General features: G+C 38.0%; 1 protein-coding gene and 3 long non-coding RNA genes across 6 annotated transcripts in view; 2 read left to right on the top strand and 2 right to left on the bottom strand.

Annotated features, from left to right (window-relative positions):
* Positions 1 to 11,958: 11,958 nt before the first annotated feature.
* Positions 11,959 to 14,667, top strand: LOC131528665 (tumor necrosis factor receptor superfamily member 14-like). Its single transcript, XM_058757988.1, has 5 exons — positions 11,959 to 12,563; positions 13,488 to 13,613; positions 13,727 to 13,879; positions 14,257 to 14,338; positions 14,480 to 14,667. The coding sequence occupies exons 1-5, from the start codon at positions 12,437 to 12,439 to the stop codon at positions 14,658 to 14,660; spliced, it is 669 nt and encodes a 222-aa protein (XP_058613971.1). The 5' UTR covers positions 11,959 to 12,436; the 3' UTR covers positions 14,661 to 14,667.
* A 5,464-nt stretch (positions 14,668 to 20,131) lies between these two features.
* LOC131528674 (uncharacterized) lies at positions 20,132 to 25,827 on the bottom strand. Of its 2 annotated transcripts, XR_009267918.1 has the most exons (6): positions 25,673 to 25,827; positions 22,500 to 22,563; positions 22,176 to 22,366; positions 21,677 to 21,972; positions 21,136 to 21,251; positions 20,132 to 21,025 (listed from the first exon to the last, which is right to left on the bottom strand). It is a non-coding gene; the product is annotated as an uncharacterized LOC131528674 (long non-coding RNA). The 2 variants fall into 2 exon arrangements; XR_009267917.1 differs by having other exon boundaries at positions 20,136 to 21,025; positions 21,136 to 21,972.
* A 24,059-nt stretch (positions 25,828 to 49,886) lies between these two features.
* LOC131528676 (uncharacterized) lies at positions 49,887 to 51,344 on the bottom strand. Its single transcript, XR_009267919.1, has 3 exons — positions 51,214 to 51,344; positions 50,492 to 50,688; positions 49,887 to 50,256 (listed from the first exon to the last, which is right to left on the bottom strand). It is a non-coding gene; the product is annotated as an uncharacterized LOC131528676 (long non-coding RNA).
* An 18,025-nt stretch (positions 51,345 to 69,369) lies between these two features.
* Positions 69,370 to 72,089, top strand: part of LOC131528681 (uncharacterized) — a 2,999-nt gene continuing 279 nt past the window's right edge. For both annotated transcript variants that reach the window (XR_009267928.1, XR_009267927.1), the window contains exons 1-3: positions 69,370 to 69,570; positions 71,828 to 71,949; positions 72,067 to 72,089. The exon at positions 72,067 to 72,089 is cut by the window's right edge. This is a non-coding gene — a long non-coding RNA (uncharacterized LOC131528681). The remainder of the gene's footprint in view (positions 69,571 to 71,827; positions 71,950 to 72,066) is intronic.

The raw sequence follows: 72,089 nt of genomic DNA, 5'->3' as shown, positions 1-72,089 counted from the left end.
TTAACAAAATAACGTGTCCAGGGAAAGAAGTGTCCAAAATAAACAGGGGGTCTGGTGTCCTCGTCGTGCTGCGGGGCTTGTGCAGGAGGGCAGTGTTCCAAGAGGGGAAGGGTCCAGGTAAGGGGCGGAGTACGGCGGCCGCACGCGCTCCCACTCGGGTCCGGGGCGTGAGGGGCGGCGGCTTCATTCTAGCGGCGGCTCTTCCTCTTCTTCCACGGCCTTTGGCAGGACTTGTACGGCCCGGCATCCTGGCCCGACGGCCGTAATACGGGCGCGGCTTTCGTCCGGACTGCGGGTTCGGCAGCTCACTTCCTCGGTGGCGCGATGTCCCTCTACGCACCCTTCCTGGACCCACGAGGACACCAGCGTGCATGCACGGGGGAAGAGACCGGTCTCTCGAGGAGAGGCGCTGGGCATTTAACAGCGGCGGTGATGAGGCTTCATTCAGTCCAGCTGTGCCTCATCACACGCCGCCAGCCGCATTGATCCCACGCCTCCTCTCATCCACCCACTCCAGTCGGGAGCCTGGTGAAGGGCGGCGAATAAGGGACGGGTGGTGATGATGATGAGGGGAGGGCCACCGATCCGTCACAATAGACAGATAGACCTTTTGATAGACCTTTTCACAGGCGTCCAATCACAGCTGACTTCCGGAAAAGGGGAAGTAACCAATGGCGTTAGAGATAACAATTAAAACAGCAAGCCCCGCCCCACGACTGGCAAAAATAGAAGTGTTCGCGCGAGCAGGTGAGAGAAGATCCAGCGCGAGGATGTGGGGGATGATCACGCGCGCGCGAGGGCTTGTATTGCGCGCAGAGGACAAGTGACACGCGCGCGAGTGTTTGAAATTAGCTCGCGTGCTCCCGTTTCCTCGCGTGTAGATCTGTTTTCCTCTCGCGGAAGTGATTTACCGCGCGCGCCAGCATAAGTGGTGCGCTCGGTTATTAATGACATAGATTTGACGCCATAGATTAGAAACAATGGAGGGGAAGAAAGCATCGCATTTCTAGGGAAAACGAAACTCGCTGCCACCGGTCTCTGTTCCTTACCCTCATACAGAAACAACGAGTAGAACACGATGGCAGCGTAGGCAAACGAATTGCCATCACATTTCTATTGAGCCGAAAAAGCATGGAATGCAACCATACAAAAGTGTTTTGCATAATACAATACAAATTTTATTTTTATAGCTCATTTAAAACAACTGCCGTTGACCAAAGTGCTTACCAGCCTCAATACATACAGTCACAAAAACAAAATTCCACAACAATTCAACAAAATTCAACATTAAAAAGTACAACCTAATCCCTCTAATCGACTCCAAAGGCTCTACTAAAAAGGTACGATTTCAATCTAGACTTAAAAGCATCCACAGATGGGGAAGATTTAATATGCATTGGGAGAGGGTTCCATAAACGGGGAGCAGCCACTGAAAAGGCCCTATCGCCTTAGATTTTAATCTCGTTTAGGAACATGAAGAATCATCTGATTCAAGATCTCAAATTTCTTGAATTTTGATAAGGAATTAAAAGGTCAGCGATATATTTTGGAGAAATGCCATGCAACGCTTTAAAAACCATCAACAAAACCTTGAATTCAATTCTAAATTCTACAGGCAACCAGTGTAAAGAAACCAAAACTGGAGTAATTCTCTCTCTCTTCTTTGTATGCGTCAAAAGTCTGGCAGCAGCATTTTGTACTAATTGAAGACGAGATAACTGACCCTGTGAGATACCTATATATACAGAATTACAGTAATCGATGCGTGATGACACAAAAGCATGAATAAGAGTCTCCAGGTCCTTAAAAGAAAGAATAGATTTCAGTTTAGAAATAATTCTAAGTTGATAAAAGGCAGCCTTCACAACACTAGAAACCTGTTTATCTAAAACTAAAGCTGAATCCATTGTAACACCCAAATTCTTAACATGATCTGAAACACTTATCTTCATAGAGGCCAACCTACTTATAATTTCCTTGGAAGCAGAGGAAGGTCCAAAAACAACACACTCAGTCTTATTAGTATTAAGATGAAGAAAGTTGCTTGCCAACCAGGCTCTTATCTCACCTAAACACTGAACAAGTTCCTCAAAAGATTGAGATGCACTTGGATCTACTGGGATATATAACTGAGTATCATCTGCATATAAATGATACATAATATTATATTTACGAAAAATTGAACCCAAAGGGCCCATATATAATGAAAATAAAATAGGCCCAAGAATAGACCCCTGAGGGTCAACTACGTAATTTAGCTGATGTCAAACACAAATCTCCAAGGCAAACCGAGAAAGATCTATTATTTAAGTATGATTTGAACCAATCTAAGGCAGTACCCCTAACACCAACATCTTCCAAACGCTGCAATAAAATACCATAATCAACTGTATCAAAAGCAGCTGTGAGATCAAGTAAAATAAGAATAACTACCTTTCCTGAATCAACTGCCAAAAAAATATCATTAAAAACCTTAAGAAGGGCGGATTCTGTACTATGAAGAGACCTAAAACCTGACTGGAACATATCTATAACAGCATTCGTATCTAAATATGACGCAAGCTGGGACAGAACAACCTTCTCTAAAATTTTCGATAAGAATGGAAGTTACGATATAGGTCGGTAATTACTTAAAACAGTACAATCTAAATTCGGTTTCTTAAGAAGTGGCTGCACTACTGCATGTTTAAAACAAAAAGGGACATTTCCATTAATTAAACTACTATTAAGAAGAGATTGAATAGTTTTACCTAAAAGATTAAACAAATTTAACAACAGCCGAGGAGGAAGAGGATCAAACGGATGTGCAGCCGGCTTAGTGTGCCTTAATATATGCTCTAACTGAGGTAAAGAAATAGGTTCAAAACTACAAAATGAACTCTGATAATTTAACTCAGCATGAAAGATCGTTACTGAGATCATCTTTAACCGAAGATTATCAACTTTGTTTACAAAGAATTGCAGAAAATCCTCACACATCTTTTGAGTAGGCTCTAGACAATTAGTAGGTGCAGGAAGAATAACTTTATTAATTGTTCTAAATAAGACATTAGGCTTGTTTGAGTTCTTATTAATTATATTTGAAAAAATATTTTGCTTTTGCAGCCTTCACAATAGATTGAAAATTTGCCAAGGCTTCTCTTAATATATCAAATGAAACTTGCAACCTATCTTTCTTCCATTTTCGTTCAGCCCTTCTGCAAATTTTCCTTGAGGTACGAATTTCATCATTCATCCACGGCTGTGATTGTTTATTTGATTCCCTATATTTTAAGGGTGCTATCTCATCTAAAATTTCTGTACAAACCGAATTAAAATAATTAAAATACCCTTCCACACTATGGTTCTGAGAAGAAAACTCTAAATCATGGCAAAATGAAGAGGCTAAAAAGGCCTCTGAAAATTTATCAGCAGTTGAAGTATTTATAAAACGAGTAGAGTGGCCAGACCTATTGCTTACTGAATTCAGCGAAGGAAATACAGCATCAAAACAAACAAACAAATGATCAGAAAAACAAACATCATTTACCACAACATTAGGAACAGAGAGACCCAAGGACAATACAAGATCGAGAGTATGGCCAGCTCTATGGGTAGATCCTGACACAAACTGAGTAAAATTAAATGAATCGATCAACTGCAAAATTCACTAGCCAATGGCTTAGAGGGACAGCACACATGTATATTAAAATCACCAAGAATAAGAAAATTATCACAAGTGGGAACTGTGATAGACAAAAACTCAGAAAATTAATCAATAAAATCCTTATTATACCTTGGAGGCCTATAAATAAGTGCACATAGCAAAGAAGAGACAGAATCAACCCTAAATAATTGCATTTCAAAACTAGTATATTTCCTGGACGGCAGTTGACTACATTTAAAATGATTTTTGTACACTGTTGCAATACCTCCACCCCTTCCAGAAGTTCTAGGTGAATTGAAAAATAAATAATTAAAAGGACAAAGTTCAGACAAAGGACTTAAGTCCAACGCATCAAGCCAAGTTTCAGTCACAAAAAGGAAGTCCAAATTATTTGATGAACAATAATCATTTAAAATGAAAGTTTTATTCACCATGGATCTTGCATTTATTAACGTCATCTTAACTGAAATGGTGTTATCAACTTGTGGAAGATGCATGCACTTATCTTGTTTGAGCGATCGAAGATTGCTGACATTTACTCCTCCGTTCCGATGACGCCGAAGCCGTTGGCCACGCCAATGAGCTGGAAGCACCCGTTAGGCTCAACGGGAACCAACCATGAGCGCCTTAATTCCCCAAAGATTGAATAGTCCATATGCGCCACCAAATAATTCCTTTGCGAAGCCCAAGATTTTTTATATTTAATCAGAAATCCTCCTCGTTTTCCACGTTTTTTTCGACCTTTCTTCCTTTGCTGGGAACATCGTCGCCGAAGAAGCTCCACAGGAACCGAAAGTAAAGCCGCGGGATGAACGAAACTACGGTAACGAGAGTCTCGGGATCCAAACGCCAACATAGACGTCTGAATGCTTATAAGAGATTGACGATAGTAGCACAATATGGTTTTACCACTTGGCAGAGAGCCACCGAAAGCACGAGAGTTGAACAGGTACATGATAGACATAAACAGGCAAAGAAATTCCAAAGCCTGACGGCATGCCGGCAAACACGCTAGCTCCATCTTGACCGGACCGGATATCCAATTAAACCAATAAGATGAAAATAAATTAAAACAGCGACCAGTAACACACCTGCTCTTTCTGAGTCCATCATTTGTGCTGTTCAGTGGGGATATGTCAATAATGGCAGTAAAAAAATAACCACAATTCTTAGTGAATAATAAGAATAACGGAAATTGCATTTAAATGGGAGTGAAGAGGTTTGCTCTTGACATGTAAACATCATAATGTGATTAAGTCCTTACTCTGATTATTGGAAATAATCGCATTATTCGTGTGCATGTAAATGTAGTCACTGACATTACTAAATGGGCCCAGGAATACTTCCAGAAACCACTGTCGGAAAACACAATCCACCGTGCCATCTGCAGATGCCAACTAAAGCTCTATCATGCAGAAAGGAAGCCATATGTGAACATGGTCCAGAAGCGCCGTCATGTCCTGTGGGCCAAGGCTCATTTAAAATGGACTGTTTCAAAGTGGAAAAGTGTTCTATGGTCAGACGAGTCCAAATTTGACATTATTGTTGGAAATAATGGACGCCGTATCCTCTGGGCTAAAGAGACCAGGTGACCTTCCAGCATGTCATCAGCATTCAGTTCAAAAGCCAGCATCTCTGATGGTATGGGGGTGCATAAGTGCATATGGAATGGGCAGCTTGCATGTTTTGGAAGGCACTATGAATGCTGAAAGGTATATAAAGGTTTTAGAGCAACATATGCTCCCCTCCAGACGACGTCTTTTTCTGTTACGGGGCTGACGAGATGTGAGACGTGCGGATCCATATGCAAGCTTTTATTGATCAGAGACGTGGTCATAACAGGCAGGGTCGAACAATGGCAGACAGGTATACAGTATATAGGCAATGCAAAGAGTTATCTGAAACAGGCGTGGGTCAGGCAACAGCTAACAGTATCAAGAGGGCTAGACAAGAGAGGTAATCCAAAACGTGAGCGATAGTCCAGGCAGGGGAAAACACAATCCAACAAAGGCGAGGCGAGGCGAGGCAAGACTAGACTAGACTAGACTAGACTAGACTAGACTAGACTAGACTAGACTAGACTAGACTAGACTAGACTAGGGAAACTGACAGGGGCTCTGTAGGGCAGCGATAAATGCATACAATACTCGGCCCTGACGGAAGGAAAGTCCAGGGATTAAATAAGGTATGTGATCAGTGTGTGCGTAGGATCAGGTGTGCGTGTGATTAGTGCAATGAGTGATTGGTGACAGCTGTGATCAGTAATGAATGATGGGAATTGGAGTCCATTGTGATGTGTGCTGGGAAAGTCAATATGATGGCAGGGCGACCTCTTGTGGCAGTCAGACAGAAGGGCAGGCCCAGGATTCGTAACAATTTCAGGGAAAGCCTTGTGCATTTCAGCAGGACAATGCAAAACCACATATTGCAGCTGTTACAACAGCATGGCTTCGTAGTAGAAGAGTCCGGGTGCTGAACTGGCCTGCAGTCCAGATCTTTCACCTATAGATGAGTCCGGTGGTCATAATATGGTCATTCCAACACCTTGGATGCTGCTTATTACGGAAGCCATCTCTTCCTGCAACAAAAACATGTACACACACACACACGCACACATACATCGTCTTCAAGGCTAGAGGATTCAGAGCTCTAGCTAGATCAGGGAGCTTTCCCCAAACATAGTGATGAGACATCCTTTCTCACAGCGAGAGGTTCAAATAATATTCTGCATTTATTCTCTAAGTACAGTATGATGTGAAGTAAAAGTTATTAATGTGTGAGTTGGTCATGCAGGGAAATCCCTGTGTGTGAGAAGCATGTTATATTTGAAGATTCACTAATCATAACCCTACTTCACTATAAGATTACAGAAATTATTAAAATCATTAAATTCATAGAAAGATAAATATTGTTTAGTAACTGATCGTAATCATTCAAAATTATATAATAAAAAGCAAGGTGGGGGATCCACTCCTTCACTTGTATGACTAACTGATTTCTGTGGAATATAAATGAAAATGGAAGTCAGTGGATGCACCATGAAGTGTAAATGTTGAACATTTTATGTTTTTATAGTTATTTGAGATTTAAATAATTACTTTTTTTCAAACCTTTACAGTACTTCACTCACCCACTTTTCTGTTTGATACAGATATGGGAGTTTTACCTGCAAACCCATGTGAGATTGCTGTATGATTCATCTGGTATTTATATAATACATTTCCTTTGTATTCCTCTCACTTATAATTAACTAGATTATAATAGAACTATATTTAGGGTAGTTTTGTGTTTTGATAAAATGTAGTGAATGGAGTTATTCAGCATCTTTAAATGTTAATTAAAAAATTAATGCTTTAACGTTCTTTCCTAAATATATGTCATATAATATGAAATATAGGCATTTTGTAAATTGTCATTCCCCTTGTTTTAAGAAGTTGACGTCACCTGCTGGTGCATTAATGTAAAAAATAATGAGTCAATGTATACATTTTAGTAAAATGGATTTGAAAGTGTCTGGCACAATTTATTTCTGTCTGTTTTTCTGAAAGCCATCTAACACAAATCTCTTTTTCAGCTCCATGAAACAAAAAGCGCAAAATGACCACCTTGTCATGAGCTGGGTTTGCTTCTCTGTCTCTCTCTCTCACACACACTTACACATAAATACATACATACTTACACAATCTTACACTCACACACTCAGGCACACCCATGCTCGTTCTAGCTCTCTTCTCCACCTGTTTGTCATCACAATCAGCGCTCGCGCTGCTTGGCGGTGACACCTGTTTCCACTCTGCTCTAATTATTGGCTCTATTTCCAGTGGCTGTGCATGCGGCTCTCTGTCGGATTATTGTGTGTGTCATGCTTATGCTCTTGTTTCGCCCTTCATGTCAGGATACCGTCAGGAGTCTTACCATGTCTTGTCTTGTCTTGCCTTGCTGTGTTCATCTAAGTTTTCTCGGTGTCCTGTTGCTGCTTCCAGTGAGCCCAGCCCTACGAGCTCTCTCCAAGTCGGGAGTCCTCTGAGCCTGACCTTCTTCAGTTGTGTTTTGTTCTCATCCAGTTCTGTGTCATTGTACGACAGACTGCCTTGTTTTATGCTTTTCATTAAGGACTGTTTTTGACTGACTGCCTTTGCACGTGGATCCTTTATATCATCCGTGACAGAATAATCCGACCAAGATGGATCCAGCAGAGGAGGAACCTTTTCGATCAGCGGTGGAGATTCAGGAGTCATGCTCGGTAGACATGAGGAGGAGTTGTCTGCCGCCCGTCACGCAGTTGAGAGTTTGACCGCGCAGGTAACAGATTTATCTTCCGTCTACTACAACTGTACCGAGATCCATCAACTCTTACAGCCGACATCCTCCTCCTGAGCCGCGTGTCAACAACCCCCCCTGTTATGCTGGTGAGCCCACTGAATGCAGAGCTTTTCTGACTCAATGTGAGGTTGTCTTTTCTCTCCAGCCCCAGACGTATGCGGGAGATCCCGCCCGGATTGCCTTTGTTCTGTCGCTTCTCACGGGACGTGCTCGTGAATGGGGAACTTCCGCTTGGGAGGCACAGACTCCTTGCTGTGGTCGTTTCGAGCTCTTCAAGGAGGAGATGATCAAGGTAAAAGATTTATGCGCGTGGACCGCCGACTCAGCTGGATCAGCTTATTGAACTGGGCATTCGTTTGGACAGATGCTTCGAGCAGCGGAGGCGGGTTCGAGCTTCGAATTCAAGACCACTAGAGACTCTTACACCTGCTGTGGCATCTTCTCCTCTCAAGTCTGATCCTGAACCTATGCAGCTGGGGGGGCTTCGCATCTCTGCGGAGGAACGGCAACGGCGGATTCTGAACCGTCTCTGCCTGTACTGCGGCGCGGCTGGACATTTCGCCTCTTCGTGCCTGTTAAAAGCCAGAGCTCGCCAGTAGACGGAGGAATACTGGCGGCGCCACTGTCATCCCTCTTCACCCAGGTCTCGTGACGACTGTCTCTGTTGTTCTTCGATGGGCTGAGTTTACTGTCACTGGTCCAGCGCTCATCGATTCGGGGGCAGAGGGCAATTTTATTGACGAGAGATGGGCTAGCGAACAGAAGATCCCCCTGCTGGACTTGAATGACACCACCACTGTCTTTGCCTTAGACGGTAGTGTACTTTCTTCTGTTCACCATATCACCAGTCCGGTGAGCCTTACCGCCTCAGGAAATCACCAAGAGACTATTTCTTTTTTGTTTTCCAGTCCCCTTATACCCCCATTGTTCTAGGGCATCCCTGGCTTATTCAGCACAACCCTCAGATTGACTGGGTCAAGGGTTCTATTCACTCATGGAATTTGTCGTGTCATGTCAACTGTTTGGTGTCTGCTGTCCCTGCTGTTTCCTCTGTGTCTGTGTTTCAGGAGGAGCCTGGTGATTTGTCGGAGTTCCGGAGGAGTACCACGATCTGCGGGCGGTCTTCAGCCGCTCCCGGCTACATCCTTGCCGCCTCATCGTCCTTACGACTGTAGCATTGAGCTCCTTCCGGGCACCATGCCACCCGTGGTCGATTATACTCTCTCGGCGCCCGAGCGGAGGCTCTGGAGAAATACCTCACAGAGTCCCTCGCTGCGGGATTATTGTTCCATCCTCCTCTCCTGCCGGTGCGGGGTTCTTCTTTGTGAAGAAAAGGATGGGTCCTTGCGTCCCTGTATTGATTATCGGGGCTGAACGGCATAACAGTCAAGAATCGCTATCCCTTGCCTCTTATGTCGTCGGCCTTCGAGATCTTACAGGGCGCAAAGGTCTTCACAAAGCTGGACTTGCGCAATGCCTACCACTTGGTACGTATTAAGGAGGGAGACGAGTGGAAGACTGCGTTTAACACCCTGTCGGGCACTTTGAGTACCGGGTTTTACCGTCGGGCTGGTCAACGCCCCGCCGCTTTTCAGGCCTTAGTTAATGACGCCTTGAGAGATATGCTAAATGTCTTTGTGTTTGTGTATTTGGACGACATTCTTATTTTCTCACCCTCTCCAGGTACACGACAGCATGTCCGCCGAGTTTTGCAGCGCTTGCTTGAGAACCGCCTGTTTGTCAAGGCGGAGAAGTGCATGTTTCATGCCCGGTCTGTCACGCTTCTCGGTTCAGTGGTTTCGGCGGAGGGAATCAGCATGGACCCTGACAAGGTTCGTGCTGTCATTGATTGGCCAGTTCCAGATTCTCAAGTCGCGCTTCAGCGGTTTCTGGGGTTCGCTAATTTTTACCGTCGCTTTATCCGAGACTTTAGTCAGGTCGCTGCCCCACTCACTATCCTCACCTCGTCCAAGATTCGATTTGCTTGGTCTGAGGCGGCGAGGGTGCTTTTGATCGGCTCAAGGGGTTATTTACCTCCGCCCCATCCTTATCACCCCAGATCCCGAGAGACAGTTTATTGTTGAGGTTGATGCCTCCGACGTCGCGGTAGGAGCTATCTTGTCGCAACGCTCTTCCCTTGACGACAAGGTTCACCCGTGCTTTCTATTCTCATCGCTTTTGTCCGCCGAGCGCAACTACGACGCCGGTAACCGAGAGCTTTTGGCGATCCGTCTGGCGCAGGAATGGCGACACTGGCTTGAGGGAGCCAGTGTGCCATTTATTGTCTGGACGGATCATCAGAATCTAGAATACATCCGCTCCGCCAAGAGACTTAACGCCCGTCAGGCTCGGTGGGCGCTTTTCTTGGCCGCTTTGAGTTTTCTATTTCGTTTAGACCCGGTTCTAAGAATCTCAAGCCGGATGCTCTCTCACGCCAGTTCGGCTCGTCAGGGGTCCCTCGACCAATGAGAGTGTTTTACCTCAGCGTTGTGTGGTCGGGCGGCCGCCTGGGGAGTGGAACAGGCTGTGAGGAGAGCCCTTTACGATCGCCAGACCACTCCGCGCCCCTGAGGGAACGTTATTCGTTCCTGAGGTCGACGCTCTGCAGTTCTTCGTTGGGGTCACTCATCCAAATTGGTGGCACACCCAGGAGTTAGGGGTATGTTGGCCGCGATTCGTCAATGTTTTTGGTGGCCCACTAGAGAACGTGACGCTCGCGCCTGTTGCTTCCTGTCATGTTTGTGCCCAGACTAAATCTAGTAACACTCCACCGGCAGGTCTTCTTAGACCCTCCCCATTCCTTCACGTCCGTGGTCTCACATTGCGTTGATTTTGTGACCGGTCTTCCGCTGGCCGGTAATACGGTCATCCTCACCGTTGCTAGGACCGATCAAGGCCGCCACTTTATCCCTCTCCCTAGATTACCGTCCGCCTGTGAGACCGCCCAAGTTATGATTGATCACGTGTTCAAGATCCATGGTCTTCCTTCGGACATTGTGTCTGACAGAGGGCCTCAGTTCGCCTCTCAGTTCTGGAGGGAGTTCTGTCGGCAGATAGGGGCATCCCCAGTCTGTCGTCAGGATTCCATCCACAGACCAATGGGCAAGCCGAGAGGACTAATCAGATTCTGGGTCGCATGTTGCGTAGCTTAACCTCGCGGAACCCCGCATCATGGTGCGACCAACTGTCCTGGGCCAAATATGCCCATAATTCTCTGCCCTCGCCTGCCACTAGGTTATCCCTGCTCGAGTGTTGTCTGGGTTACCAACCTCCTCTATTCACGTCCCAAGAGTCCCAGGCCTCCGTTCCCTCCGTAGAGGCATTTATTCAGAGATGTAAGCGTACCTGGAAGAGGGTGAGATCAGCGTTATGTCGTACCAGAGCACGTACACGTCGAGCCGCTAATCGTCACCGGGTTAGGGCTCCCAGGTATGTTTGTGGTCAGAAGGTGTGGCTTTCCACCCGTAATTTGCCTATGCAGGAGAGTTCTCGTAAGCTGATGCCGCTTTATTGGGCCCTTTTCTATTGTGAAGGTTCTCAGTCCGGTCGCGATCAGACTCAAGTTGTCCCGTCAGCTGCGCCGTGTTCACCCTGTCTTTCACGTGTCCTGCGTCAAGCCTGTTGTCCGCGCTCCCACCCGTCCCCCCCTTCCTCCTCCTCCTATTGACGAGGAGGCTTCTGTTTACAGAGTCCGTAAGCTTCTTGACGTCCGTCCTCGAGGGCGTGGCCACCAGTTTTTGGTGGACTGGGAGGGGTACGGTCCTGAGGAGAGGCGTTGGATTCCGCCCGACATTCTGGATCGCCGCTGATCGAGGACTTCTACCGTTCTCGCCATGCTTCTTCCTCGGGAGCGCCTGGGGGCGCTCGTTGAGGGAGGGGTACTGTCATGAGCTGGGTTTGCTTCTCTGTCTCTCTCTCTCACACACACTTACACATAAATACATACATACTTACACAATCTTACACTCACACTCTCAGGCACGCCCATGCTCGTTCTAGCTCTCTTCTCCACCTGTTTGTCATCACAATCAGCGCTCGCGCTGCTTGGCGGTGACACCTGTTTCCACTCTGCTCTAATTATTGGCTCTATTTCCAGTGGCTGTGCATGCGGCTCTCTGTCGGATTATTGTGTGTGTCATGCTTATGCTCTTGTTTCGCCCTTCATGTCAGGATACCGTCAGGAGTCTTACCATGTCTTGTCTTGCTGTGTTCATCTAAGTTTTCTCGGTGTCCTGTTGCTGCTTCCAGTGAGCCCAGCCCTACGAGCTCTCTCCAAGTCGGGAGTCCTCTGAGCCTGACCTTCTTCAGTTGTGTTTTGTTCTCATCCAGTTCTGTGTCATTGTACGACAGACTGCCTTGTTTTGCGTTTTCATTAAGGACTGTTTTTGACTGACTGCCTTTGCACGTGGATCCTTTATATCATCCGTGACACACCTCAGCACCAGAGATGATTTATTTAATTCCAAGATGTGTATATTCTATAATCTATCAAAATTACTTCCTCTGTTCTACGTGAGCATTGTGCTTTGTGTGGCAGCATGTAATAATGCAGAATATGAAGTTAATGGCGAGTGTTGCCCGATGTGTGATCCAGGTAAGTCCTGTATAAGACTGCTCTTCACTCAAACCCACAATACATGCAGATGAAGTCAGATTCTTAAAGGCGTCATATGATACTTTTTCATTATAGGCTTTAAACTGTATCATTCATTATTACTGATGAACAACTGTAATATGTTCATAAAATAATCTTCTATGTTTGGACTGATGTGGTCAGGGTCTTGTTAAAAGTAATCCTCCACCAATCTGGTATTTCTCTGTGGGCTATGCCAAGTAGCGGCTGCTCTCCCATTGGCAGAAATTACACATAACAATATGTGTAATATTCAATACTGTATATAGAAACAACTAGGGCAGGCCAGGTGTTGAATTACAATTCAATATTAGTGGTTTCCAAGATGGAAGATGGTTTGGAATCACTGATCCATCATTGCATTATGCACAACATGACTCCAGTCTAGAGTTGGGTATTGATGCAGATTTCTTGATTTATTTCACTTTGACTCTGATTTGCAAACATTCACAACTCTTGTCAAGTTGTTCAGCAGAAGCAGATATTCCTGAAAATAGGCATAAAGTAAAAAAAGAGGTCAAAAACCAATATTGGGATTGTGCATAACAATATCTGTGTACCCAGCGTTATTACGGTCTGATTATTTTTATTATTTTTATTATGTATTCAAGATTATATTCTAAATCAGAACAAGATTTATTGGCCAAGTGTGCACAAACACACACACAAGGAATTTGTTGTGGCGTTAGAAATGTACTTAACATAAAATCAAGATACAGAACAAAAGAAACAATTTTCATTTTTAAGTCTACACAGTTTATAGAAATATACAGATATACAATGAATACAACTTATACAGTTACAAATACATGTAAAAGTTATGTACATATGGCATGTATAAATAATGAATAATAATTGTGCTGGTAATTGTTTTATATTGTCTAGGAAAGCGAGTTTATAGACATTGTGATGAGTACACAAGCACAACATGTGATTCATGCCCCGTGATGACCTTCACTAGCGCTCCTAATGGATTTACTGAATGTCTGCACTGTTCTGTCTGTGATCCAAGTGAGTCGTCATGGTTTCATGTATTCAAATATATTGTAATGTTTTTTTCTCTTGCTGACTTGTCATTGCCAGGTTTTCTATAATTGACTCGTTTGTTTGCTTTCTTGTCAAAGGTAATGGGCTGAGAGTAAAGCATGTGTGTACATTAATATCAGATACAGTGTGTGAACCTCTGCCAGGTTATTACTGTATAGACTTGCTCTCCAACTGTAAAAAGGCCATGAAACATTCATCCTGCTCACCTGGACAATACATCAACCAAAACGGTCAGTCTTTATCAGACAAACAGCTTTAATATGCATCCATAAAAACTGAGAACAATAATTCTGCTTGCATTTATATTAAATAACTCAATTATGGAAATATGCATGTTGTCCCAAAGCAGCTTTACAATTTATTGCACCTGGGGAAAGTAGGATGTGGTTCCTCGTGATAGACATTGCTTGCTTGTGTCTCTGACAGCACGTGACAAAACCACCTGAAAAAATCTACTAAATTATAATTAGGCTGTTTATTAGTTAGTTATGTGAAGATTCATTTAGTGTGTCAGATGCTATTCTGAATAATGATGAATTATCTGTGAGACCTGTCACTGCTTTTATTGCTCATGTACTGAACCTTTTTTTTAATTGTGTTTGTACAGGAACAGAATTCAGAGATACAGTGTGTGATGACTGTCCTGCTGATTCATATTCAGATGGCACATTCTGCAAATTGCATACAAAGTAAATATTAATATTTTTAAACACTGACACCTTCTTGAATTAAATTTGTTTTATAATTTCAGTAGATTTTTTTTTTTCTTTTTTTTTCTCAAAAGAGATATATTTGTAGTTTAACTTGAGTACTGTATCTCTCTCTAACAGCTGTGAATCTCTTGGCAAATTAACAATCAAGGAAGGAACCGATACGACTGATGCTGAGTGCAGTAATAGAGCACGTTCGTATTTACTGCCATTGATTCTGTGTGGAGTGTGGTCGCTGTTGTTTGCTGTCATCATTGTAATTATTGTAAAGAAAAGGGAAAAAAGCAAAATAGTGGATTAAATTGAGTTACAACCCAAGATTTATACCTGTAAACTTTTGTTTTTAATCATGTAATGTTTTTAAATAGTAATTACTATGTTTCTACTATATTCTATTCTACTCACAACTTAGTGAGGGTCATGAGACAGAAAGTGAGTGATTCCGATTCTAGTGTGATACTCTCCCAGAGCGATGTTTCTGCTCGTAGTTATGTTGATGACACAAAGCTGTTCCTCAGAGCGACAAAAAATAAGAGAGGTGTTAACAACCTTTGAAGAGCTTGGAAACTGATATAAATAACTGTCAGCAGCTAGCTGATTCTACTGGAGACCGTTATTATCTAGATGTCTGTTTGAAGAAGAAAGCACAGTTAGCTGATCTACTAGGATATAAAACACAGGGGGCACTGCTCCGGTCAAGTTTTCAAAGTATTGATCAAATGGATGCACCATCTAAATATTTTTTCAGCCTTGAGAAAAAGAATGGCCAAAGACGCCTTATTCAGGCATTGCGTTCTGAGGATGGGGGTTTGTTGATAGACCCCATAGACATCCAAAGAAGGGCTGTTGGTTTTTATCAGAACCTTTACATAAGTGAGCTTAATTTAGAGAGCAGGGAGGAAAATGTTTTCTTTGACGCCTTACCCCAGATGTCCGAGGAGGGTAATGTTGCTCTCTCCAGCCCTCTGATGGTCTCCCAGCTGATTTTTGAAAATCTTTTTGGGCTGAGTTGGGAGTAGATTTGCTTCAGGTAATGAATGGCAGTTTGTCAGAGGGCAGGCTCCCGTTGAGTTGCCGAAGAGCTATAATCACTCTCATTCTGATATTTAATGTTGGCGTCCCGTCTCACTTCTTTGCGGTGATTATAAGTTGTTTTCCAAAACGTTGGCCAACAGATTGGCTGGAGTAGTGGACCTTGTCATCCATCTGGACCAGACCTACTGTATTCCGGGTAGATCCATCTTTGATAACATCTCTTTTTTTAGAAGTGTCAAATTTATGTAATTTCAATTTTGGTCTGATCTCACTTGACCAGGAAAAAGCATTTGATCGAGTTGAACACACATATTTGTGGAGAACTCAGTCGGCTTTTGGTTTTTGCCAAAAATGTATAGATATGATTAAAGTGCTCTATAGTGAAGTTGAGAGTGTACTGAAGATAAATGGGGGCTTATGTGCTCCCTTTCAGGTTCATAGGGGCATAAGAAGGGGTGTTCCTTGTCCAGAATGTTATACTCTTTGGCCATTGAACCTTTGTTGCATCAATTAAGATTAAATGTACATGGTTTATCTTTACCTAATTGTAAAAATAATATTCGTCTGTCAGCTTATGCTGATGATGTCGTGGTTGTTATCAGTGGGCAAAATGATATTCAAGTTTTGCTTAAACTAATTGAAGAATTTATGTTTGTGTCTTCTGCCAGAATTAACTGGATGAAATGTGAAACATTACTAGTTGGTCGATGGGCCGGTGGTAAACCGAATATTCCTGATGGGTTGTTTTGGGGAAAAGGAGGTATTAAATGGAGTGTTTTTAGGTGATGTCTGACCCAGTAGAAAAACTGGGAAGGGGTTTTTGAAAAACTAAAGGGTTGCCTTGAAAAATGGAGATGGCTGATTCCAAACATGTCTTATAAGGGACGTACTCTTGTTGTTAGCAATTTGGTGGCATCCTCCTTATGGCACAGGCTGACCTGTGTGGACCCTCCAGTTCATCTGTTAGCTCAAATTCAAGCTATTCTTGTGGATTTCTTCTGGGACAATTTGCACTGGGTGCAACAAAGCGTTTTACACCTGCCTAAGGATGAAGGAGGACAAGGACTAATACACTTACAAAGTAGAACTGCTGCCTTTCGGTTACAGTTTTTACGAAGACTTTTTGATGGTGCATCAGATTTTAGTTGGAGAGCTGTTGACTGCTCTACTGCAAAACTACGGGGGCTTTGAGTTGGATAAACATCTTTTTCTGCTGGACCCTTTGAAAATGGACTTGTCTAAAAGATGCCATCTTTCTACAGGAATCTTTTTAAACTGTGGAGTTTGTATCATGTTGAAAGCTCATGTTCTCTCTATTGGCTGCTGGAGGAGCCTTTGATACTTGGAGCCCGTCTGGAAGTATCTGACAGTTGCAATTTACATGGACTTGGTTCTGCACTTAAAAAATCTGTAATTACAACTTTAGGACAGGTATTAACTTAAACCTGAGTGGGCATGTAGTGGCGAGTACTTCATGGTATTATTGCAGTGAACTCTTTTATTTCTGTTTATTTCTGTTTTAAACCCAGAATGTCATTTCTGCTCTGAAAGAGAAACAGTGTTTCATGTTTTTGTGCAGTGTTTTAGGTTGGAGCCTTTATTTGTGGTTTTAAATGGGCTTTTCAATTGTTTTGATGAGTTATTTTCTGCAGAGACATTTATTCTGGGTTTTAAGTACAGACGTGACAAGGTCCATTTCTCAATTACTGAATTTCATTTTGGGTGAAGCTAAATTTTTAATTTATATCAGTAGGAAAAACAGAATTGAGAAAAAGTCCTGTCAAAGTGTTGTCGACTGTTTTTTAACTTTAGTAAAATCAAGAGTGTTGATTGATTTCAAGTTTTATAAAACTATGGAAGATCTGTCAACTTTTGAAATGCTTTGGTGCAATCAAGGAGCATCGTGTACTGTTTTTGATGGAAATCTGATGTTCTACTTATAATGTTATAATTATTGTTTGTATTGTCACTTGATTAATTGTAAATAAAGTATTTTTCAAAATTAAATTCTCTCTCTCTCTCTCTCTCTGGAGTGAGTGTGGTGTGTGAGAGTGTGAAGTTTCCAAACTTCTCTTATAATTAAATTATTTCTCTTTTTCACAGGATTTATTCATTTGTTTTTTGTTTTTTTCCTTTCTTTCCTTTTTTTCTGAATCACTGATATATTGGATTATATTAAGTTTGCACAGTTTGTTTTTTTTAAGTAAAACGGGATGGCGTCTACCCCTGTGGGGAAAGAGCCATCTCTGTTGCTTCAGAATGGTTTCAGGTGAGTTCCCGAGGCAGGTACAGCGATTGAGGAGGTGCTGTTAGCAACAGGAGAACAGGTAGAGATTTCTGCATCTCGTATGAACAAGGCAGAAGTCGTTTTTTAAAAAAACGAACAATTACTAATCAGGATAATTGAAAGTGGCATTTGGGTGAAGGAAACGTTTGTACCCGTTACACCTCTTTATGCTCCCGCTACAAAAGTGACCATTTCCAATGTTTGTCAAAGATGATGCGATCGTGCAAGAATTAACTCGGTTTGGAAAGATGGCTAGTGCTGTAAAAACTGTAAATCTGACGAAATTAAGCATGTATTGTCTTTTAGACAAGTTTTCATGTTTTTGACATCCCCTACTAAAACACTGGATGTTTCGTTTCGAGTGACGTGGAGAGAGTTCTTATATGGTTTACGTGAGTACTGATAATTTACGTTGTTTTGAATGTGGAGATATTGGTCATAAGAGATTTTCTTGCCCTCGTAAACAGCAGGCCGAGGAAGAAGAAGGGACGTCAGGTTTGACGGGTGAGAATAGTGGAGCGACTACAGTAGCAAAGCCGTCGAGTGATACAGGTGCTCAAAAAGAAGATAGAGATGTAAAAGGAGCAAATTAATCTGATGATAGAGTAAAGGTGAGTGTAAACACGTCTGAAAGTACTGAGAGTTTCGTCTAATGGTCTTATCATTACTGGTGCCTTGGACTACATGGAGGATAGGAAGACACTACAGACTTTAATGATGACGAGGAAAAAGAGTGAGACGACGAGAGTATTAGAGATGATGATTCATGCATTGATGTAGTTGTCGGTACATATGGAGATTTTTATTCTGTTGATGAAATAAATAGATGAAACTAAGGGGAGGAGTGTTGACACTGAAGAGGTTTTTCCTGATCTGGAGAAATTTATCGCGTCCATAATTAAAGGTTCAGATTAAAGAAATATTTGACAGAAATATTTGGGGATTTGACCTTTTTCTGTGGTTCTCTTTCTTTTTTCTTTCCTTTCCACTTTTTACTATGGATATTCTTAGAGTAGGATCCTTAAATGTAAATGGGGCAAGGGACAGAAGTAAATGGCCATTATCAAAAGTTAAAAGAAACACATAACGAAGATAATGAAGTTGATTGGAGTGTGTGGTGGGAGGGAGATCATGTTTTTGAGTCATGGCACCAACCTTTGTGCAGGGGTAGCAATATTATTTTCACCCAGATGTAAAGTAAAGATTTAATCTAAAAGTGAGATAGTGAAAGGGTGCCTACTTGCTCTCAGAATTGAAATAAAAAATAGAGTTTTTGGTTTAATAAATGTTTATGCTCCTACAACGGGTAGAGAGAGGATTGCTTTTTCTCTTAAACTTAAAGATGTGGTTTCTTCTTATATTAATGAGGATCTTTTAGTAATCAGAGGCGATTGGAATTGTACTTTGGATTTTACTTGCGATAGGAATGGAGAATTTTTTTTATCAGCAGCATCGTTAAGAGAGATTACCCACCCATAGTTCATCACGATCTCACAAAGTTAAGTTATAATCAACGAATCTCTCTCTACACTGCACAGTGAATCTCTATTTAGCCTATACATAGTGTTATAAAGAGAAGATTCGCGAGCGTGCAGAACAAAACTCTGGCGATTTGAGCGGTGATTCTAACATAGCCTACATATATCAGGAACGAGACCGGGATCCAATGGCAGGTGAATAAAACGAGTTTATTGAAACAACAAAAAAACAAAACAAAAAGCTCAGTCCCAAAAATAAGCCGAATAGCTTAACCCGCCAGTAAATAGTCCAATTGAACAGCGCGAAGTTCGGACCGGCTTCACCAAATCCAGCAGGGCAGAGCCCTTATTATTTTGGTGAATGTCTGTTTCTGAGATCATAAAAAAGTGTGCCCCCCTATGAAAACGAAATGCCCCCCCAATGAAGATTTTCTGGCGACGGCCCTGTTTGTAAAGCGTCCTTGAGCCCTGGAAAGGTGCTATAGAAATAAAACATTTTTATTAACTATTGTTGTCAGATTTGCCATTAGCTGTGTTGTTTTCTCTGTCATAATCAGCTTCATGAGGATATAACTGGTTTCAGTCTAATTATGCTCTATGTGTGACATTATGATCTTCATTCATCTTCAGATCAGATCTCTTCTCATACTGTAACCTGAAACTAAACACCTTTGAGATTACAGTGAAAAATCTACTTTCGCCATCTACCGGACAAAGATGGAAACAAGCGTTTCCATCGTGAATGCATTACAAAAAATATAAATACTATTAATTACACATTTTTATTTACAATGCCTTTAATTCTATTTAATACAAGTATATACAAATACATTTTTGATAGTTAATTCAGTGAATGGCATTCAGTTATCAGCTCACTAATAATAGGCCTAATGGTGATTTTGCATTAAAAAGCAAACTTAGCAGTTTACGCTATATTATAATATACACTCTATTGTTTTTAAACAGTGGACCTTGATGTGAATCAGGTGTGTTTCACACATTTACATCTTCAGCTCTGTGTCGCAAATTTAACCTTTAGACTGAGATCTGAAACTCTACAAACAAATATGACTGCGTCTGAAATCAGATATTCACTGAGTAGATACATAAATAATAATTACTACACAGCCAAAAATTACTTCACAGCCATGTTCTACATAGTATGAGTGTATCAACTTATTTCCTCTTAGATTAAAATGCATTTGTATGATGTAAAGATTTGCATCATTTTACTTTATTTTTTGTAGCTTTGAAATGAAGAAAACATATTATAACTAGGTAATGCATTTATGACTGAGCCATGATTTTGCACATAATCTTCAGTTAGAAGATGATGGAGATCTGCTTGATATCACTACTAGCGTAGCCAGAAATGTTGAGGTGGGTGGGCCTACATAAAACCAGGTGTGTAGCATATGAAAACTGCAGCATCTGTGCGTGTGTTTTCATTGCTGTTGCTGTAAAATACTTTCAGATATATTTGTAGATCTTTAATTCTGCTGTGATTCTGATGATCGTCTGTAGAGGGAGACACGTGACTGTATTACAGGGGTCAAAGGTCAATCCAGCACTTTATCTGACTGCAAGAAGAGGAACATTGAGTCTGTTTATTGTGTTCATTTGTTTATTCTGGAAATGTTGAGTTCCTTCACATACATACAGACCTGGTTTATTTCTAATAGTTTTTGTTATCTGTATGACAGTATATTGTTTCAAAGCAGCTTCAGAGAGAATTGGTCAGTTTTTCTGCTGGTTGAGAGCTGGGGTCATCTGAAGTCCTCTCAGGGTCAGCATCATCTTCTCAGTGTTGTGTTCATCAGAGTCTGGATCTAATCTGTAGTCTGGTGTAATGTCTGGTCACTGATTCTGAACACATGCAGATGAAGCTTCAGCGTCATTGAGTTATTCAGCCTGAGGGTGGCGCTGTGCACTGAATTTTAATAAATACTGCTCACTATTTGTAGAGGAATGCTGACCTTTACAATGATTGACTTTATATAGAGGTCTGTGTTGTCTAGTGGATGGATATATTGTCCATACAGACGAGCTGCAGCTGTTGTGCAGTGAACTGAAGACACTGATGTTTGTTTGTCTTGGTGCGGAGGTGAGTGATGATGAACAAAAGACAAAAGGCAAATATAGTTAATTTGTTTTGCTAGCATCCATGACTTATGAGCTACCATGTCATAAGTTAGCTAAAGTTTAGCTAAGGCTATATATCATGGGCATAAACATTACAATAACACCAAAAGAATTAAAACAATTTATTGTCTTCTGCAAAATAAACCAATTATTAGTGAAAATATGTCCCTCACCTTTGTGCAGTCATTTATTCTAAATACATTAAACTAGTAGCATAGAAAACATGCACATTGTGGCTTAGTTTCTTTAGTTGTTGCCTACACTCTTAAAAATAAAGGTGCTTAAAATGTTCCTGCGATGCCATAGAAGAACCATTTTTGGTTCCACAAAGAAGCATTCAGTCAAAGGTTCTTTGAAAAACCATCTCTTTCTTACCTTTTTATAATCTGAAGAACCTTCTTTCACCACAAAGAAGCTTTTGTGAAACAGAAAGGCTCTTCAGATGTTAAAGGTTCTTTAAAATTAAAGTAAATATGAGAAGTGCTTTTTTTCCACTGCCCCTGTCTGCACGTCCCTGAGATCTGAGCAGACTGTAGTGTGGATGGATGGAGTCTGTGATCATGATGGTGTTGTCTTCAGCTGCTGCTGTCTCAGGGATGTTGTGTGTTCTTCAGAACATGCTGAAGTTTCTCCAGAATTAAAGTTTACAGGTCCGTCTGGATCACGAGAGACTGGAAATCACAAACATAAAACAAATCCAAAACAATGAGGATAATCTGATTTATGTTCTCAATCTATAATACATTCTGTCATTGACACACAATCACACATCTGTAAACTTTCATCTTACAGAAGATCTGATCAATCTGTCTGAATGTGAAGCTTTAAGACAGGTTTGTGAAGACTAGAATTTACATAATGAACAAACACTTACAGCTTGGGTTTATTTTATCCATACTGTTACATCTAACAAGTCTCTGTCTGTTTTTCTCTTGTGTTTCACTGGTTTGTGTCTCATTTCCGTCCTCCATTTCTCTCTCTGTCCTGTTGTTTTTTTCTTATCTGGTTTCTGATGCTCCAGCAGTTTTCTCTCTCTGTTATCTCATTTCTATAATCATAATATATCTGTGAAATCACACAAATGACATGAAGAGTTTAGTTAAAGCCAGTGGTTTTAGTTCAAGAGCAAGTTCAGTTTATATCATCATGTGACTAAACCAGTAACAGTCAACAGTAAGGATGTAACCATTCACTCAACTCAGATTCTCTGCCAGCAGGTGGCGCTTATGAACAGCAGTGATACAGCGCTTCCATGGTTACCGCTGTAAACAAAGCAGCTCTGTGTTTATAAACACTACTTTAAATGCATTATACAGGGGCAAGATGAAAAGAAAATACCATCTAAATCCCCTCATAGATACATTCATATAAATTCCCAATTGCTCTGTGAATTATTTAACATCTCAACTAGGGTTGCCACCTTTAGCAAGGCAAAATATGGGACACCCATTCACGAAACACATTATTATGTAATAAAGTGCCAAATTGTAGTAGTAGTAGTAGTATGTATATTTATATTTATTATGTATATATTTATGATTAATATAAATGATAAATTAATAAATAGGGTCTAAAATTAATTCTAACCTATTAATTCATCTGTCTAATCATGTTTAAAAATATAATAATTATGTCTACCAAGCTCTGATAATGTATGGAATATTATATTAACAGACTATCCAAATTTTAATAAAACAATAGGCCTATACGATGTGTCTGTCACTTTAATGGTATGATTCGCCCACAAATGAAAATTCTGTCATAATTTACTCAGGTTTTTATAAACCTGCATAAAGTTCTTCTTTTTAACACAAAAAAGATACTTTGAAGAATGTGGGTAACTAAACAGCTGCTGGTCCTCAGTAACTTCCATAGTAGAGAAAAAATACTATCAGAGTCATTGGGTACCAGAAACTGTTAGCTTACCCACATTCTTCAAAGTATCTTCTTTTATGTTTAACAGAAGAAAGAAATGATTACAGGTTTTGAACAACTTGAGGGTGTGTAAACGATAAAAAATGTTTTATCCTTTACACATTTTCCCTTTAAGTCAGACAGTCCACCATGAGCAACTGAATGCTTCTCTGCAAATTGTGCGTTCATCATTAGATACAGGACAGACCATTGATGACTTTCCCATTCAGCCCTACACCTGGAGAGTCTTGTGTTTAAAGGCCGGATGTGAGCTCTAGATGTTGTAAATGATGTTTAGCGCTCGTGTAAAGGGCTTTAACAGCGCACGTTCTGGAGACTCCGTTGCTATGGAAACAAAGACGCCAAAATGCAATCACGCGCAAATGAGCTTCTCATAGAGTGGGGGAACTATGATGTCACTTTGTAGGTGAAAACCCGGAAGCGAGTGCATTTTAGCACTTCCGGTTCCATCGTCCCAGAGTCAATGGTTTTTTTTCATACTTCTTATGAGATTGATTTCATTATAATTGCTATTAGTATTATAAACAGTGCAAAATACTTATTTGTTCAAATAAGCCTTTGGCCCTTGTAAAATATGGGACAAATCGCGTCCCGTATTGATTTGATACGGGACGCATCATTTTACCTTTAAATACGGGACGATTCCGTATTTTAAGGGACGGGTGGAAACCCTAATCTCAACCGGCTCGAACCACATATTTTAATTTTCAACAGGAGAATCAAAGAAAGATGATTTTGTAAATTGTGACCCTGGACCACAAAACCAGTAAATTTTATGAAATTGAGGTTTATACATAAATAAATAAGCTTTCCATCGATGTATGTTTTTTTTTTTTTTTTTTGTTTGTTTTAAAATAGGACAATGTTTGGCTGAGATACAACTATTTGAAAATCTGGAATCTGAGGGTGCAAAAAAATCTAAATATTGAGAAAGTTCTTATAGGCCTATTACTAATCAAAAATTAGGTTTTGATATATTTACAGTAGACAATTTACAAAATAACTTCATGGAACATGATCTTTACTTAATATACTAATGATTTGTGGCATAAAAGAAAAATCGATAATTTTTACTCATACAATATATTTTTGGCTTTTGCTACAAATATACCCCAGCGACTTTTGCTTTTGTGCTCCAGGGTCACAGTTTGTAAAGTATATTTAAGTAATCAGAGTCAAGTTTCACTTTAAAGCACAGTCTTTGCTCAGCTGTATGGTAGCGTGGAGTAAAACGCTCCCTACTGTTTTTCCCAAAATATCCACTAGATACAATCAAGATACATTTTTGTAACTATGGACTACATTGACAAGGGTGATGTAGAAATATTAAAAAAAATCATTTTAATCTCAAACTGCATGTACTCTGATTTTGCTGTAAACCTATAATGCTAATTGCTTTGTCAGACTGAGGGGCAAAACACTTGGTGCAAATTACATTTTTGTTAAAAATCTAATAACATAAAAACTCTGGACATTTTTCATGCTTATAAATTGTATAATTGCCACTAAAACTATGATAACTATTCTGGACACATTTAACTTTTGTTCTGTTCCTCAGAAAAAAAAATGACAGTCCTTAAGAGAGGCGTTTTCCCCCGATCCACCCGAAAGAGCTCTTCCTCAAAAATCATCATTCTGTCATTTACACAAGAAGAAGAGGAACATCGCATGGTGATCAAAACAATACAGATACAGTACTTTCTTGCATGCAACACATGGAATTTGGTTTCCTTCTTGTGGCAAAACAGAAATAAATCAATCAATTTCTTTAGGAATAAAACACTTGTTCAGTAAAAATGTGTTTCTACATCAATGATTTAAAAGAGATGAAAGCATTAAAGTTGTGCTGCTTTAGTTTAGAAGCACGGTAACACTTTACAATAAGGTTCATTACTTAACATTAGTTAACTACATTAGTTAACATGAACTAAGAATGAACAATACTTCTACAGCATTTATTAATCTTAGTTCATGTTAATTTCAGCATTTACTAATGCATTATTAAAATCACAAGTTGTGTTTGTTAACATTAGTTAATGCACTGTGAACTAACATGAATAAACAATGAACAACTGTATTTGTATTAACTAACATTAACAAAGATTAATAAATACTGTAATAAATGTGTTGATCATAGTTCGTTCATGTTAGTTAACACATTAACTAATGTTAACAAATGACACCTTATTGTAAAGTGTTACCAGAAGCGCTCCTCTTTCATTTTCATCAGATCTCTAGCCTGCCAGACTGGTCTTCTTTTGTTGTTGTTGTTACTAGGCTATAATATAATATAATATATTCTTACTACTATCTTTGCCATGTTGTATTTTTTGATATTTCTATTTCATAGTTTCACAATACTGTAATAGTTTAAATAATGAATATCTCTTAACAAAAAAACAAAAAAAACAAAAAAAAAAACATTATTTTAATCACCTTGTGTTGATCTGAAGAGAAGAAACATCCATCATGACTCTGAGATCTAATGTTGTGCCGTCTGAGCTTCAGGGGTATTTTTATATAGTGAGAAGATACACATTACAACAGCAGAAGGGCTTCAATTCATTACTCTGATATTCTGCAAACAGCAAATGATTCAATTCTAAGAACAGGAAACTGAAGTGTACTTTGATTGGCTGTTTGTGTGGTTTGCGCTACACTTCAACAGCTCTGTGACCACAATTTCGCTGCAGAGTAAGAACTTCCTCATCGTGACAAAAGTAGCTTATAACACATGCATTATATTCATCTGAAAAACCAACACCACCATAAGACCTTACAGTGACAGATACAAAAACCTGATACCTCTCACTGATAGCTGATATAATAATACGAAATTACTGAAATAAAATGAACACTGGCATTATCATTATGTTGCTGGATGACATGTGAAAAGGATGAAAGTACTTTTAGTCAGACATATGGACACAGTTACTGGCTGATATTCATATTCAAAAACATCATCTAATACATCAGTCATTAATTATTTCATACAAAGTCAAAGATCAGGACAAGATGCAGGATCGTCACAGCTAATTGTCTTAGCTTATAGACAACATTGTGAAACCACTCTAAAGACTGATGAATATTTGATTAAATGTTCAAACTATGCATAACATATCTAAAACAAATCTTGAACTGTAAATTATTAGTTAAAATACTTCTAATACCATTACTGTTATGGACGGACTCGGACACAAAGGTGATGGGTGAGTATGAGGTGGTTTATTAAAACAGGTTCAGCACACAGGTGAATCGAGTGGTCTTGAGAGGTGAGTAGATGTCTTGTAAACAGCAATACTAGTGAGGATGATGAGGTGGTGATAACTCTTTTCCTCTTCCAGGAATACAGGTAGACGAGACAGGTTGAATCCAGGGAGTGACACACACACACACACTTCGTGCTGAGACTTCTGCAGAGAGAGAGGGCGACACAAGGAGGAGGAACACAGGAGGTAAGTTATACAAGGTAAGCGGTCTTAGAATATAGGAAGGATATAGTTCTCTTCGTTTCAGGATGTTGGGATGTCTGAGTCCACGTAGCAATGACGAGATCGGACAATGAAGTGTGTGTGTGGTGAGCTTTTGTAGTGTGGGTTGATGAGGAGGTGATCAGGTGCAGGTGTGTGATTAGAACTCCGGGGATGTGGAACGTTGTGATTGGTGGAGTGAAGGGACTGACTGGTCTGTGACAGTACCCCCCTCTCCACGGCCCGCTCCTGAGGGCCGACCTCGGCGTCGTGGTGGTCTGCCCCTGCCTCGGGGTGCTGGGCGATCTGGGTTGGCGGTGTGGAACTCCTCGAGTAGAGTTGGGTCTAAGATGTCATCTCTGGCTACCCAAGAGCGTTCCTCAGGGCCGTAGCCCTCCCAGTCCACGAGGTATTCCAATTTACCACCATGACGCCGGGATTCCAGGATCTCCTTAACTTGATATACCGCACCTTCGTCTAGGATTTGTGGGAGAGGGGTCTCTTCGTCCAAGTCAGGCCCTGTGGTGAGAGGTGGAGAGAAGGGTTTTAGTAGTGAGACATGGAACGTGGGGTGAATTCTGTAGTGTTGTGGTAATTCGAGTTTGTATGTGACAGGGTTGACACGTTCCAGTATGGTGAAGGGGCCAACGAATCTGGGACTAAGTTTCTTACAGGGCAGGCGCAGACGGATGTCCCTGGTCGACAGCCAGACCTTTTCCCCTGGTTGGTAGTTCGGGTTCTCTGATCTGCGGGCGTCGGCTGTCACTCTTTGTCTGCGCACTGCCTGTTGGAGTTGATGGTGTGCTGCGTCCCAGACTCTCTCGCTCTCCCGGAACCAGTGATCGATGGAAGGGACATTGGATGGTTCACCTGACCAGGGAAACACGGGAGGCTGGAAACTGAGTACGCACTGGAATGGGGTAAGTCCAGTGGATTGTTGTCGTGAGGAGTTTTGGGCGTACTCGGCCCAGCCTATGAACTGGTTCCAGGAGTTCTGGCGGCTATGGCAGAAGGTTCTCAGGAATCGCCCTATCTCCTGGATTTTGCGTTCGGTCTGCCCATTGGACTGTGGATGATAACCGGATGAGAGACTGATGGTCACACCTAGGAGGGAGAAGGCTTTCCAGACTCGGGAGATTAATTGGGGACGTCTATCGGATACTATGTCTTCGGGGATGCCAAAATATCGAAATACGTGATTGAATAGGAGTTCAGCTGTTTGGAGAGCTGTTGGGAGACCGGTGAGGGGAATGAGACGACAGGACTTGGAGAATCGGTCTATGATGACTAGTATGCATGTATTTCCATTGGATGGTGGTAAGTCGGTGATGAAATCAACTCCTAGGTGTGACCACGGACGTTGAGGTATGGGTAAAGGATGTAGTTTGCCTGCTGGGAGATGACGGGAGCTCTTGGAGATGGCACAGTCCGGGCAGCCTCGCACAAACCTTCTGACATCCCTGGCCATGTTGGGCCACCAGAAGCGGTCTCGTAGCAGCGAGAGAGTTGCGTTGGCCCCTGGGTGGCCAGTACCAAGTGAGGCGTGGGTGGAGTGGATTAAGGGAGTCCGTTGGTTCCTAGGTACATACTGGTGGTTTGGTGGACAGCCCGGCGGATTGGCGGGAGGTGTGGAGGAGGCGACTGGTGGAGAGGTCCACTGTATTGGACTGGTGATGATAGTTGTTGGGAGGATATTTTCGGGTTCTTGGTCGTCATCTTCGGGAGTATGGATTCTGGATAGGGCATCAGCCTTAATATTCTTGGTTCCGGGTCGGTAGGAGATCGTGAATTGGAAACGAGTGAAGAATAATGCCCATCTGGCCTGTCTGGGATTGAGTCGTTTGGCTTCTCGGATGTATTGCAGGTTTTTATGGTCAGTCAGAACAAGGAAGGGGTGCTTTGCCCCCTCCAACCAGTGCCTCCACTCCTCAAGGGCTAACTTAACCGCCAATAACTCCCGATTCCCGATATCATAATTCCGTTCCGCCGGGCTGAGTTTTTTGGAGAAATAGGCGCATGGATGGAGTCTGGGAGGCTTCCCCTGCTGCTGAGAAAGGACGGCTCCTACGCCTGTGGTGGATGCGTCTACTTCAACAATGAACGGTGTTTCGGGGTCTGGGTGCGTAAGGAGTGGTGCATTGGTGAATGCTTGTTTGAGATCTTCAAAAGCTTTTTGGGCTTTCGGGTTCCAGATGAGAATCTTGGTTTTTCCTTTCAACAGGTCGGTGAGTGGGCTGGTGGTGGTGCTATAGTTGGGAATGAATCGACGATAGAAGTTTGAAAATCCTAGGAATCTTTGAAGTTCTTTAATGTTGGTGGGGACTGGCCAGGATGTGACTGCTTCCACCTTCCCCTTGTCCATGCCACGATGGTCTATAATGTAACCGAGGAAGTGTACTGAGGGTTGGTGGAAGGTGCATTTTTCGGCTTTGAGATAGAGGTGAAACTGACGGAGTTTGTGGAGGACCTCCGCAACGTGGTGGCGATGGTCGGCCAGGCTCCGGGAGTAGATAAGGATGTCGTCTATGTACACGATAACGAAGCGATTTAGGAACTCCCAGAGCACCTCTGTCACGGTACAGAAACTCAAGATCCAATTGAGAGTCAATAATAAGTCTTTATTAGACAACTCCAATAATACAGCCACAGAGGAAGTGCTGATAATCCGGTGAAGCAGAATCTCCAGCTCAGGCAGCGCAAACGCTCCAATAGTCCACACTTTCCAGGGGGAAAGGAACAGCAGCCAGGCGAAGAAAACTCGGGAACTAGAAGGACTGACAGAGAGCGAGACAGGACATGAACAACGATCCAACAATACCCCACAAACACGCCAGCCAGATATAGGCAGTGCAGACGAGCAACACCTGTACTGCTCTGATTACCTTGTCAGGTGCACGGTAACTAGGCAACGCTGACAAGCACAACGAGCAGAGCCACACACACACACACAGAATGAGCACACAGACCCATGACAACCTCGTGCATAAACCCCTGAAAGACTGAGGGGGCGTTGACAAGCCCATACGGCATTACCCGGTATTCGTAGTGACCAGTAGGGGTGATGAAGGCGGTCTTCCTCTCATCTCCCTTTCGTATTCGGATGAGGTTGTAGGCGCTGCGGAGGTCCAATTTTGTGAAGATGGTGGCGCCGCACAGTTGTTCAAGGGCTGCTGGAACAAGGGGAAGGGGATACCGGAATTTGACTGTGATTTCATTGAGTTTAAGGTAATCAATGCAGGGGCATAGGCCGCCATCCTTCTTTGCCACGAAGAAAAAGCTGGAAGCAGCAGGGGAGGTAGATGGTACAATGTATCCTTGGTGTAATGCCTCCTCAATATACTCTTCCATGGCCTTCTGTTCCGGTGGTGAAAGTGGATACATTTTTCCTTGTAGTACTGGCTCACCCGGAAGGAGATCGATCGCACAGTCCCATGGCCGATGTGGGGGTAGCTGGGCAGCCCTCTTCGGACAGAAGACGTCACTAAAGTGGGAGTAGCATGAAGGGATGTCGACTGACAGGTTTTCTTGAGGACTTTCTATGGATGTGGTGCCGATAGTTATTTGAGGTCTCTCCTGTTGCCTTGGTTGAGGTAAGTTGGGAAAACAGCGAGGGAAGCATTTCTCACCCCACTTTAGGACCTCTCCTGTCCTCCAAGACAGATGTGGATCGTGCTGCACCAGCCACGGTCGACCCAAAATGATGTCCACTGTCGAACCCTCCAGAACCAGCAATTGAAGGTCTTCCCTGTGTAGTTGCCCAATCTGTAGTTGAACTGGCTCGGTGCATAGATGGATGGTCCTCTTGGTGAGTGATTGGCCCGTTATGGATTGTGCCTCGTAACTTTTCGGGGTGTCGAAAGTGGGGATGAAGTTCCCCGCGGAACCAGAGTCGAGGAGGACGGTGACTGCAAATACATCAGAGCAGGCAGTAAGCAAAGCACGAGTGGAGAGGGGCTTAAGCTTGGGAAGAGGAGCGAGGACAGAACTCACCAAGACCCTTTGTGGTCGCAAGGGACACTCCAACACTCGGTGTCCATCGTCTCCGCAGTAGAGGCACAATCTTTGAGAAATGCGTCGTTGTCGTTCTGTTAGTGGTAAACGGGTAGTATTAGTTTGCATGGGTTCTGGAGGGTCATCCTTCTCTGGTCGGCGAGGTGGAGGAGTAGCGATGGCGATGGCAGGATCCGGAGAACAGGACTGGATGCGATTAGAACAACGAATAGCGAGTTGAATAAATTTTTCCAGACCGTAGTTATCGTCGTAGGCACTGAGGTGGAGGCGGAGTCGAGGGTTGAGTCCTTGTCGGAAAGCTGTGATGAGTGAAGGTTCGTTCCAACCACTGGCGGCTGCCAGGGTTCGAAATTGTAAGGCGTATTGGTGGATGGTGTTCGTACCTTGACGGAGTTGATACAGTTGTTCACCAACAGTGGAATCTCCAGGCGATACGCTAAACACTTATTTGAAGTGATGGATGAAATTGTTGAAGCTGTGGGTAGCGGGTCCAGCCTGGTTCAAAATGGTCTCTGCCCATCTCAGAGCAGGACCGGTGAGTGAGGTGACGATGTATGCAATTTTTGACTGATCTGTGGTGAAAACGTGTGGGTGGAGGTTTATGTTCAAGGTGCTTTGGAGAATGAAGCCATCGCATTCCTCCTCCGAACCAGAGAAGGGCGCTGGTCTGGCCACAGGACTGGCGAAAACGATCGGTGAAGGAGTGCTCGTAGTGGGGTTAGGCGGTGATTGTGGTGGTGGTGGAGCTGGTGGTGCCGTTGGTGCGGGCGGTTGTGATAGCAACTTCTTGAGAGTATCCACCAGCTCTTGAAGGGGGTCCGGCATGCTCATCCTGTAGTGACGGTGTTGGTCCGATCTTCTGTTATGGACGGACTCGGACACAAAGGTGATGGGTGAGTATGAGGTGGTTTATTAAAACAGGTTCAGCACACAGGTGAATCGAGAGGTCTTGAGAGGTGAGTAGATGTCTTGTAAACAGCAATACTAGTGAGGATGATAAGGTGGTGATAACTCTTTTCCTCTTCCAGGAATACAGGTAGACGAGACAGGTTGAATCCAGGGAGTGACACACACACACACACTTCGTGCTGGGACTTCTGCAGAGAGAGAGGGTGACACAAGGAGGAGGAACACAGGAGGTAAGTTATACAAGGTAAGCGGTCTTAGAATATAGGAAGGATATAGTTCTCTTCGTTTTGGGATGTCTGAGTCCACGTAGCAATGACGAGATCGGACAATGAAGTGTGTGTGTGGTGAGCTTTTGTAGTGTGGGTTGATGAGGAGGTGATCAGGTGCAGGTGTGTGTGATTAGAACTCCGGGATGTGGAATGTTGTGATTGGTGGAGTGAAGGGCCTGACTGATCTGTGACAATTACAAGATATGATAAGATTAAGAAAATATAAAAGATTAAGATATCATCAGATATAACATCAGGAACAACGCCAAACCCATTTTGGCAAAATAAAGGCAAAACTCAGGAGTGTAAATATGAAAACTAACTGAACTAGAAACAGCTGTAATCTGTAACCATGCTGACAAACAAGTACTTTGTAACCTATGAATTGAAAATAAAAATATATTTTTTTAAATACTAGCCTACTCTCTAAAACAGGGATTTCCAACCCTGCTCCTGGAGAACTACTGTCCTACAGATTTCAGCTCCAACCCCAATCACACACACCTGAACCAGCTAATCAGGTCTTCAAGGCTACTTGTTAATTTCAGACAGGTGTCTTGGAGCAGGGTTGGAACTGAAATCTGCAGGACACTAGCTCTCCAGGATCAGGGTTGGAGACCCCTGCTCTAAAACAACCCCAAACGGCCATGTCTCTGCTATGTGAATTTTTGCTGATGTACAAGCCATAAATAACTGTACAAGCCATAGTTCATTCTGGTGTGCTCATATTTCATAAGAGGAGAGAATAGTCGCGCAGGCAGAGAAAGTGTACCGGACAGAGCAAATTTATTGTTTGCGATGATCGAAATGCTGGAATAAAAACATAAATGTTGCATTGGCAAGAACAAGAACTGATAAGATGTACATACACTTCAATGCAATGTGTAATAATGCACACACTGATCTGATGCAAGATTTTACAGTTGTTCTTGTCAGGTCAGTTTCAGACTCATTTAGCAGCTTATGCTAACAGTGTGACACAAACATTCTTGATGTCATTGTATTTATAGAGAATTTGTCTCTATCTCATTTCAAAGCAGATACACAGAAACCCAAGTATTTGTCATTAATGCCACAGGAAATTGTGGCTAATTAAATCATGTTCATTTAGTAATTCAGAAAAAAAAAAGTTATATAATTTTGTGTGTACTTGCCACAATCTGATCAAATAATGAGTCAAAAAGTGGATGTTACAAAAATCATTTTGAATTATAGACAATAGTTTTTACTGCAAAATTGTCTTCCACTGGTTGTTGCATAAACCTAGAATAGAGGAAGGATGAGTAATAAAATAATAAAATAGTACAGAATAAAATAAAATAGTTATAAATACAGAATCTATATTAAAATATACAGGAATGTCAAAATATGCATACATACTAAATAAAGATAAAGATGGATGAAATGTAGACTAGAAATGCAAAATATTGCAGTAAATGTAGTGCAGAATACTGAGTAAAACACGGCAGAAGCAGAGATTGAGTGTTGAAGCAGAATGTTGTCAGTAAAGTGCATCAGAGCAGGATTGAGACACAGATCTGAGAGAGAATCTGTTCATGAGTCTGTTTGTTTGTGATCAGATGAGTTCAGGAGCTGATGTGATGATGAAGAATAATGTTCAGCTCTTCACAACAGACTAGAAATCACAAACATATGTCAGATTATCCTTGTTTTGGATTCATAGGGTTTTTATGTTCTCAATCTATAATCCATCCTGTAATTTATATGCGATCACTGATCTGTAAACATTCATCTGTGACAGCAGAAACTCAGTCTGTGAATCTGTGTAATAATACTTTACAACATGAAAAAAACAGCAGTAAATATAACTGTGAATATTGAGATGACACAAAGTTTCATAACACATCTCCACACATTGCCTCTTTATTTCTTCATGCTGTGTGTCTTGTGGCATCTTTTTCCACAGAGCTTTTGCTTTTTACTTTGTGTTTGAAGTCCAGGTAGCATGAAGAGGCAGATTCCAGATATGCTCTCTTCTGGTGAATCAATAATACAAGAACACAACCACCTTGTTTATTGTTATATAACCTGGTATATCATATATGTACGTATGACCTACTGTATAAACAACAGTTCTTTTAGAGTAGTTTGTTGGTGGAACAAGCACCACTTTAATGTACAGCCCGCAACTGTTGTATTTACCCTGTAACTACAGAGAACAAGGGAGGAACGAGTTGGAGTTAAACAGAACATATAAGCTGCACTGAATCTTGATGGTATATCATGAAAGGTTATTTGGTGGTAGTGGTGTTGAGAAGTTGCTGAGATCGATGAATAATCTTTCATAAGGTATAGACTGGTGGTGAATTATAAATCATAGCAGAAACTCATTAACTCATTTCAAATATATTAACTCAGAATATGTACCCCATGGTTAAAAAATACCTAGGCACATAAAAAAATACCAGCTTATAAAGTTATAAAAAGTAGCCTATATCGTCTTGCTAAATCAATGTTTAGCATAGTAGGTCATACAAACCATGTAATATTAGAATACCTGTATATATTATATATTCTCATATGAAGTAAAAACATACATGAAAGTTATTAGATATAATAAGATATTACACATATTGACAGTATACAGGTGTTCAGGTTGAAGTCAGGGCTCTGAGTCTGTGGCCAGTCAAGTTTCTGCAAACACTTCACTTGCTCTGTGCTACTATCTTTAATACATGTTTTACTGCATCTGTAATAAAGTTCAATGTCAAGGGAAGAAAGTGTCAGAAACGACAGACGTTTAAAACTATAACTATACTATAAAACTATAGACTTTAATCATAAAATAAACAACTAACAAAATGAAAGTAGCCAGCAGCCCCTCACGAACGACTGATGTATAAACGTAAACAGGACATCAACTGAAATGTCCAGAGCAGTGAGTAATTTTCTGTTTTTGTTTTATTGTTGGGGTCATATTAACAGCACAGACACTGTACATATACAGTACTGCAGAGAAGCTAGTTCATGTATTCATGACCTCTAGACTGGACTGTTGTGATGCACTAACAGCTGGTTGTCCATCTCTAGTCAAGCGTTCACATAATGCATCTTATAATCTTGTACTGCAGTTATATCTGATCAAATGCACATTATTATTCTTTAGCTTGGGTTAAAAATATCGGTTTTGCTTGGATGGAACAGCAGCTACGCTAATTATGTCTCCATTTGATTCTCTGTTTCTGCCACGGGATTGATATCCTGAATTACACAAGCTTCAGTCTGGATCCAACCCTCAAATGATCTGAGATGACCAAACACCTGAGAAGAGATGATGCCAACCCCTTAGAGCTGGGTTGACCAATCCTGCTCCTGGAGATCCACTGTCCTGCACAGTTCAGCTCCAACTCTAATCAAACACACCTGAAGCAACTAATTAAGGTCTTCAGGATCGCTTGAAAATTAAAGGCAGGTGTGTTTGATTACAGTTGGAGCTGAAACTCTCACATGCTGCTGTGTGTCTCTCTGTGGTTACACATGCATCTCTCACTGTTATAAGCCCTATTTGGATGGGATTAATCTTACATGGAGAGGTGAGGTAAAGTCATTTTTTACCAGAGCTTTTCTGTTATTTTAGTCCACACTTGACTAAGTTAACCACACTTTTGTGTCAAAATGACTTGCCACCTTCATCCTCTGACACCAGAACTGGGGTTAGTAACAACACAAGGTCTTTACTTAGTTCTATTTTTTCTGTTATTTGTAAGTTAAGGCTTCGTTAGGAAGCACATTTAAGATTTTAAAGTTTTAAATTTAAATCCCACTTTAGAGAGAATTGTTAATGTTCACCCTGGTACGAGTGGTAGTGTGTCAAACCTTTACAAATTACTGTTAGAAAAGGTGGACAAGAGTATTCAAAAAATAAAATATGATTGTGAAGAGAAACTGGGTTTTAATATTCATGAAAACATGGGACGAGTGCTTGAGAAATATACATGTTCTGTAAATGCTAGACATTATTTGATTCAGTTCAAGGTAATTCATAAGCTTCATTATTCCAAACTAAAACTTCATAAAATTGATCCCATGATTTCTCCACTCTGTAATAAGTATAAAAAGGTTAGAAGGCACTGTTTCATTCTTTATGGTCATGAAGTAAAACAGCCATTTTGGAAATGTATATATAAATTTCTTTCTGAAGTGTATTCCTTTGACTTGGAGCCTGAGCCTTGTGTTGGACTTTCAGGTGCAGATATTGCTTTTTATAATAAATCTCAAACACAGGCCGTTTTGCTCTGTATGATGCTTGTTAAATAAATAAATAACTGATCTTACAGATGTGGAAAGCAGATTCTGTCCCTATTTTTGAGATGTGGGTGTGGGAAATGGGATATATGTTGCATTTGGAAGAACTGAGATTTATATCAAAAGATAATCTATCCACTGCGTATCCTAATATAAAGCTTTAAGTGCTTGGCTCTAACGACATGTACAGTGTTACTGCTCTGATGTGTTATTTCTCATGTATAGTGGCTGTTTGGGTGACATTGTTTATGTGTTGTTTTAAAGAAAATTAAAATCGAGATTAAAACAAACAAAAAAAAGATCAGGGGCCTCATTTATAACCGTTGTGTACCAACTTGCGCTGAAAGGTGTTGTTTTTAAAAATTGACAGGAAATTTTGGGAACTTGCAAACTCTGATCCATGTGTGCAGACGTTTTCCTGGAATGAGAAAATAAATGAAGTTGGCTCAACAACGATTTTAAACTGTTTTCATGTCAATAGGCACATTTACATTTAATAGGCTATTACACTCTCATTGATGGAGATAAGCACTGAAATCACATATAGTCATTACGTAGAAGTTAAACCAAAATGATATGAATATAGACATATTTGTAGTGGATTCGCTCGATCACTATGTTTAATGACAGCGAGGAGTGCTATAGGTGCTCAATAATTCATCTTTAAACTAAACTGCAGATCTCATGTTATGAGAAAATATTTTTAGTGAGAACAATGATCAGTGATGCACACTTACTTCGATGGTGAACATTGCTGGATTTAGTGCTCGAACGGTCCGGTTTGAATTGGTTCAACACAACCGCAGCTGCACAGAAGTGTTGATGTCGTGTGAAGGCATCTCCACAACATTATGAAAAACACCACTGTATCTGAAGAATACAACTTGAAGAAAACCATAAGATTTGCACATTTCCTTTTTAAAATACTTTGCTGGGTCAGACAATAGTATTTACACTGCAATAAATACAGGTCTATCTGTTTCCACTTAAAATAACTCAAAGATGTTCACCTTATCAGCAAAACTGCATAAATTCGATTTAATTTGAATTGTTTAAAACAACTGAAATACTATTTGGCCAATGTAAAAGAATGAGAACAACTCTATTTTAAAATATTATCTGAAAACTATTTTAAACAGTTTTGTTTTTATGGATATTTTGATAAATTTATTCTAAAACATAAGGATACTGGATGATTTTGGCAATAAAAATTAATGAATGGCACAAATTGCATTTATAGTCCGTATCTCATATTTCCTTAATGTCTTGTACCTTTGATGGTGTTAAACATGGTGTCACATGAATAATTATATGCATGGAAATGATATGCAGATGAGGTTATGCATATAAAACTAGGCGTTGTAAGCTCCATATATGGTGACTTCGGGGAGGAGACGAGGTAGGATTTTTTTTTGCGCAGGTTCTGACGTACACATGGTTTTATAAATCTGAAAAATTTTGTGTTTTTGCAAAATCTAGCTTTTGTGCATACGCACACTTTTAGGATGAAATCGGAGAGTTTTATGAATAAGACCCCAGAACTGGTGAGTTTGTGATCGTGAGATCCACGTAAGACCAACACGAGACTCAAATGCAGCATCGGGTCCCTGATAAACAAATCACTGAAAGTATGGGATATTAAAATAATCAAATATCTAAATTAATCCATAATCAATATTTGTGATCAGTTTTTAATTAGAAATACAGCCTAAATGTAATGATCACTTGAAATTGGAGGCAGATTAAACACGGAGCTGGACTGAAATTGAAAGTGAATCCTGATAAATGAAGTGAACTCTGCAGAAGCGCAGGTAAAAGACCGAACACACAACACCTTTATTTATTTCTCTGTTGGGCGGCGGGTGGCTCTTACAAAGATCTAATATAAACATGTGATTTCTTTCACCGCTGTTTACCTTCACAGACATTACTGACTGTGTTTTTGTAACTTATGTGTGTGTTTTTGATATAACAGTATCACTCACATTAAGAAGGTCCCAGTTTTTTTTGGTTTTTTCCCACAAACCACAGACATGCTCCAGTGAACTGAAGAGGCTAAATTGTACGAGTGAGAGTCTGAATGTCTGTGAGTCCTGTTAGACCGGTCATCTGTCCTGTGTTTCTCTGTCTTATATCCACTCATTCAGAAATAATCATCAGTCACTTTCATCAAAGACAGAGAAATGGTGCATGTGAAATGTTTCCAGAGCAATACAACAGATGAAGATGAACAGTCATTGATGAAGAGTGATGTGGGATCAGCTGGGAAAGAAGCTCTGCTGAGTGTGTTTGTGATCAGATGAGTCTATAAAAGCCTCCAGAAGCCAGGAGGAGAACAGACTGTAGTCTGATGATGATGATGATGAAGATGATGTTTAGGTCTTCAGCAGCTGGGTTTAATGTGAGAATCTCACCTCACTATTAACATCAGAATGAAGCTTACAGGCTCGTCTGGATCAGACTAGAAATATACATAGCCTACATTGTTATTATTCATTTATGTGATATTGTTCCTAATTTAAAACAAAAGCTTCAACAGTAAATGCAGAAAGTCTGAAGTCAATCTGATGAATCTTTCTGTGCAGTGAATCTTGCAAAAGTTTCATAATGAACAAACACTTACGGTTTGGTTTTAGTGTCCTCATACTCTCACATTTAACAAGTCTCTCTGTTTTTCTCTTGTGATTCACTGGTTTGTGTTTCATTTCTGGCCTCCATTTCTCTCTAAGTCCTGTTTTTTCTGGTCTGTGGTTTCTGATGTTGCAGGAGTTTTCTGGGGTTTTTCCCCCTTTCTACATTTGTATCTGGTAAATGACACGAATACAGTTCCATTAAAGCCAGTGGTGTTAAAGCAGTATATCATCATATAATTTCTGATTCAGAAGTAGGTTTACATTTTCAAAACTCTTACTACAAAAATCTAAACTGATCACACTTGTAAAACTAGTCTTTCTTTCAAAACATGATCTCCTGCTTTCATTAAAGCTATACACATTTTCAGTCCACATAATCATTGCTTCAAAACACAAGATTATTTATGTTTAATGAGAAAATGTGGTTCAATTACCACATTTTATTAATAACAAAAGCTACAGAAACTATAGAATCTGTCGAAATCTACAGCTTTACCAAATGATTCACTGATTAACTATTAAGATCAGTTGGATTACATTTAGGGTAGATGGGGGAAATGCCCCTACGTTTTTTCCAAAATAATCACAGTTATATATGACATGAGAACAGTAGGGCCTGTAGATAGGGAGTACGTGTTATTTAAAACCCTCATGTACTGTTCAAAAACAGGTGACTTCCTGTATGGTCCGGGTCAGATTGACCCGTATTGGATTCAGTGTAATTCCACAAAAATTATGACACATACAAATACATACAATCAAGTAAAATCAATAAACTTTTCATATCAGTACTTTTCACACATTTCAAAGAATGAATATCTGAATTTATGATTTATAAAAATGTTTTTAATCACTATTTTTTACGGTAATATCTTGGTCTAAACCTAAAGTAATCTTGACAAATTATATATCATTTGAAAGGTTTTGGACTCTAGTTTTCATATTTGGTGACTGTTTTTCAAAGAATTGACAGAGCAATAGATAAATAGTGATAGATTCTCCATTTGTGATATAGTACCAAACATACTTTTATTCTATACGTATGTTTTTATTTTATGTTTTTGTTTTAGAGAGATAATTCAAATCAAATATTAAAGTTACTGCCCAAACTATTTCTGAATAGGATGTCTACTTCATAAATAATTTAAAAGAATATGGAAATATATAGTTCAGAGCACTCAAACAATAAATGGAACTCAAGAGTCCCTGTATATCACCTAGTGGAAAAGTTTGGTACTGCATCCACAGCATCGTACTTAAAAGTTCATTTTTTGAGATATCAACCTAAAATTTGGCACAAAACTTGTTCAGATGATTGGCTTTGATTTTCTTGAAGATTTGGTGGTAAAAAATATTTTGTAAAATTTCTATTTTAAAATATAAAAATACATATTTTTATATTTTACATTTTCATACATTTAAACTTCTATAACTTTTTATAAATTTACTTTTATAACTGTTTTTTTACTTCTACAATAACCTGTGATGTTTCACCTTTAAAAAGATACCAATCTTAAATCTGTGCTCAGAAGTATTCAAGTTTTATATCAATTTTAGCCGGAAAAGTAATTTTTATGTCTATGCTCAAAAACTATGACTTACAGTTAAAAGGACAAACCGTTTTGTTTTCACAAACTTTGAAATTAAAAAGTTGTTAAACTCATCAAGACACTGACACTAGGAGGCACTTCAGGAGTTGAGGGGCTCTGAAATATTTGTTATTTTAAAATGTTATATTGTGTGTATTTCAATTGCTTTTGAATGGATGCCTATGCTGGTCAAATTGACCCACGAACATCACAAACATATAATAATTTCTGTATGTACATTTCACAACACATCAGTGTGTTGAAACTGTGTATGCATGTTCATGACCCTAAACGAGAAAAAGTAACAAAACTTCAAGAAAAACAACATGAGTTAAATAGTATTTCAGATAGATTGAAAAAAAAGAAATGGCTCATTTTTACCACCTTGCCTGACAAAATTTTTTTTTTCTGTATTGAAATGAGTGGGGGAAAAGTAACTTTTTTTGCTTCATAGGATTGTAAAAAACGAAAATAACAAAATATAACTAAGAAATATCATTATTTTGGGTCTGTAGAGTTGCCTTGGAGCATTAAAATAGGCGGTCAAATTGACCCAGGAACAGTACGAATGTAACAAAAGTTTGTTACGATGTCAATGATGTCAAAACACATCAGCGTGTTGAAACTTTGCATGCATGTTCATGACCCTAAATGAGGAAAAGTCACAAAATTTCAAGAAAAAAAAACATAAGTTAACTGATATTTCTGACAACTCAAAAATCAAAACGGGTCAAATTGACCCAGAACAGTACATGAGGGTTAAGAAAAATATAATTATTTTTTCAGAATGGCATAATTTGTTTTCTCAAACATAGTCAGTGGGGTAAAACACCAGGGAGCAATGGACAATTACTGTAGTTATTCTGTTCTGAACATCAAATCATTAGTTTTTCCACCAAATGTATTCTAATTACTGTTGTTGTTTGAATAAAAATATTTGGACTTTATAATTAAGAATTACCTCAAGTTAGCATCGGGTATAGTTAGTTAGCCAGTTAGCATCAGCAAACAAATTATTTTCAAATAGTCTATTATAATTTTGCAATTCATAATTATTGATTATATTCTTTTTAATTTTAAGCTAGAACTGCCTGTACTCTGATTTTGCTTTAAATGTTTAAAGCAAATTGCTTTGTCAGACTGGGGGGCATGTTACCCACCCATGGGGCAGTGTTTAAAACACTTATGTTGTGTAGAGAAAAGGATACTTTGTGATTTTGTGTTTTGTATTAACACTGAATTAATAAATGCTTAAATGTTTGAAAACAGTGCACTTTTGATGATCTGTTGTAATATTAGTACTAAGAGTTATTATCATTTAATACTTGCTTGTGAAAATTGTGCCAAAATAATTACAAAACTGTAAATGTGTCTGAAGTGATGCTGAGATTCAGATCCTGTATATAACATGAACTCAACAAAAGAAGGAAAAGAAAATATTTCTGATTAAACAAGAAAAAACTCATCATTAAAGTAGAATAAAAAAATGAAATCATGAATTTGGGAAACATTTTTGGGAAACAAAGTGAAATTTTACATTTGTTAGTGATTATTGTGCAATATTTACCGTTCAATTTCACTATAATGTTTAAAAGTATTTAATTATCTTGTGATGAGCTGGAAAAAGAGAAACTCCTGCTTGTGAGGTTAAGATATGAGTCATAGGATACAGAATGTTACATAAGCTAATGTTCTATCTATAAGCTAGAATATTAAGTGTAACCGTCTTGTATGACTGATTATTGTTTGTCTTGCTTGTGTATGTGTGTAAGTTTTTGTGAGAATCCGAAGGAAATTGCTGAGTAAAGTTTAATTCATCAATCAGTCAATCATACAGTGGACAGACAGTAAAGTTTAGAGTTGATTTTACATTCAGACTCCAGAGAAGATGAAACTGTATTGTGTGATTGAGTATTTTTTATGTTAAAGATGAAACATATTTTACAGTCTATTAATGCTGCTCTGTCTGACTCATTTCCGGTGTACCGACAAAACATGCTACCTATCGGATTGTGCTACCAATAATATATTTGCATTGTTTTAAGGGTAAGTTTAGGGTAAGGGTAGGTATGGACATTTAAAAAAGCCTCAAACCACATGAATAAGATGCTGGTAGCACAATCTGATAGGTAGCATTTTTCGCTATCGATTTGTGCTACCTATCTTTTTAATGGGCGGTAGCACAGTCCGAGCGGGTAGCATCGTCAGAACACCAGCTCTTTTTCTCTCCTGGTTCATCAGATCGTCTCTCATCCTCTTTTTCTCTTTTTTTCTCATCCTGATGTTCAGTTCTCTTGTAGTTTGTGATGCTCCACAGATCTTCTGACATAATTTAATTTGTCTTAGATTTTATCATCTGTTGAAAAAAATGGAGATATAATTTATAAGTTGAGTTTCTTTATAATGCAAACAAGAGATTTCTGTCCAGAATTAATAATAAAAAGCTGTTTAGAACATAATTAGAAACAACAGCGTCGATACATCGTGCTCAGCTGAACTGGGGAATCACCGCTGCTGTGATATGGTTAACCACAGATGCCTCTTCACTGAGCCTCAAGAATAACCTGAACTGGTGGGTGGTGTTTTTTACTCAGGTGCAACACAATACAGTTATATTGTAGTTAGTTATTAGAAAAAGTGTGACTTGCCCTACTTCTACTCTTGAGTCAACGGAAGCTCACAGAATCATTTACAGGAAAGTTAAGTTAACAAAAATATATATATTTTTTATCTGTTTACTGCCACCTAGTGGAATCAAAAGAAACTTTCTGCAGGAAAATAGACAACCTGATCTCACAGAATTCCGTGTAATGTTCACGGACTTAATTAACCCCTGAATCTGTGGTGGCATCACGGAATCGCCGAAAATTCCGTGATGTGCTCACAGAAGTGATACCAATGTAAGTCAGTGACAGGCATCAGCCGTGAACCACGCACGGAAACCCTTAGCATCAATATGCCGACGCGAAATTTATCGTCATCATTATTGTTCAGAACTGGGTAGGTTTAGGGTAGCGGTGGGTCAGGTACTCCAGTGAAAGTCACTCTTTTTACGTGGTCCGATGCAGAGCTGGTGTTGAACCAGTGAATCCGTGCGTGGACCACGGCTGATGCCTTCTGTGAGCACATCACGGAGTTTTCGGCGATTCCGTGATACCACCACAGATTCGGGGTTAATTAAGTCCGTGAACATTACACGGAATTCTGTGAGATCAGGTTGAAAATAGACCAAACAGGTCCCAATTAACAGACTCTTAAATAAAAACTTAATTAAAAAATAATAAAAATCTGATTTTTTGTCTGTGTTTATCACAATATTGTAAAAAAATTAAATACAAAACATGCAATATTTTACCCATGTTTCAAAATTCAGAGTTTCCTGTCAAATTAGAGAATTTTTATCAATTTATTCCAATGTATGTGAATAGGGCACTCTTTTAAATTCTGTTATGCCTAATTCTGTAAAAAATCCAAAATATGCTGCAGAGCTGAAGAGGTTAAATTTGTCACACAGATAGAGGACAGTTGCACTCATGTTTATGCTAATAATTTTTGAACCATAAATTATTTTTTTCCCTCTGATTCATTGGCTCATGCAGAGTTGAATGCCTACCAAAATTTAAATTTCTACATCTCAAGATTTTTCGCAAGTTTGAATTAATCAAAAAATTTTCTTTTTCTAACTCGTTCTTATGTAATACCATCTATATTAACTGCTTTAATCCAAGTAATAATAGCTAGAATAGCTTTGATTGTGATTAATTGCAGAGCTCTTATTTTTCTTCTGGTTTTGTCAGGTCTGCCGTCACTGTTTCCTCAAAGAACAGACCGAGAGCATGATCTCCGTGTGAGGAACCTTTTAACATCATTTTGACTATTTCTATTAGTGTGTATTCAGCTGGGATGGAAACCAAAGTCCGGTCGCTTCGATGTGCTTCCGCTGGTCCTGCAGGTGAATGGAGAAGACCCTGAAGATGCTGATATTCCTCCAGAACCGATCCTGGAGGTCCCGATAGCACCCAGATTCACTGAGGGCCGTTTGGACAATATTTGCTGTGTACAACTATAAACTGGTGAAATATATTCTTGAAAGAAATATTATTGCTGTCATGTTTAGTTTAAATGTGTGCTGTACACTTATGTGTAAAAAGCTATAGTGATTGTTTTCAGGTTCCCGGTGAAACCTAAATAAAGGAGCGCCTTGATTTCAGAAAGTGCATTAACCCCTGCTGCAGCACAACAACAATAATGTGAATTACTAACAATCTGCTGTGATTTAAGAGATTCTACTGATGCTTTCTGCTTTTATTTCTAGCCCTGTTTCTCTATTATTTCTCTGTTTATCATTATATGTTTGGTGTGTCTTATAGTATTGCTTATTTCACCAGAACTTTTACATTAATAAAGTCAATAGTGTGTTACTTTATACATGTTAAAACTGTCTTAACTGTCATGCATTTAACTGTACAAACTAATCTAATATTAATTACAATATTCATGTAGTACCTTTTTTTAAAATATCAAGTTTGTGTCATCATCTCTCTCCTCGTGTCTAAAGCAGTTTGCATGAATTCATGTTCATCTTGGATTGAAATTGTCTAACACGGTCTATCTTCTGTACAGAAATAATTGCCTTATTTTACTAATTTCTGAGATTTTTTCACATTTGTGTTGTATATGTGTGGGGCAGTCGTGGCCTAATGTTTAGAGAGTCAGACTTGTAACTCAGTGGTCGCGGGTTTGAGTCTCAGTACTGGCAGAGATAGTAGATGGAGGTTGTGAATGGCCAGTCCTCGTGTGTGTACACGTACTATTGCGTGTGCACTTGGATGGGTGAAATGCAGGGCACAAATTTCGAGTATGGTACACCACACTTGGTCAGTTTCTCTCTCATTTAAAGAGACAGAAGCAGAAGCAGACAGTAGCGCAGCTGCTTTGTTTACGGGATGCTATTGTAACCCTCCAATACAACTCAAAGGAGAGACCAAAAGGGTCCGGACTGGACAAGGTAAATTTATTTGGGCAGCAATAGCAAGAAGACTCAAGCACACAACTTTAATGGATACAAAAATACAACACTTTTATTCTTATACAATAAGACAAATACTAAAACCTCAAGAGGGCAAAGCAGCAGGTTGAGATGATTGTCACATATATTTCAATTCACAGTGTATTTGACAAATGACAAATTACCCAGGACAAAAAGAGCAACATGCAGCAAGGTATTCAGCAGAGGGTTTCAACCTATTAAAGTTAATTCATGTGCCCACCAATTATACACAATTTCATTACACAGCAAACACTAAAAGTACAACAATTCATAAAGTGCATAAGTTAAATACCACACATTAATCCACACCAAAAGAAAAATCACTCAATACAAGCCAAAACCACTCTGGCCAACTACTTAGCCGTCATCAAGATAAAATAGAGTATGGTACATGAAGGACAACCTGCACTAATACCCTCTGCGCACACACACTCACCTACAAACACATATACACAGATACAAACGCTGGGGGACCGGCTACAATTAATCAATCACATCAAACCAGGCCTCCCCAGCGACTAAAACACTAAATACACCCACAAATGAATTAACCGGAGATGCAGGCAAATAATGGGCTACTAGCCTTCTTACCCGCCACCGGACATGGGGTACAGCGTTCGTGGGAAAAACCACCGGCGGCCGCCGAACTTTAGTTAGGGAAACCCCAGAACTGCAAACTATACCTCCCAATTGCTTCGCACACGTCGCACAAAAACAACCAGCCCACGTCCCGACACGGCAGCCTTGGCAAGAAGCTCAGCAGCCCTCACATACAAAATCCCCCCAAACAACAACAGACCTCATACCTTTATTGATTCCATTACAAATGCAGCACAGGTGTTTGTCTCCTTCCCCTAATGGGACATAAGGCGGATACTACGGGCGCAACCACTGACGCCCCTCCCCTTGCCTAAATGAAGGGCTTACACTATGCTTTGCTTTCCTGCCGTAAGAAAGTGAATGTGCTTATTTACACGCAGCATTACAGCCGAGTTTTAACTAGATGACTGAAAAGTATTCTTAAAATGCATTCTAAAAACCTGAATAAATAATTATTCACAGTAATTGTCCATGATAATATCATGCATGTTCATTATTGTGATATTTTGTTTGTGAACAATGACACAACCTCTTCTGATACCACTGATATGACATAAATACTTTTGGGGAAAAAGCTACATTTTCAGGCTTTTGCAGGTGATCTGCTGTTGGTGTGTGCTGCTGTTGGTCACAAATTGTTTCTATAAAAACACTTACTCTTTTTCAAACGTTGAGGATGATTTGAGAAATCTACCAAAGCGACTGAGAAAATCTGCAACCTGAAACTAAAGGCCTTTGATTGAAAAAATCTGGACAAAGATGGAAACAACTGCTAATCTTCTGTGTATTAAAATAGAAAATATAACACATTGTTGTATTTAATATATTTATAATGATCGATTTATTTGATGCAGCTGATATTCTGTAGCCTTGAGTAGAACACATAGATCTAAATACACTGTATCTACTCACTAATTATTTTAATAAAAATATATATATTTGTATTTATTTGAGGGACACTGGGTTATAGCCACAAAACATCACTTTTAATTCAGTGTCAGAAATGCAGAAAGCTAATGAAGAGGATTATAGGATATCAAATACTTTTCTCTCTCTAATGTTTTTATGTGTGTGAATGCGTATTAGCTTACATGGAGAAAAAATGACCAGGTTTAATTTCACCCAAAATTCAAATGATCCTTTTCATGAAAATCAAGCATATGTTCTTTACCATTAATAAATTATGGTCATGATAATTAAATTTTACCTCCAAATTATCTTTATTGAAATGTGTCAGAATGTGGGATTATGGATTTCTCTTTGATTCTCATCACAGTAATATAGTTATTTTTATAAATATAATGGTTTTTAAATTAAAATCAGTATAAATTAAAGAGTGAGTGTAATAGGCCTGCTGTGCTTGAATGAATCATCTCTTTATCATTAATCTAAGGACACAGTATAATAATGTTACCATTTATAACAATCTTCAGGCTGATGCATGTTCCTCCTATAATTCACTATATTTACTGATTTATTTTAATCTCTTGTGAAGTCTGATCTGATAGATGTGTATGTGATGTTGTGAGCTGTAATATACTGATGATCTCCAGCAGAGAGCTGTCTGTCTGTCTCTCGTGATCACGATCTCCTGCTACAGTTCAGACTGAAATATCAATGCCTCCACCAATCAAACTCCGTTCTCCAGTAAAACCTGCATCATATAAAGTCATGGACGTGTGAATATGAGTGATGAATCAAGGGATTTTTTATTTTTATTTTTATTTTTTAAATAGACCAACAGATGAATCATCATCATCAGTGTGTCTTGTGATATACACAAGAATCACTTTCTGTCCTGAACCGGTTTTCAAACTGTGTTTCAGGGACTTTGCGTCTGTAGGTTAAACACATTTTACAGAAAAGTCCTGTTAAAATGTAAAAATAAATACATGTAAAATTTGAAATTTGACATTTTTTTACACATGATTTCTGTTTCATTCTATTAAATTAATCACATTAATCACACTTTAGATGTTTATCTTCAGGTTTATACATCAATAACTCTAATGCTGGATAAAATCATAGTGTCAGCTTCAAAGTACTGATTAGCCAGATAATGTTTTACACATACTTACAATAAATGTTTTAACAGTATAAATATAAATACTTTAAACAAGACTGTATAAAGCTGCCCTTATATTTTAGGAAGGTGGTTTGTCACTAAAGGATCATTATATTTAAGTACACCAATAAGATGTGTGATGCATGTAAAAAAAATACATTACACACATTCATCTAATATGAAAACTGCTCGTTTGAACTATATTTACTGTCTCTATAGCTCAGAATATAGCTCTAGCCTCAACAGGAGTGCAAGAACTGATCAAATGTATGTAAATTTATATGCAGTATATAATAATGCGCACACAGATCTGATGCAAGATTTTACAGTTGTTCTCTTTTATTTTTGGTTCGGTCAGTTTTAGACTCATTCAGCAGCTTATCACGCCAACACTGTGATTCCATCATTCTTGGTGTTATTGTATTTGTCATTATCCATATCCATGTCATCTGTGTCAAGCAGCTGCACAGAAACCAAGTATTTGTCATTAGTTCAGTTATCAACTGATGTTAAAAATGTAATCTAATTGTGTGTGTACATTGAATTGAATTGTAGAGTGTTTACTGCAGTATTCATTAGTTAGCCTAGTTATCTGGTTTTCTAAACAGCCTGAGTTCAGGATGAAGGCCTCTATCAATAAAATGATGTAAATTGTGTCTAGTGTAAATCGGCACGATCACGAGAGTCTAACAACACAAACCGGTCGATCCACATAAAAATATTACCTCTGAGAGGGAAATGCCCTTTGTCCTAAAAAATCAGGTGGATCATGAGCAGGTGATTTACCTCACAGTCACTGACACGGATATATTTAATATGAAGCTGAACTGTATTCTCTATCTGCAACTTATAGTTTATATATTTTAGGTTACATTTTAATCTCAGATTGAAATGTTCTAACACAGAAATATTGGCATCACCTCAGTATTTTAATTAAGGAAAATGTATTATATGAGTCTTCTTGTAATGCATTTATGACTGATCCATGATTTTATGCAATTTCTGATGAATATGAATGAGCTATGAGCTAATGTTTTCTGTTTCTAAATCTACAGGACGTACCTGAGTCAAATTACTCAAAAACAAACAAACAAACAACAACAACAAAATGCTTCTAAATAATACCAACACGGCACAACTGATTGTCTTTAGAGATGTTTAGTTATGATCTTGATGAGCAACAGGCAGATATTATTTTAGATAGAATGCATATTATTTCGGCATAGAACATTTTTTACAGTTAGTTACACTCTCAGAAAAAAGGTGTAAATCTGTTAAGTTACAAAAGACAAAAATGTCTTTACTTTACACTCTTTACATTATTTGCTGCTAAATGGTAAGTTTTAGTATCTTAAACATACATATTAAAACTTTTAAATTACCCATAAGAATCTAAATTGTACATCTTAGTACCATTTGGGGTAATGCTGCAGAGTGACAGTTTTTCTGAGAGTACAGACACTTTTAAGGCACTCAATGATCTGAACTACAGTATAAATGTGTATAAGTATGTTACGGCAAACACCAGCTCTGGACAAACACTATACAATTGAATGCTGTCTTCAGTATGAAGTGAATATCACTTGCTTGATAATTCTATCAGATTTACAAATTTGAAAATATAGCAAAACATTTATTTATAAATATTTCAGTTTTGCATAATTAAACATGTAAAGAATCCAGATGAAATGTACTGAACTTCTCCAAACATAGCAGCAGATTTCTGTTCATATTAATTCAAGCTTTGTCTTTATTGTCTCTGTACAGGTACAAGATTAGAGAGGAAGGATGAGTAATAAATGCATGTAAAATAGTACAGAGTTATACAAAATATATAGAGAAATATAGAATCTATGAACTGTATTAAAATATAAACACATAAATACTAAATATACATGATGAATGAAATGTAGACGAGAAATGCAGAATATTGCAGTCATAAATATGTGAGGCAGTGCAGAATACTGAGTGAAACACGGCAGAAGCAGAGATTGAGTGTTGATGCAGAATGTTGTCAGTAAAGTGCATCAGAGCAGGATTGAGACACAGATCTGAGAGAAAATCTGTTCATGAGTCTGTTTGTTTGTGATCAGACGAGTCTGAAACCGAGTCCAAGAGCTGTTGTGATGAAGGATAATGTTCAGGTCTTCACAAGAGACTGGAAATCACAAACATCAGATTATCCTCATTGTTCTGGATTTATGGGGTTTTTATGTTTTCAGTCTTCAAATAATCCATCATGTAATTTATACACAATCACACTGAGCAGTAAACATTCATCTGTGTCTGATGCATCTGTCTGAATGTGCCACTTTAGAAAACAGTAGTAAATCTAACACGGTAAAACTACAATGAGATGAAGGAATAAAGCTTCACGATGAACAAACACTTACGGTCTGGCTTTATTTTCCCCATGCTCTCACATCTAACAAATCTCTCTGCCTTTCTCTTGTGATTCACTGGTTAGTGTTTTATTTCTGTCCTCCATTTCTCTCTCAGTCCTGCTGTTTTTTGCTGGTCTGTGGTTTCTGAAGCTCCAGCAGTTTTCTGCATGCGTTGTTTCTATTCTACACTCCATCTGCATCTGTTTCTGTTAAATCAGGCAGAAACACAGTTTAAAGTCAAAGTTGATGTACAGTAAAGTCACATCAAGTACATGAAATCAAGTCCTGATCAAGCAGTGGATTTGTAATTAAAACGTGAATAAATATTCCTAATAAAGCTGATAAATGTGACACTGATTATTTCAGTTAATAATTCGTCACCTTGGAAATTATAAGGTTCTGTCTGACATTTCTGTCAAAATGTAGTTATCCACATATTCTTATTCTGTGACAACTTATTTATGTGATGTTTCTTTTGTAAGCTGTGTACATTTTGAGCCTCTTTTTTTTAGAAAATAAAAATCTACAGAAGTCTATGGAATGCAAAACTTTGAAGCTCAATATCTCAAAACTGCTCAGAATGCAGATAAAACCTTATAATTCCAAGGCAGCGAATTGTTTAAAGCAAATTCACATTCCAGTTGCATTTGCATAAAATATCATCATAAAAACTTGTTCAAGTTTTAAAAGAGAAGATCTTTTCAACAGAAATATTAAAGTGTTTTAATCACCCTTGATGAGCAGAAGAGGGTCCACATTCACTCCAGCACTGAAGTCGGTCATAATCAGCTCTCGCAGTGAAACACACACAGCAGCGTCTCTTCTGAACTGAGATGTTTACACAGTTTCATAGTACATTTTCTTATCATCTACAACCAGCTGCACACTTTGCTGAAATGTTGCTCCACCCTGCTACCATCAGATTATAATATCCATATTTTTCCGGTCATGCAAGGTTTTTATTTCTAGTGGTTGACCAATGTGTGTTTTACAGTAGCTGATAGAAAATACTGATGTATTAGACAGTGGCTGTGCTGATATAATGCTGATTTAGTCATTTAATGGTGCCAATCGATAGTCAAATTGCTGAAATTAAATTCACACTTATGTTGGCACAATATAATTTTAAACATTGCATGCTATATTGTTTTCACAAGACATTGCATGTTTAATTCAGTGAGTGTGCTCAGTTATCCACTCACAAATAAAAATTGTGATTTTGCATTTGTAATCATATTGTGTGAAAATGCCAGAGCTTTGGTCAGATCAAAACAGTTTTAAAATAGAGAATAGTGCATATTGTGCAGTACTCGGTACTTTCCTGTGATCAGACTCAGTTTAGTTCTGCAGTGCTGCTGGAGTCTGATATCAAACTGAACTGTGCATCAACACCACAGACTGAGAGGGATCTGGAAGACAACCAACAATGTCAAAGTCGGAACATGATGGTGGTTTGAAGGCTGTTTAAAGGCTTTTGAGTTTAAAAATCACCATTCCTTTATAAACTGCATGAATTGTAGGAATTTATTTTAATCTATACTTATATACAGTAGATTAAAATTCTGTAAATACAGCATTTTTCATTTGTCACACTATATATATATATATATATATATATATATATATATATATATATTTATACAGGTGCTGGTCATATAATTAGAATATCATCAAAAGTTGATTAATTTAATTAATTCCATTCAAAAGTGAAACTTGTATATTATATTCATTCATTACACACAGACTGATATATTTCAAATGTTTATTTCTTTTAATTTTGATGATTAGAGCTTACAGCTCATGAAAGTCAAAAATCAGTATCTCAAAATATTAGAATATTACTTAAGACCAATACAAAGAAAGGATTTTTAGAAATCTTGGCCAACTGAAAAGTATGAAAATGAAAAGTATGAGCATGTACAGCACTCAATACTTAGTTGGGGCTCCTTTTGCCTGAATTACTGCAGCAATGCGGCGTGGCATGGAGTCGATCAGTCTGTGGCACTGCTCAGGTGTTATGAGAGCCCAGGTTGCTCTGATAGTGGCCTTCAGCTCATCTGCATTGTTGGGTCTGGTGTCTCTCATCTTCCTCTTGACAATACCGCATAGATTCTCTCTGGGGTTCAGGTCAGGCGAGTTTGCTGGCCAGTCAAGCACAGTAACACTATGGTCATTGAACCAGCTTTTGGTACCTTTGGCAGTGTGGGCAGGTGCCAAGTCCTGCTGGAAAATGAAATCAGCATCTCCATAAAGCTTGTCAACAGAAGGAAGCATGAAGTGCTCTAAAACCTCCTGGTAGATGGCTGCGTTGACTGTGGACATCAGAAAACACAGTGGACCAACACCAGCAGATGACATGGCAGCCCAAATCATCACTGACTCTGGAAACTTCACACTGGACTTCAAGCAACATGGATTCTGTGCCTCTCCACTCTTCCTTCAGACTCTGGGACCTTGATTTCCAAATGAAATGTAAAATTTACTTTCATCTGAAAAGAGGACTTTGGACCACTGAGCAACAGTCCAGTTCTTTTCTCCACAGCCCAGTTAAGATGCTTCTGGCGTTGTCTCTGGTTCAGAAGTGGCTTGGTAGCCCTTTTCCTGAAGGCGTCTGAGCGTGGTGACTCTTGATGCACTGACTCCAGCTTCAGTTCTCTCCTTGTGAAGCTCTCCCAAGTGTTTGAATCGGCTTTGCTTGACTGTATTCTCAAGCTTGCGGTCATCCCTGTTGCTTGTGCACCTTTTCCTACCCAAATTCTTCCTTCCAGTCAACTTTGCATTTAATATGCTTTGATACAGCACTCTGTAAACAGCCACACCTTTCAGTAATGACCTTCTGTGACTTACCCTCTTTGTGGAGGTGTCAATGTTCGTCTTCTGGATCATTGCCAAGTCAGCAGTCTTCCCCATTATTGTGGTTTCAAAGAACAAGAGATACCCAGAATTTATACTGTAAGGATGGTCATTTATTCAAACTCAAATGTAAATATTCTAATATTTTGAGATACTGATTTTTGACTTTCATGAGCTGTAGCTCTAATCATCAAAATTAAAATAAATAAACATTTGAAATATATCAGTCTGTGTGTAATGAATGAATATAATATATAAGTTTCACTTTTGAATGGAATTAGTGAAATAAATCAACTTTTGATAATATTCTAATTATATGACCAGCACCTGTATATACAGTGCCCTCCAAAAGTATTGGAACAGTGAGGCCAATTACTTTATTTTTGCTGTAGACTGAAAACATTTGGGTTTGACATCAAAAGATGAATATGAGACGAAAGATCAACATTTCAGCTTTTATTTCCAATGGATCTGACACACAACTTAGAAGATATCACCTTTTGTTTGAACCCACCCATTTTTCATGTGAGCAAAAGTATCGGAACAGATTGACTTAAACTAGATTAAAGTGAATAAGACTTAATATTTAAAGTGAATAAGACTTAATATTTAGTTGCAAATCCTTTGCTTTCAAGTCTGTGACCCATTGACATCACCAAACTTTTGCATTCTTCTTTTGTGATGCTTTTCCAGGCTTTCACCACAGCCTCTTTCAGTTTTGGGGTTACTCCTTCAGTCTCTTCTTTAGCAGGGTTTAAGTGTGGAGATTGACTTGGCCAGTCTAAAACCTTCCACTTCTTGCCCTGATGAACTCCTCTGTTGTTTTGGCGCTATGTTTTGGGTCATTATCTTGCTGCATGATGAAGGATCTCCTAATCAGTTTGGTTGCATCTTTCTGTAAATTGTCAGACAAAATATTTCTGAAGACTTCTGAGTTAATTTTGCTGCTGCCGTCATGTGTTACATCATTAATGAAGATTATTGAGCTTGTCCCAGAAGAAGCGATGAAAGCCCAAGCTATTACATTACCTGTGTAACGTGTACTATAATGTACACCTGTGTACACTGTGTTTCAGATGAGCTTGTATGTTTGGGATCATGAGCAGATCCTGTCTTTCTCCAAACTTTAGCCTTTCCATCACTTTGGTCCATAAAATCAGTCCATAAAACCTTGTCCCAGAATGTTTGAGGCTCGTCTCCTATTCTTCTCGCTAATGAGTGGTTTGCATCTTCTGGTGTTGCCTCTGTACTTTTGTTCATGAAGTCTTCTGCGAACAGTAGATTGTGAGACCTTCACTCCTGCCCGCTGGAGGTTGTTGCTGATGTCACTAACAGTTGTTTTAGGGTCTTTCTTTACAGCTGTCATAATGTTTCTGTCGTCAACCGCTGATGTTTTGCTTGATCTACTCGTTCGAGGTGTGTTACTTGGAAACCACTGGTACAACAGTGGTTTCTTTCTACCTCAGGAGACTCCAAATGGTTGTACTTGCTATTGCCAGTGTTTGTGCAATGATTTGAATGATTTTTCATCTTCTCTCAGCTTCACAATTGCTCGTTTTTCACCCATAGACACCTCTCTGGTTTTCATGTTGGTTACACGTCTAACTGACTACAAATGCAGTCTGCATGGATCTGAAACTGAGCGCAGACATTCAGTGCTATTTATTGTTTGAATAATCAATTAATAGGACACACCAGGGTAACAAAACACACCTGTCAGTCACATGTTCCAATACATTTGGTGACATGAAAAATGGGTGGGTTCAAACAAAAGGTGATATCTTGTAAGTTGTGTATCAGATCCAGATGAAAATACCTGTAAATAAAAGCTGAAATGCTGATCTCTCGTCTCATATTCATCTTTTGATGTCAAACCCAAATGTTTTCAGTCTACAGCAAAAATAAAGGAATTGGCCTCACTGTTCCAATACTTTTGGAGGGCACTGTATATATATATATATTGTTTTACGGTGCAAAATTCTATACACCTTCTACCTTATTCTATTTATTCTCAGGTAAGGTAAAGAAAGTCGAATCTGTCCTATCCTATAAGCATTTAAATTTCATGCTCACAAAATAGGTCTCAGAAGACTTCTCCGTGGTCTGTTCTTGCTCAAGTCTATAAATCAGACTCTTCAGGCAGGCGAGCTTCTTAGTTATAATTAAATATAATTTTATTGTATATAGGTTAAATACATTACAAATAAAATATATAAACAGAAATAAAAACTAAGGTTTACACGCTCGGTTTTCTTGTCAACTCTCTTGACATCTCTTGGCAAGTTTCTTGGCAAGGCCGCTGGCACCGGAGAGCTGTCCCGCAGAATCAGCATCTGATTCTCTTCGTCGTACTTCAGTCCTTTATAGACTGCAGGTGGATTCCAATGTCTTGATGTCATGAGGTCTTTGGAATTCCCCTGACTTTCCCTCAGAAGACTCCTATATAAAGTCCTCCATTTTCTCATTTTTCTTCTCCGGGACCTTCTTCTAAGATGTCTCCTTCGCTGCGTCGCAACACGGTAACATTCCTTTCCTTAAAGCTCTGACTAATACATATTTCTTTCCTGACTATCTTCCTATTGATATATGCTATAACATCTTCTCAATAAATGCTTAATACAATACTATGTGTTGTGTATTTCTTAATAAACCACTTTCAATAAAATGAATACAATAACATGTCGTGGTGTCTTTCTTAATAAACAAACACATATAATAACTTGTAGTTATAATAAAAAGGTATTAAAGAAATAAAAGGCAAACTTGCAATAGGACAATTGCTCATTTTCCTTAACAATATATATATATATATATATATATATATATATGTATATGTATATGTATATGTATATGTATATATATATATATATATGTATATGTATATGTATATATATATATATAAATGTATATATATATATATATATATATATATATATTAGTTGTATGCTATTTTAATGATAAAGCGCTAATATAAGTAATAAATAAGATTAGCCTATATATTGCTCTAATATGGTTATTATATTTTATTGGCATATATAACAATTATCTGTATAAATGATAAAACTATTATGACAAGGTAATGTTTAATTTATTATATTAGCCTATATATATATATATATATATATATATATATTACATTTTATGTTATCATCTCACATGTAGAGCAAATTTATTTCCTTATAAAATTAATTCTGAGGCCAAAACTCAGGAACTCTCCCAAAGACAGATGACATGCAATAAAGCCATGAAACTAACCTGGAGAAGATGTATCCAAAGACAACGAAAGATCTTCAAAGAGAACAATCACCACCCTGACCAAACTTATCTCGTTGATCATTTACGACCCCATTCTCCCCTGCCTCTCTACCTCTCTCTTTTCCACCAAAAAGCTTCACTCAAAGTTCATTGAGAATAGCTATAGGTATATATATCATATATCTTGTGAACCCTTTGTTTTCACCTTCATGTTTGGTATCATTTTAAAGATCTCGGTGCGATGGGTAAACTGGTCTCAGTTTCACAGTAGTCACTTGTATTATGGGAAATATTGGAAACTTAAGTGAATTCTGTACCTCTGTTGTGGGGAGACCGCTCTCCTTTCAAACCCTGATAAACATTGCTCTACAGGTGTGACCATTTGGGGCACGAGAACAGCTCCTACTGAGGCTTCTCATCCCCATACACAGATCTAATCTGTTTTGGGGCAGAGAATAAATGTTTATGGGCCTTTTGTTCTGGTAGCATTTAAGGGAAAGTTGCAAATCAGTCGAGGCGATTCTGCAGCCAGATCAGCCCGTAGTGTGAAGGGTATTTAATATGTTCCATACTATGTATCTTCTTCTCGAAGCCAGGTAAAAATTTTACTCTTAGATTCATCTTTGAACAACTGATGTTATGTATTTTCTTATTTTTGAATTAAAAAATAAGAATTAAAAAATTAAAAATGATATAAATACTGTTCAGTTTCTCCAAATCGATCGTTTCGTGTCTTAGGACATCAATGTATCATCACGAGCCGTAAGGTTTAATTTGGATTTGTCTGTGCATGTTTTTTTCTCTCTCAAAGATTGTGTGCCCATTGACTGGCATTATATGACTGACAGACTACAACGGTTTGAGTTAAAAACCTTCGTTTAAGTTCTACTGAAGAAACAAAGTCACCTACATCTTGGATGCCCTGGGGCTAAGCAGATAAACATCACATTTTCATTTTTGGGTGAACTATCCCTTTAAGGTGAAAGGCAGTATGAGAAAATCTGCAGCTTAATGGGGATCATCATGTCAAAGTATATATTAATGTACATCTTATTTTAACACTTTTGTCTTGAAATAATGAATACATTTATACATTTACATAATTTAATTTGTAATAGTTCTATTTATTGCAATTGTTATTCTGTAGTCTGATATAGACCTAAATCTATATGTACTCTAACAGTACTATGTTTATAATTGTAGGATATATTACGTAAATACATTTTTATATTTGAATGTCACGAATCCTGTTCATGCGCTTCCGTTCACTCACCACCAGAGGTCACCCGCTCACCACATGGACTCTTGCACTGCACTAATTGTTGCACTTCACCCCGGACTACAGTTCCCATAATCCACTGCACTGAGTACACATACACAGCTGAATTCAATCAGACATGCTACATAAGCCATGGACTTCCTCTTTCTCACTGCAAGTATTGTTTAGCGATAGCTACTCTAAGGAAGCCAGTTCTACTGCCGTAGTTTATTCGTAGTCTTGCCTTGCCTGTTTTCCCGTGTTCTGATTCTAGCCTGTGTATCTTGGATTACCCATGTGCCTGGCCCTGTTTTGGATACTGTTTTCCCCAGCCCGGACTATTGCTCTTGTTTACGGATTACCCCTTTTGTCAAGCACACTGGATATTGTTAGCCATCGACCGACCAAACCCGTTTTGGATTATTCTCTTACCTTGCCCTCAATATACCTGTTTGCACCATGTCTGTTATGACCACGTCTCTGTCTAATAAAAGCCTGCAGATGGATCCGAACGTCTCATGCTCTGATCATTCCGTAACAGAATGACATTAGGATATAGCACCAACAAAACCTCTCTTGTAATTACGTAATTAATTCAATTCATTCATTTTAAATTAGGATTATTATTAATCATAATAAAATGGCAAAATGTTTGTATGTGTTCAGCAGTAGGTGGTGCTAATGTACTAATACCATGATAATTATATTTTACCTTCATATTCTCATTACTGTAGGTAATCTGAATGTTTTACTTTAGAGTTTTTATACTCAGTTTAGTCATTTGGTTCTTATTAATTTAATATTATTATTATTTTTTTTAATAATGCTATTTATTAAAATCAGCCTAAATTAGAGGTAGATCATAATACTTTCAGATGAATCATCCCTTTATTGTTTGATAACCAATTGTTTGAATCTTGAGACTGATCAAATTATAAAGTTATTTCTGAGCGTCACTTAATTTGTAGTTTTATATAAATAAACCTTTTTTTAAAGTCTGATGTTTTGACATCTTCAGTAAATTCAACTCTTTATACAAGCTGCGCAGAAGTCAAATCAAATGCCTTTTTTATTATTTTTTTTATTTCATAACTATAACTGTACAAAGTTAACAATGTCTGTGAGAAAGGTCATTTCAATCATGGAAAAAAAAAGCTCTGGATTAACAATTTGCATTAAAGTAAAACAATACATAAGAAATACAGCAGATTATTGTGTTATGTATGCATACAATACGTACAATACCATTTATTTTAAGTGTTTTTATATAATAAAGTTAAAAAAATAAAAATAAACAAATCTAGAAGTCATCTACAATAAAAGAGGTTCAACAGCAGCTTGTTGTTTCTGAGGAGCTCATGTCTGATCTCGTCCAGAAACATTAGACCCCTGCAGAAGTGAAAGTGTGTGATTGTATGCTCCTCAAATTACGAACAAAACACTTCTTTCCCTCACTGAACTTATTATAGGTTATAGAAAGAGACAACATGAAACTAAACACAAATGGTAAATAATATTTAATTACATATTTGACTATATATAATTATATAATTACACTACTAGTCAAAAGTTTATGGACAGTAAGATTTTTAATATATTTTTTAAAGAAGTCTCTTCTGCTCACCAAGCCTGCATTCATTTGATGCTAAATTATAGAAATTAATAATTTTATTTAGCAAGGATGCTTTAAATTGATCAAAAGTGATAAAGACATTTATAAAGTTACATAAATTATATTTCAGATAAATGCTGTTCTTCTGAACTGTCTAGTCATCGAAGAAACCTGAAAATTATACTCTGCTGTTTTCATCATCATCATAATAATAAATGTCTTTTGAGCAGTAAATCAGCATATTAGAATGATTTCTGAAGGATCGTGTGACACTGAAGACTGGAGTAATGATGCTGAAAATACAGCTTTAATATATATTCAAATAGAAAACAGTTATTTCAAACAGTAAAAATATTTACTAAGTTTTTGCTGTACTCTGGATCAAATAAATACAGGTTTGGTGAGCAGAAGAGACTTATTTAAAAAAACATAAAAAATCTTACTGTTCAAAAACTTTTGACTGGTAGTGTGTGTGTGTGTGTGTGTATAAATCATATTTATTTCTACAAGAAGTGTCGGTCAGTGTTATTTCTTCAGTAGTACAGATTCATTAGTCAAATTCATTCTAAAAATAATTTCATTCCAGTTCATATTTCTATATTTTCTATAGTTTAAATTACATTGTGTAGTAATAATAAATAATTATTTTCAGTGTCTTAAATGAATTTAGTGTGACATACAGCAAACAATTAAAAAAAATATGCACTATATGAAAAACCATACAGTATGGTTGCACAATATCTTAACTAGTAAACTAATAATAAAAGACATACAGCTCAATAAGTGTCTGAATTTGATAATATTCTGTTAGTTAGACAGAAGGAACAACAGCTTTCTAAAGAGAGAAAACACTCAGTATTTATAACACACAGCTGTTGATGTTATAGTTCGCTGCATCATTTCTACAGTTTGAGTTTTATTCTCTGTATATGATATATAATATTTTACCTGGTCTGTGAGTCCATCTGAAACATCAGAATGAATCTCTTCAGGTGTGTTTGTGTCATGAGAAACTAGAAATCACAAACACAAGCGTCTGATTATATTCATATTCAGTTTATAAAGCAGATGAAATGACAGTTCAGGATTGATTTGACACATTCAGACACCAGACAAGATGAAGATTTTATCATAAACACTCACAGTTTGGTCTGCCGCTATTAATGCTGTTCCATCTGACTTCTCTCCGCAGCTTTTTCTGTTTTGACTCGTCAGATTGTATCTCATCCTCTCTTTTTGCCATTTTTTTTCTTCTTTCTCTCAGAAATATCTGCACACTGAAACCTCTGGTGAATGTTTCTCTGTCAGTGATGTTCATGCTATTAGTGGCAGTGACGTGCCTGTTTATGCGAACTTTCCCCATGAGTAATTTCTCCCGAAACCCACCTAACGTTACGCAGTTTCTCTCTCACATACTTCTCCTGCTGACCCAGTGAGCATTCAATGGCTGCTGTGAAACCACATACTCAATGAGTAGGTACTTAATTTCAATAAGTAAGTACTTAACGAGCGATAAAAGAGTATGTACTCTACAGCCAAATCTCGCTGAGTATGAATGCGATCCGCCATGTTGACGTTGTCATGTGACCTATGACGTTATCTTCTTCTTCTTCTTCATCATCATCTTCTTCTTCTTCTTCTTCTTTGATGTTTTATGGTGGTTGGCAAACCAGCTTTAGGTGCATTTACCGCCACGTACTAAGATGGAGTGTGGAGCATTGATGTTAAGGAAAAACTAAATAATAACAATAATAACAAACAAACAAACAATAAATAAAATAAATAAGAACATTAAACTTAATAGTAGTAATTTTTAAATCCTGTTTATTAACTCTGTATCTTTCAGATTCTTAAATAATATGAGAAACATGTCTATAGTCACATCTTTATTTAACAATTTCTGGAGTGAGATCTGATTTATTTCTATATGAAGTGCTTCTGTAAGTTGTAATCTTTCATTATCATATCCATAAAAAATGTTCAACTGTTTCGGGAAGATCACATTTAACACAAAGTCCAGACTCATGTTTTCCTGTTTTATATAATGAATGATTAAGTGCAGTGTGTCCAATTCTAAGGCGAGACATTATGCCGTCTTCCTTTCTATTCCCAAAAATTCTCCTGACTGTTTTTTGAATATTATATAAATGTCATCCTTTATTCTCACCATCCCATTTACTTTGCCACATATCTTTGAATGTTTTTTTAATTAACCCTTTTATTTCTAATTTACTCATTGGATCATTAAACTCTGTGTCTGGATGTTTTCATGTTTTTTTTTTTTTTTTTTTTCGCTATTTGATCCACCACTTCATTTCCTTCTATTCCTATATGTGCAGGTATCCATACCAAAAGAGATGACTGTTTTTGTTTGTATTCTGAACAAACTTTGTAAAATATCTGATAAAATGCATATTCTGCACTAATGTCGCGCGCACAGGATAGATGCAGACTCCGGTGCGAGTCCCGATCAAGCACTGATTCACCTCCTCTCCTCCTCCTCCTCCTGGCTCTTTACACCGCAGAGCAAGCCTGTCCTTGATGAAGCTGCTGTGAAAACGTGGGAAAAGCCGTCGAGGAAGAAGTTGGGGTGAATCGTTCTTTAGGCGGAGCAAAACACTTCATGGCTCCATCTGTAGCGCATTGTGATTGGGTGGTTTACGCTGTCAATACAGGAGACAAACCAATGGGCCACTGGCTGCTCGTAGTCCCTGAGTGATGGTCCTTGGCAAAAATAAATAAAAACAAAAACAATTCTATCGGCCCCTTCAGTGCGTCGGTCCACCGGGAAAATGTCCGGTATGCCCGATTATCAGTCCAGCCCTGTCCACCAGCGATTTTTTTGGCCAAGTCATGTCAAGTGTGTTCATAGAGGTTTCTATGGGCCAATGCGAATAAATCTAGATTTAAATTCGAAAAGACACGATATTGTCAGACCTGACGTTTTTTTTTTTATTATTATTATCATAACAACTAGATGCAATGATACATATCTACACTATCAGTCAAAAGTTATTGAACAGTAAGATTTTGAATGGTTTTTTAAAGAATGATCTTCTGCTCACCAAGCCTGCATTTATTTGATCCAAAATACAGCAAAAGCAGTAATATTGTGAAGTATTTTTATTATTTAAAATAACTGTTTCCTATTTGAATATATTTTAAAATGTAATTTATTCCTGTTATCAAAGCTGTATTTTCAGCATCATTACTCCAGTCTTCAGTGTCACATCATCCTTCAGAAATCATTATAATATGCTGATTTGCTGCTCAAGAAATATTTATTATTATTAACGGATTCTTTGATGAATAGAAAGATCCAAAGATCAGCATTAATCTGAAATAAAAAAGCTTTTGTAGCATTACACAATACATCATTCAAAAGATTGGAGTCAGTATAATTTTTGTTTTGTTTTTTTGTTTTTTGGGAAAGAAATTATGGAAATTAATACTTTTATTTAGCAAGGATGCTTTAAATTGATCAGAAATGATGATAAAGACATTTATAATGTTACAAAATATTTCTATTTCAGATAAATGCTGTTCTTCTGAACTTTCTATTCATCAAATAAACCTGAAAAAAAATACTCAGCTGTTTTCAACATAATAATAATAATAATAATAAATGTATTTTGAGCAGCAAATAAGAACATTTGAATGATTTCTGAACGATCATGTGACTGGAGTAATGATGCTGAAAATTCAGCTTTGATCACAGGAATAAATTACATTTTAAAATATATTAAAATAGAATTATTTTAAATAGTAAAAATATTTCACAATATTACTGTTTTTGCTGTATTTTGGATCAAATAAATGCAGACTTGGCTAGCAGAAGAGACTTCTTTAAAAAAAAAAAAAAAAAAAAAAAATTCTTACTGTTCAAAAACGTTTGAATGGTAGTGTATATCATATATGTATGGTGGGCTACCAGGACCAAAAAATGCCAGGGCCGATTTTTTGTCCCAGTCCAGCCCTGGTTAGAAATGTCAGCCAATCAGCAGCAACTTGTTTATTAACCACGCGGTATTAAAGAGACAGCTCGCACAATGGGTCCAAGTGAAGTCATTTAAGATGTGTCCGCTGCAGCTCGGTATACACAACAATTGAAGATATTAGAAGACATGTTTGTCTTAAGAGTTTTATAGTAACATAGCATATGTTACATGATGATGATGAATTTGTAAGTAAATGTAATTAACATCAAAATAAATTCACAAGAGCAAGTATATTGTTTGCACATGTTTATTTACATTAAAGGCAAAATAAGTGAAATAATAAGAGCGTATAGATCTGGAACTTCTTTAAGTCTGTCTAAATATCATGAAGTAATTGCAATGTCTTCTGGTCCGTATCCTTTCCTTAGGAAGGTGTGCTAGACACTGATTAATGTGACATAAAAATACTACATATTTATATATTTTGCTATTGTATTGTGGGTGACACTTTCATAAACATTTCTATGCTCCTCTGATTATATAATGGTAAATATTACAATATCATACCACATTTGATTTCTGGATGCTTTCAACTGATTTCCCTTTGAACTGTCACTAACTGAACTGCAGCTCAAACTATTTCAAATATAGTGAATTAAGCTACAAACTCCATCATAATGCACAATGTTTCCATGTATTTTGAGCTGCAGCTCGTCATATTAATTAAGTGTTTCACCAGTTAGCAGTAAACTGGTTACCTCACCTCAATATGTTCATAGATTTGTGTTGGATGTTATCTTCGTAATGAAATATGGATATTTTATTCGTAAACATCATACTTCTTTTCACTTATTTCAGTTAATTAAAACTAGCGAGCTAAACCAGTAGTTGTACTGAAAGTGAGTTTATGATTCATGATGTGATGCTCAGGATCCTCATTCACTGCCTTCAACCTGAAAATGTGCATTGCTCCCGGAATTCACTACATTTACTGATTTCATTGAAATCTCTTCTAAAGTCTGATGTAGATGTAGATGTGATGTTCTGAGGTATAATTTTTGTTTTTGACGGCTGTAACACACTCCAAAAAAGTTGGGACAGAGGCAAAGTAAAAGGGAAAATGTTATAGAATATCCAAGTTAAACTGTTTTGAAACAGTAAGCAGTTTAACTGGTAATAGGTCAGGGCATCATGTTTGAGTATAAAAGGAGCATCTCAGTCTTTGCAAGCAAAGCTGGACTATGGCACATCACTTTGTGCCATGTTTCATGAGAGAAGTGTTAAACAAATCAAAAAACACATTTCTCAATGTAAAATTCAATGGGAATCCAGAGAAATCACAGTACATGTAGGACAAGGCAGGAAACCTCAGGTGAATGTGCTTGACCTTTGACCCCTCAGATGGCATTGCACAAGAAACCATCATGCTGCAGTGTTAAATATAGCCACATGGGCTCAGGAGTACTTCAGAAAACCACTGTCAATTACCACAGTCCTTCTGCTGCATCAAGAAATGCAACTTGAATATCTGTTACTATAGGAGAAAGCTATACATCAATTATATGCAATGATGCTGCCGGGTTCTCTGGGTCAGAGCTCATCTCAGATAGTCAAAAACACAGTGAAAATGTGTGCTGTACTCAGATGAGTCCACATTTCAACTTGTTTCTGGGAAAAATGGATTTCGAGTTCTCAGTCCTAAAGTCCAAAGGGACCATCCAGACTTTCACTAGCGACAGAAGCAAAAGCAAACGTCTGTCATGGTATGGGGCTGCAGCAGAGCATATGTGTGAAGGTACTATTGACATGGAGGCGTATACTAAGATTGTACAGAGACATATACTGCCATCGAGATGATGTGTTTCATGGGAAGTCCATGGTTATTATATCAAGACAATGCCAGCTCTCATTCTCCATGTGCTACAACGGTGTGGTTTCGTAGACACAGAGTAAATGTGTAAGACTGGCCTGCCTGCAGTCCATGTCCGTCTCCTATTGAAAATGAATGACCAGTCATGAAAAGGAGAATCATACAATGGCGATCACAGACTGCTGAGCATCTGAAGTCTTGTTTCAATGTTTCAAGAGAGACTGGACAAACATTTTGCTTGCAAAACTTCTCAAACAAGGAAACATGGTAATTAAAAGGAAGGTTGATGTGACAGTGTTAAACATGCCTCTGTCCCAACTTTTTTGGAGTGTGTTGCAGCCATCAAAATTTGTCCATACATTTATGTTGGTCAGTGAAAACTTTGGAAATCTTTTCTTTGTACTATTGTCAATGAAATAAAAGCTAAAGAGAATGAACAACGAACAAATCACAGATTCTTGATTTTATTGCATTTTACAAAATGTCCCAACTTCTCTGGAATTGGGGTTGTGTACGTATGTATGTGTATGTATGTAGAATTTTTCTTGAAACCCTCCCAAACAACATGTGCTGATGTAGGTGCTGTTTGACATTATTATTATTTTTTTAAGGTTTTCTGACCCAGAGACTCAACTATTTTCTGCAATTCTCCAGCTGTGGTCCTTGGAGAGTCTTTAGCCGCTCAAACTCTCCTCCTCACCGTGCATTAGGACGATATAGACACACGTCCTCTTCCAGGCAGTTTCCTAACATTTTCTGTTGATTGGAAATTCTTAATTATTGCCCTGATGGTGGAAATGGGAATTTTCACTGCTCTAGCTCTTTTCTTAAAGCCACTTCACTAATTTGTGAAGCTCAATTATCTTTTTCTGCACATCAAAAATATATTTTTTGGTTTTTCTCATTGTGATGGATGATTAAGGGAATTTGGGCTTTGTTTTCCCTCCTATTTATATTTCTGTGAAACGGGAAGCCATGGCTGGATAATGTAATGTTCATAATCACCCTGGAGTGCTCAAAATTGTGAATACAAATGGGAATATAACATTTTTAATTGTTTTAATTTTTAAAAACATTTAAAAAATTTTATTATCCAATGAAAGGTTAGATTTTTGTGATTTAAAAAAAAAAGATCAAAAGGATTAATAATGCAGGTACATTTTCACAGCCTTCTTTGATCATATTTACCAAGGGTGCCAATATTTTTGGCAATGACTGTGTGTGTGTGTGTGTGTGTGTGTGTGTGTGTGTGTGTGTGTGTGTATACATACATCTACAGTGGGTAAAATAAGTATTGAACACGTCACCATTTTTCTCAGTAAACATAATTCTAAAGGTGCTGTTGACATGAAATTTTCACCAGATGTCGGTAACAATTCAAGTAATATGTTGAAATTAAAATTATAGCAAATTGCTAGTTCTGTATGTTGTCTGAGGGTTGGCATCATCTGAGGTCTTCTGAGGGGTTGGCAACATCTCTTCTCAGGTGTTCGGTCATCTCAGACATTTGTAAGGCCTGGATCCAGACTGAAGCTTGTGTAATTCCTAGTTGCCTTGGGATGCCAATCCCGTGGCAGAAACAGAGAAGCAAATAGAGAAAAAATAGTGTAGCTGCTGCTCAAACCAAGCAAAAAATGATGTGTTCAACCCAAGCAAAAAAATGAAAATGTGTATTTGATCAGATATAGCTGAAGTGCAATGACCCTGTAGCAGTTTTTATGAATATGCTTATTCAGCCTTATTCATGTAAGCTTTTGCATTCCTAAACTTATGAGTTCATAGGCAAGGCAGGCTCCTGTGTATGTTTATAGGGGTGGCCAGGAAGGGGCCAGCAACCAGTCTGGGGTGGCACAGAAATCTTCATTATTTCAATATAAAATGTCTGCCTATAAAGTATTGGACTGTTTTAGTGCCTAAAACACAACTGAATACAATTAATTTCTACTAAATTGTAAATGAGATATTTGTATACACATACATTTTTTTTTTTTTTTGCATTTAAATGGTTTCATTTTTGTTTGCACTTTACAAATAAAAAATAAATAAATAAATACAAATAGTGCATATTTTCCAGTATAAGTGCACTTTGTTCACATTTACTTGTGCATTAAATTTAAAAAAAAAAAAAAACATCAGCTTGCGCCTTATATTGTGTTCTCGATTTGCTGAATAATTTAGTAGGGGAGACCGGGGAGTGTTGTAATACGGGGTTAGTTGTAACACGGTCAGTTTGACAAGTCAGAAAAGAGCTGTGGTCATGTCATCAATATCATACACTCCATTCACATTTTTTTGTGAATGGAGTGTTACATGTTACAGAAGAAGTGGCATGTGAATGTAAGCAACATTGTAGATTTTATGACCAAAAAACTGATTTTTTTGCCTAATTTGATACTTTGCATAACTTAAACCCTACATGCTAAAACAGTTAGCTGTGTTATGGCTGTTTGGGGTGGGGATAGTTGTTGTAACAGTTCATTAAAAATGTTACAACCAACTCTTAATGATTACAATGAGTCCAGTTATTGGTAACACTTTACAAGGTTCATTAGTTAACATTAGTTAACAACATTAGTAAACATGAACTAAGAATGAACAATACTTCTACAGTATTTATTAATCTTAGTGAATGTTAATTTCTTAAAATCATTATTAAAATCACAAGTTGCGTTTGTTAACATTAATTAATGCACTGTGAACTAACATGAATAAACAATGAATAATTGTATTTTCATTAACATTAACAAAGATGAATAAATAGTGTAATAAATGCATTGTTCATTGTTTGTTCATGTTAGTTAATACATTAACTAATGTTAACAAATGACACCTTATTATAAAGTGTTACCCAGTTATCCAATCACATCCTCTATTGAGGTAAAGTCATGTGAGGTTTTTGTTGCACATCAAGGGATTTATGTAAAATGTGTTTCCATCATAGTTTATGCGCATAACATTTTATTGGACAAAAACACTATCCTCCTCAAATGAGCACATACCTTTTTTTGTGCACATTTTTAGAATTTTTGCGCATCTTGGCATTTCCATCCAGCATTCCAAAATTCACATAAAAATAGGTAGATGGCAACACAGCAGGTGACTGAACCCTTATGTGACAGGAACACAGTACACACACACACACACACACAAACACACACAGCAATTGTTTTTGTGCTAAATTTAAAAGGAATACAACATATTGTTTTTTTGTCACTTTAAATGGTTCACTTTATTCAAAACTGATTATTTTTTGTTTTTCAATAAAGTTCTTGCATAAATTGGCAGTGTGGGTCTCATTTCAGCAAATTACCTCACACTGTTACATCCATCTCCAGCCTGTGTTACAACTCACTCCAGTAGTGGGGTAGGTTGTAACAACGGAACTGTTTGTATTTGACATTATCTCACACAATCTGTGATTATGCAGTACATGTCCAAGAGAGTTTTATTTGTAGTAGACAAATGTGGCTACGATATATCAAAGTTTGAGAGATCTAGCACAAACAACCACTGAGTTACTGATGCTCAAACAAAAAGTGTTACTATCATCCCCGGTCTCTACTACATGATGCATTTGAGAGACGTTCTGTAATGTGATGCATACATGCATGCACAGTTTGCAGCTTTAATTTCCTTTTTGGTAATTTCATGATTTAACTGACGACAGAACTACATTGTATGCTCAAAGTTTCTTATGTGCATTATTTATGATAAAGTGATGTAGAGCGGTCGCCTCGTCTTCGTCTACAGTTGAAGAGTGTGTGCTGGGCCTGAGCACAGTAAAACGGCTGACAGTAGGACAGGGAAGTTTTTTTTACTGACATATAGCTTAACAAAATCTCATCAGATCGCAGTTCACTGTTGCTCTACTGAAGCTCATTTGACTACTGCTACACCTTTTCCGCGCTCGTTTGATGTGGTTGTAAAGAGATTATTTTTTTTCTATGGCGGTTCCGCCTCTTGAATGCATTTCTTGTTAAGAAAAAAGGTTCAAAAACTGCAGTTTTGAGTGGGGTGGCCAAGCTCGGATAACTCCGCCCCTGCCTGTAGGCATATATTATAGAAATAATTTGAAGTGCTTGTTGTCTGGGGATTATTACTTGAACATGCACAAAATTACACATGTAAATATTTATTCGTATTATGATTTATTTTGATCAAGAAGCAAATAACTCTTGAAACCTGCAAGGAGTTCGCGCTATTTTTTGAACAGAGTACGAAGCAGTCAGTTTCATTTTGCCAGGAAGACACATGCTACACCATTCAAGACTCTGATCAATCATTGCTTGACACATGGATTGAGTAAGTAGCCTGACATTCTTTTACTTTTTTTTTTAAATTGAACAATATAAATTTACAAACTCAATAGGGAACAATATTATGAAAACATATACACATGGCATGTAATTAATATCAATTTTAATGTGTGTGTGTGTATAATAATGGTAATTTTAGACGACCTTTCAGATGTATTTAATTATAAAATCCTTTATAATCTATAATAACATTAAACTTATTTCATAATGTAAGCATCATTAATGACAACTTGTGTTTAATAAAAAAATATAATAATTATATATATAAAAAAGATTGATTAGTGAAATGAAAGAATGATTTAATAAAAAATGAGCCTGATTAGCTAAGCCCTCAAAAACACTTATTTAGTGGTACAGTATTGCATGATTTGTAGATTATAATTAATAGTTTACACTTTGCATAAACGTTTGCAGTTAGTTTTTAAAATGTAACATTTCGTTCTCAAGGACTCTACGCTTAGATTTCTTTTCAGGAGCACTTGTGCTCCTACTTATTTATTTATTTATTTTTTAAGGAACACATTCTGATCAATGACAGAAATCAACCTTCCCATTATAAGGCAATATTTGACTCCTAAAAGTTATTATTATTATTTTTTTAACCTTTGTAATGACATTTTTCTAACTTTATTAAATGCATGTCATCTTTTGCGCTAAAAAAAAAATTGATTTATAAACTTCATATTATCAAATTTTAATTAAACAATAAATAAGTTACCAGTCAAATGAAATCAGCATCAATTCATCTTTGGATGGCACAGAAGGACACAAACGAGGCATTAAGGAATATTTACAGATGTTTTAACAAGACTCAGCGGTGGCATTTAATGCATTTCATAATAACAATGTTATGAAAATAATGTTTTAAATGTAAAGTTTTGAATATAGAAATGTTAAACGATTTATATGACTCAGAAACTGCCAATAGGTGGTGAAGTGTTATCAGATAAAAGTATTCGTATCCCTCTGCAAGCGTATAGGACAAGGTTTATTTTATTGTTCACCTCATCTCTACACAAAGACATTCTTTCTGTGCTGGTGCTGCTACAAATGCAGCCGATCGGGGTTTCAGCCTCGTCTATCAGCTGCTGTGTATTATACTGTAGTTGAGATTGGGAGACTGTCACAGTTCTCTCAAAGCGTTTATCTCAATAACTCACAGTAAAGGCTTTTAGCAAAACAATTACTCAAAAGCTTGTTTTAACTTAAGATATAAGACATTATTAAGATATGTCGTAATCAGTGTTGTCTTTTTGTATTAAAAACAAACAAGCAAGCCCTGCCCAGATTTAAAAAGTAACTCAAAAGTAACATGACGCATTACTTTCCATAAAAAGTAACTAAGTAATGTACCGTATTGTCCTGAATATAAGACGACCCCCTTTTTCCAGATGTACCTTTTGGAAAAAGGCTTTTTGAAAACCAAATCTTGTTTTTTGTTTGTTTGTTTTTCTCTCTGTAAAACACATTTTTTTCTTAAATTATTTTCAAATTGCATATTTTTCCTATTTTAATTTTTGTTTTGAAAGTATGGTAAATACTGGTAAAATGTACCAACAATGACATTGAAAAATATAGACTTTTTGATATACCACTGAAATAACAGGTAGCCCATCTGAATTATATAACATTTAGGCTATCCATCTCATAGTAGCCTACCAAAATTTTATTAACAGTAGAAGTGAAATCTTATTGTAGTCTTCAAATCTGGGTACTGTCTTATATTTTAAAATCACTTACAGAGGAAGTTTGGTCCCATCAGGCTAACATGACAGTCACGACTTTACAGCACACATTACATATTTCATGACACACTCGTTATATGTGTTGTTGGCGCCACCTATTGTTGTGGGTGTATTACTGACATGTCAAAGTCTAGACCCTGAATATAAGACGACCGCGTTTTTTCAGATGCATTTCCAAGAAAAAAACATCGTGACAATACGGTAATTAGTTACTTTTTAGGAGAAACGCAATATTGTAATGCATTACATTTAAAAGTAACTTTCCCCAACACTGGTCGTAATTAATTAGGATATGAATTATGCTTTGATTGCTTGTGTCACAGTTACATACTAATGTAGCAGAGAGAGTCTGAGACCAGATCACATTCAGCTAAGCATTGCTCTCTAAACCAAACTCTCAGTTAACATACTCAGATATTAGACTGCTGTTATGTTGTCATCTCGGGGAGAAGATTAATATTGATTGTTTTTCTTTTTCACTTTTATTGTTTAAATTAGATGGAAAGTAGGAGAAAACACACAAAGAGATGTTGAGAGAGAGATGAAGACGCAAACCAGTGAAAACATGGAGCTTGTGAAGATTGTCAGATGTAGCAGCTACAGTGATATAAGACCAGTTTGTAAGCAGAATATTACTTTCATACCTTTTTAAGTTGTACTGTCTGTTTATGCTCCTGATCTTCAGCATCAGTTCATCCCCTGTATCTAAATGATGAACAGATGTGTTTTATTCCCAGTCTCTGATCCACACACACCTGTG

The sequence above is a fragment of the Onychostoma macrolepis genome, chromosome 21 (assembly GCF_012432095.1).
Source record: "Onychostoma macrolepis isolate SWU-2019 chromosome 21, ASM1243209v1, whole genome shotgun sequence".
Taxonomy (NCBI): Eukaryota; Metazoa; Chordata; class Actinopteri; order Cypriniformes; family Cyprinidae; genus Onychostoma; species Onychostoma macrolepis.
Note: the sequence above shows the minus strand (reverse complement) of the source record. Positions and strands in the feature narration are given on the sequence as shown.

Excerpts from the sequence above, each read along its gene's own strand:
- LOC131528665 (XM_058757988.1), top strand. The coding sequence starts at position 12,437 with ATGTGTATATTCTATAATCTATCAAAATTACTTCCTCTGTTCTACGTG. Across the intron at positions 13,614-13,726 it reads CTGTTCTGTCTGTGATCCAA|GTAATGGGCTGAGAGTAAAG; the intron begins GTGAGTCGTCAT and ends TTCTTGTCAAAG. Across the intron at positions 14,339-14,479 it reads TTCTGCAAATTGCATACAAA|CTGTGAATCTCTTGGCAAAT; the intron begins GTAAATATTAAT and ends TCTCTCTAACAG.